This window comes from Salvelinus alpinus, chromosome 16, assembly GCF_045679555.1.
Source record: "Salvelinus alpinus chromosome 16, SLU_Salpinus.1, whole genome shotgun sequence".
NCBI classification, from domain to species: domain Eukaryota; kingdom Metazoa; phylum Chordata; class Actinopteri; order Salmoniformes; family Salmonidae; genus Salvelinus; species Salvelinus alpinus.
Window position 1 is genome coordinate 11,179,886 of NC_092101.1, and position 56,430 is coordinate 11,236,315.

A 56,430-nucleotide genomic window follows, 5' to 3' on the forward strand; every position below is an offset into this window, starting at 1 on the left:
GTCTTCTCTCTTGTAGTATGCTGGATGACTTCTCCCATGAGATGGAAAGTACCCACTCCAGACTGGACAACGTCATGAAGAAGCTGGCCAAGGTCTCCAACATGACCACTGGTAAGTAATGCAGCATAGTCTCTTTATTCACCACCATTCTACCTTGGTTAAAAATACACTTCAAAATTCAGGAACCATCTCCACTACTGCAAGTTATCAAAGTCTGCAACTTTTGGAGATGTGAGTTACAGAGGTTACTTAAGTGGCGGTGTAGTATTGTTGTGGATGTCTTTTGATGTTCCCTAATATCAGGCCACTTATGTATGGGTGGTCATTAAAGATGATATATGCTTGACTTGAGAGAGAAGGCCCAGTCATTAACTTCCTGTTTAAGGAAATGTCTGTGCAAGACAACTTGGAGTCAGCCAGGATCAGCAGCTGAAGAGGAAGGAAAGGACCCCCCACCCACCCACCCACGTATAAAAAAATGGTGGCACCTACTTATAAGGAAACCCTCTCAGGAAGCTTCCAACAGGAAGAACTCAGGAGACAAGGAGTCAAATGAAATCGGGTCATTTTGTTATGTCAGGATATCCAGTCGGTACTTTTCCCTGGCCCCTAGACCAACCAGTGTTTCATAACTCCGGTCCTCAAGTACCCCCAACAGCACACATTTATGTTGTGGCCCCGGACAAAAACACCCGATTCAACTTGTCAAGGGCTTGATGATTAGTTGACAAGTAGAATTAGGCGTGCTTCTCCGGGCCACAACAAAAATATATACTGTTGGGGGTACTCGAGGGCATGGAGTTGGGAAACACTGCCCTAGACAATGTAATACATTTTTTTATTTAACCTTTATTTAACTAGGCAAGTCAGTTAAGAACAAATTCTTATTTACAATGACAGCCTAGGAAGAGTGGGTTAACTGCCTTGTTCAGGGGCGGAACGACAGATTTTTCCCTTGTCAGCTCAGGGATTCGATCTAGCAACCTTTCGGTTACTGGCCCAACGCTCTAACCACTAGGCTACCTGCCTCCCCACTAGCGCTACCTGCGCTTAGGGTTTTATATTTGTACTTTATTGTATTATTTTTTCCTGGTGCTTTTCGCTAGTTTTCTTTGCAACGTTCAAGTTGCAACTTTGAAGTTGAATATTTCAGGTCGAAAGACATGGTATTCTCCATAGAACATGAATTCCTAGTAGTTGGACCTCTCATGCCTGAACATGTCTGATAGCAAGAAAAATGTCAATTGCTTCTCTCATTGTTTGATACAGTTCACCCGCATTCTTTTCCTCTCGCTCTGTTTTTCTCTCTTCCTCTTGCAGACAGGCGACAGTGGTGTGCTATTGGTATTCTACTGGCCATTCTGTTTGTGGTCATCATTCTCTTCTTCATCCTGTGATGACCAGACCGTCCACCACGACACACTCCCACTGACCCCCTCACCCCTGTCTCCGTTTGACCATAGGGATGGACTTTACATGGTGTTGGGGAAACATCCAAGGTTTCCACTGACATAGGGAGATGGCTATCTAACCCCGACCCCCTTTTTACTTACTACGCTGTATATACAGTGATGCTTCTGTGGCTGCTGCAGTTCCCTCCTAAGCAACGTTCTCAATCGTCGTTTCAGATACCTGCATTCAACTTAAACCTCCCTTGGCGTGAAAGATTTAGTTTCTGTGCATGCGCAATTTTAGGTAGGATGTGAATACTAATCCTGAAAATGTTTTACAGAAACCTGTTTGAGGTAAACCAGGGTAGTTCAAACTCCTTGTGGCATTTTAGTGTTAATATTCCGAAAATTATGTATGAAGAAGACTAATCATTTAGAGGGCCTTGTCTGTCGTTTCTCACTGAAAACCCCTACGGCTACCATGGTCATAGTTTTTTTAAATATATTTTGTTTTGTCGTGCACTGACTGTGTAACAGGTTTATACAAGTATATTAAACCGTTTATATATAATCATAGTTGGTCATAGTTAAAACAAAACACTGACGTAACAAGGAAAATTATATATATTGCTAAGCGGGTAGACGTATCACTAACCACACTAAAATGGATGAACTTAATGTTATTGTTATTAATTAGTTTATGTTTTTTCATTTTGTACTTAATGTATTTTTGGTATTTGCTTATACACTATCAACAGGTGTTTAACACCCGCCTGTGAAATCAAGTCACTTCCTGCAATACTGAATGGAAAGGAGCAAAACCATATACTTTTGTATCTCGAACCGGGCTCAAGCTTGATTTTTGTGTCTCAATGTGAGCACTCTAATTTTGTGCGCAAAGTGTTTTCATCAAGATGTCCTTTGCGTGCATGTCTTCATATGTCTGGTGTCTTTCAGTCAGTGTTGTCAAAACGACAACACTTCACCATGAGGGCCCTTCTAAAGACTTCATAACATGCTTATAATCAGTATATGATACGCCCCCAGGCACTTCATAAATACTTGTAGGTACAATTCAATTGGCAAGCTAGTATGTCAACAGACCTTAAGTTGTTTATCTAAGCTACTAAGCATCATGCATTTGTTTTTGAACGTGTTATGCAGTTTTTACAAGGCCCTTATACCAAAGTGTTAAGTGTTCAAATGAAATGCTAATTGAGAAGCCTGACCTGTTTTCTCCTGCCAGGAATTAGTGTTAAGGTTTATCAGTGTTAGAGGAACATGATGTTTTAATAAGGGGAAGGGACTGACTGAGTCACACCTGGGCTGTATTCATTAGGGCACACCGTAGCAAAACATTTTGCAAAAAATAGTGTTTCTTATTGGAGATGTTCAAGGTAGTCCCTGTTTAAGTAAGATTTCTGTTTGTTCTGTTTGTTGCCTAAAGAATATGGCCCTGGTAGTTGCTGTGCTCTGCATAGCCAGTGCCTTAGGCTGATACTGTATGTATGTTATGCTGGGTCTAGAACGGTTCATTTTGGTCTCGCTTCCCAGTTCCTACCCCCTACCTGGAAATTACATTTCAAAACGGTAACCAGAGTTCCAGGATGAGTCGAAAGTCAAGGGTTGACTGAATATGCAGGCATGTTTTTTTTCTTCTGTTTTCAGTGTGTTCCTATACAGTTCAAGGAGAATGATACTGTTGTGTTAGCCTGGTTACCAGTCTGTTTAGCTAACGTTCCACTCCTTGTACTCTGTGTCATATGCCAAAGATGTATGTTTAGCATGACAGGAGAGGAAAAATGGCCAAACAGACTGGTGTTATGTTAATTATCGTAGAAACCTGGTTACAGAGATTGATTCAATAGGTCTCCACTCGTTTGAGGACTTCATGTGAACGTAATACATTAATTCACTGTATTTTAGGTTGAATGACATATCAATCCACAGACCCTGAAGTCTTTATGGGAAATCAAGACAGTAAAACCATACATAAGAGGAATAAGGGTATTGTGATGCACAGTGATTGTACTACTGTATGAAATATAATGCACACTAGTGATCAAGGTTTTCTCTATGGCAGTCTACATAGCAAGCCCAATTCTGATCGTTTTTCACTAATTGGTTTTGACTGATCAGATGATTTTTGGAAAAGGATCTAATGTGAGTGGTCAAAGACCAATTGGTAGAGCAAAAAAATCTTAATTGGACTGCCTGTGTAAACACAACCTGTGACTCTCAAAAGTTCTGAAAACACTCCTTTCAAAGGTCTTATAAAGTTAGCAAAATATATTGTATGTGTATGGTTTGTCTTTTATGAGTTAACACTACACGTTCACTGTACTAGAAATGAAATACTGTATTTACAGTGTCATTTGAGGTAGAAAACATTTTAACAATTTGTTTCTCAGTTTACTTATGTTTTCACTTATCAGAAGTGTTATGTCTGGTAGGAAGAGTTTGACTTGGAGTTTACAATATTTGCATTTATTTCAGGTTATGGACACTTTGAAGCATGACGGTGACCTAGACAATTATGTACCATCACAAAAGCAAAGTGTGTGTAAACTTTGCGAATCCTTTTGCAATGCTGTATTACGATACAAAGTACCTTTAGCATTAAATACTGTACTTATTGCGCAACCAAGTCACTGGTGACAGTGATGGGTGACAGGTGGACGAGATGTTTGTGGAGATTGTGTACAGTCCATGGCATTGTAAGTCATGGTGTGTTTTTGTTTGTGTGAAACAACTGTGTGTTCATGCTCCTGGAGTGTATGAAAATACTTTTTACCCTTGAACTGTTCCCCTTGACCTCCATGTCATCATGGCTGAGCGTCTGTAGCTGAAGAGTCCTGAAAATAAAACTGACAAGCAGGATGCTGCAAAGATTCACTCTGTTTCAGCTCATTCCAATAAAATGATGTGCTCAATTTGCTTGATTTTACTATTTTTTTAAAGGGTATATAGGCCTAGCCCAAGATGGAAATTGGTACTAGTCACAGATCTAGAATCAGAATAACCTTACCTGATCTTAACCATTTAGAGGGATAATACATTATCTGACCGTGTTCCTACTCAGGAATGTGATTCTTCCTGATGAATCAAATCCTGATTTCTAGATATACGATGGTGTCCCGATCACAACCCTTCTACTCCAAGTGGCTCCATATTTTCCTGGGATATCTTGGTTGAATAGGAGGTAAGTTATGGTTGTAAGAGGAAAATGGGAGCTGGGGTTAATGTCAGTGGGGCCAGCTGTCGGCCAGCAGTGGCAGTTTAAGTTTGAGACGTTGTCTATTGATTCAGACAGCCAGCAGAGAGCTTCTCGTTGAACACCACTGAGCAGTGGTTGAACTCAGGTCAAATGACAGATGGCCCTTTCCTCTCATGTTTCCCCTCCTTGTTTTTCCTTTGTCTGGAGAGGAAATGATTAGTCATCTACACCTGGGTACCCTACACAAACAGCCCTCAACCCTGAATACAACACTCAGTATCTTTTGGAAAGACAATGGTTTTCATGAAGCCAGACAAGTATAATATAACGCTGACGCCATATGTTTTCCTCCTGCCATTGTGATGTTTACACCCCCATGTACCACTAAGGGCAAGGAGCTTCATAGGATCCAGGAAGGGATGGAGACTGCTATGAGGGGATGTTTAGAAGTCACTAATATGATGTGCAAATATCCATATAAAAAGAAGAGGGAAATTGCTGAATGTGTGTGTGTGCATTCATATGTGCCTGGCTATGTGAACATGTGTTGTGTTTGTGTGTGTACAGTAGGAGCCAGAGGTGTAGACAAGAGTCACAAATTTGATGACTTCATAGAAAATAAAACTTGAGACTTGCCTTGGAGCCTCAAGACTCGATTTAGACTTGAGACTGATGACTTCAAATTATCTGGCCAGATTTTGTAACATTTTGCCACTGGACAACAAATTGGCTAGTAAAACGCACCCTCGGCCTTTGATTGGACCAGCAAACTGTCAATCAAAACAGGTTAGTTTACTTACAGTAGCGCAGGGGGGGGGGGGTAGATTGATTAAGAAAAAAAAATGTCATCAATTTTAAAATAAGACTAACGTGACAAAAAGGGGAGAAAAGTCAAAGGGGAATACTTCCCGAATGCACTGTATGCAGCTCCAAAAATAGTTTGGTGATCAAGAATATGAACTGTTTATTTTGCATGCTCACCAGCAATGGGGCATCACGCACCAATTTCTAGCATAGGCCTACTGGTCTTTTGGAAGTTGATAATGGAGTTATGAAGCTTGCATTTGGAATTTGTTGTCAAAATAAATTATTACATCATCAACATGTGTTGTAGACAAAATAATGAAAGGGTCTGTCTGGTAGTCTCAATAAATAGACACATTTCAGATGTTGGGACCTTGAGACTATGAGGCTCTATCTGCACTAAGCATAGTTCTGAGATATTGAACATCAGTTTTCACATCCCAGATCTCAGAACTGTTTTGTAGTGAATTGTTTGTTCATAACCCATTAAGTTCCTCAGCTTAAAGGTACCTGTGTTTCCAATCTTGAGACATTTGTAAATTCGTTTTTTAAGGGGGTGCAATTGCAGATAGAGCCGTATGGCTCTGAAATGTCAATCTAGGTTCAGTCATAGGGTTTTATTTGGCTCTTCTCAATTAGACATGTTCAGTTTTTAAGAAGACTGTAGCTATTTGAATACATACATGATAGAATAACACTATTTTACCAAAATAGAGTCAGAACACATTATCAAATACATTAAGAAATTGATTATGGTCATTATGGTCATGTCATCACTGAACAACGATTTGACATCATTTACTTTAAGATTTCTGACAGTGTTTTTTGTTGTTGCTTGCCTGCCATTATTGCTGGCTAGACTAGCCTAGACCATACTTAGAGGGAGATGGCAAAGACGTGTTCTGATTGGTCCGTCTGTATTTGTTCAGGCTTGTGATTGGATTACAGATATAACCTTATAGTGCCAAGTTCAAATGGGTTTATGTAGATATAACTTTATAGTTGTTCAATTTTTTTACTTAAAATTTACTTTTTCAAAAATAGAACTTTACAGACATATGAAGAACCATCTAAAGATACATGTGACTAACTCATTTTTTACTAAAATGTCAGATAGAAGCTTCTAGTCCCAAGGTCTCAATTTGTAGTTGAACAAGTCATTGTATGTATAGGTTATTTTTTTTATTGACTTGACTTGCTCTAAGAATGCACGACCTGGACTTGACTCAAGACTAGACCCGTTCTACTTTGGGTTCGACTTGGACCTTGTAACTTGAGATTTGAACCATGTTACTTGAGACTTGGAACTTGTGACTTGAGACTTGCTTGTGACTCGAATAATAGTTACTTGGTCCCACTTCTGGTAGGAGCACACAGGTAGGGGGTGTCCAAAAGACTGGAGGGGGTTGGTGTACTTGGTGGAGCGCAGGTGCATGGTGCAGGTTCCCTGCTCCTCTGTCTTGTTCCCCAAAAGATGGAGATAGGGGCCAGCTGAGCACACGCTCCCATAGAGAGGAGAAGGAGGAGGGGTTTCACCCAGCCCCTCTAGACAGCTGGTGTCAGTGGCTTTGCAAGGCAGGCTGGGGGCTCTGACATTGTGAATATTGACATACAAGAGAGAGTCGGTCGAGTTGTTTCCTTTGCTGAATTCTAAATGGACAAATCCAATGAGTCACAATAAGTCAGCATTCTATTTACACTGTTGCTGACAGGTGTATAATTTAGAGCACACAGCCATGCAATCTCCATAGACAAACATTGGCAGTAGAGTGGCTTTACTGAAGAGCTCAGCGACTTTCAACGTGGCACCGTCATAGGATACCACCTTTCCAACAAGTTAGTTAATCAAATTTCTGCCCTGCAATCTCTGGAGTAATGAATCACACTTCACTATCTGGCAGTCCAACGGATGCCAGAAGAACGCTACCTGCCCAAATGCATAGTGCCAACTGTACAGTTTGGTGGAGGAGGAATAATGATCTGGGGCTGTTTTTCATGGTTTGGTCTAGGCCCCTTAGTTCCAGTGAAGGGATATCTTAACGCAATAGCATACAACATTCTAGACAATTCTGTGCTTCCAACTTTGTGGCAACAGTTTAGGGATGACCCTTTCCTGTTTTAGCATGACAATGCCCGTGTGCACAAAGCGAGGTCCATACAGAAATGGTTGGTCGAGATCGGCGTGGAAGAACTTGACTGGCCTGCATAGAGCTCTGACCTCAACCCCATCGAACACCTTTGGGATGAATTCGAACGCTGACTGCGAGCCGCGCCTAATCATCCAAAATCAGTGCTTTACCTCACGAATGCTCGTGGCTGAATGGAATCAAGTCCCTGCAGCAATGTTCCAACATCTAGTGGAAAGCCTTCCCAGAATATTGGAGGCTGTTAGAGAAGCAAATTATTTTGGAATGAGATGTTTGACGAGCAGGTGTCCACATACTGTAGGTCATATAGTGTATATATATATATATTCTATCTACTTGATGGTTTGAGGTCTGACAGGGTGTGAGTGGTGGTGGTGATATACTAACTCCATGTTATCAGAGGGATTTTGGGGGCAAGGTATTGACCACTCTAACACCTTTCTTCAAACCACATGAAGCCCTGGCTACTTTACACACCTGTCTCCTCTTCCTCCATTCATCCCTCTTTCATCTCTCTTTCTAAAAGGCAAAGAGGCCACTGACTCAAGCGGTGAAAGATGACTCCATTGAGAAATCTATACGGCCATGAGATTTGTAGACGCTGTGAAGATGCTCCCGAGTGGCGCAGCGGTCTAAGGCACTGCATCTCAGCGCAAGAGGTGTCACTACAGACACCCTGGTTCAAATCCAGGCTGTAGCACAACCGGCCGTGATTGGGAGGCCCATACGGCGGCGCACAATTGGGCCAGCGTCGTCCGGGTTTGGATGGTGTAGGCATTGAGGAGGACACTTCATGTCAGACCATGCTGATATATCAGATTGTGTGTAATTTGAATAGGGCAATATTAAATGAGAAGTGATTGTATGTTCCGATTCAAGGCATGAAAGAACGCGGGTAGTTCACATTCTTTTATTTGAACCAGATATAAATAAATAAGAAAATACATATATTGAATGACAGTGAAAAGTCTCTGTTCTGTGCACACTTTAATACTGATGAAGGATGTGGAATGACTCCTCAAATGTCGATACTTTCCTATCGTCACGGTCACACGCATGTAATGACCTCTAGTACCACGTGTTTACTGTTGAAAGGTCCAAATAATTTACTACACATTTTCCGAATGGGTCTGTCTGAATTCTCATCATCAACTTCTCGGATCTACTTTCTCATCGTTTACAACCCAATGGTTTGACCTTATGGTTTTACAATGTCTTTCTTTAGACAATCAACCAAACACTTTGGCAGTTATTGCTTTGTGTACAATGCAGTCTTGTAATGACATTAACAAAAAAACTATCAGCAGCATTGGAAAGGACTTTTTCCACTGCCTGACAAATCCTAAATTCAAAACCCTGACTGACAACATCAGGGTGACTGAAAACCAACCAGGAATGACCTAATAAACGGACTGATGATAAGATAGCCTGGTCCCAGATCAGGCGTGACAATGACCGTATGAGTTGTCAAGACGGTATTAACAGATCTGGGACCAGGCTACTGATAAAAGTGGATGCTTTTCAGTCACAACCGTGACCTTCTGATTGATAGGGGAACTTAATCCTATTTGGGTACTGCGCATTTATATTGTAAAATGTAAACAAATATTGATTCTACTTTGTTTGGCAAACGGACACAAGCAGAGAGGAAAGTGGATGATCCTTCGGTACAATCAAGACGGCATGGATAGTGTTGTTGATCCACTAGGACCGAGGAAGACAAACAAAATGTACGTTTGAGGCCATGCGTGTTGGGTTTTGAAACGCTGTCATTTTCAAGTTCGTTATTACTGTGACAATTGACAAAATGTAGATAGTTGTGACACCTTATTCTCATCCCATTCTTTGGAGTAAGTCGTACCTTTTTAGCCTGCGTGCCTGACTTTTTCTGCATTCAACAACACAAACATGGTCAAAGACAAGCTAGTTAAAGCACAGCTAGACTGGCACCCGGGCTAGTTCCTTGTAGCTATTGCAGTAAACAGGACACACCATTGGAAGAGACTATAGAGAAATGTGACTTATTCTTGACTAGACTTCCGAACTCAAGACATCGACTCCTTCATTTCTTGTAAGACTTCATCTACTCTGTGCTATCCAGAGTACTTCATCTCCATAGTGCTTCAGTTCATATCCAAGACGTCCGTTTGTTACTAGTCCAAGACTGAAAAACTCTTGTCTTTTTTTTCAGTGAGGATTATGTCCCATAGTTCCATTCACTCCACAAGGCTGGCTAGGCAAAATTAGCATCTTGGACTCGAAGAGACTGCAAACTGCTAGGTTTGTTTAAATGGTATCACTTTTGAGATGCTTCATGGCATCTCTGTTGCTAATCCACACAAATCCAGATCTGGTTTCTGACTAAACCAATAACCACAATAAAAACATGATTTAATTGCATAAAGATGCATGGAATAATACTGTAGGAGATTGTTATGAGGTATTTAACAGAGGATCTCCTACTAGACTGTATTATTGATGTGTGAGCTGTTGAAACCTTTGTGCATTACCTGTAATGATAAAAGAAAATGTTTTGTACTGCTGTGTTTTAAAAAGAGGTAAGGTAAGGAGCACCTGACGCCAAAGAACTCAAGGAAAAAACACAACACAACATGAGGAAACATAACAGGACATGAGGAAACATGAGACAGCTCCTGCTCTTATAGCAACTCCATGTGACCCATATAGGAGAGCCAATCGTGTCAAACATCTTGATGTGTCTTCAGAAGAATAATGCTCTATTTAGAGAGAGGACATTATTGCTACTGTCAAAGCAAGCAGGCATAGAAACAGCCACAGTCATAAAGCCGATCACACACACTGTCCCTCTGTCATACCCCCAACACCCCAGGTTCCAATGGGGTTTGTGGTTGCTGTGGCGTCAATGGTTGCCATGGCGTCTGTGGTTGCCATGACATTGCCGGTTTCCATGGCATTGCCGGTTGCCATGGTGTCTCCACTGTAACCGGCGGTCCTCAGGTTGCCTAACGAGGAGGGGGGAGTCTCCTGTGTCGGAGCACGCGGATAGAGGCTATGTTGTCCTGGGTCATTAGGCATGTCACCAGGTCCAGACTGAGACCAGCCACCTTCTCACCGTTCACCTCCAGCAGCTCGTCTCCCACTCCCAACAGCCCCGCGTACAGCTTCTCTGTGCTGCTGTCGCCCATCTCCTCCACGTACACACCTACAAGACAGACAGGATAAAGTACAGGAGCGTGTTGCTGGTAAGACCACACACACATTTTCACACCTTATTTATAACACACGGACAGGCAATAGTAGTGATACCACAGGAGAGGAGTATCACTACCGACACATACGCCTTACTGGTTACACACATTTACACCGGTAGGATCATAGGGGAGCACACACACACACACACACAAACTAATATAAAACACAACCTTAGGACACAGGAGAGGAAAACATGGCCTAACACACACACACAGGGCACATACATTACTAACACACAAACAGGAAAGGAATACAACACTAGACATTCAACTGCAGGACAGGAGAGAAGTAAGAAGATGCTGAAAAACACACCTCCAGCACACAGAAGGGGGACATTCTAATAAACAGCACATGATTACAGAAGACTACATTAGAAAAGACAACCAAAACAACAGGGCAAATCCTAGCCTGGTACCAAACTGTTTCTGTTCATGGCCTAGCCTGGTCCAGACCAATGGCGAGACAATGACCATAGAAGTTGGTAACAGCACAAACAGATATGAGGCCAGGCCAGGCAGAGCCAAGCTCTCCTGTCCTTATGTACCCGAGTCTGGTCGTCCTTTGCCCCGGGAGATGAGGAAGCCAAATGGTCCGTTGGGGGGTCTGCTAAGCTCCAGCAGGAGGGTCCCATCAGGGAAGGCTTGGGCCACCCTCCCCACAGAGCGCACCCCGCTAGGGCAGCCCACATCCTCCACACTCAGAGCCCTCTGAAATCCCCTACTGGAAAGACAGGACAGCAGCGTTGCGGTGACACATATGGGGCACCATTTGTAGCATGGAATAAATATTCATTCCTGACCACAAAATCCAAACATTGCAGTCTTTGACACAGGCTCAGATGTCGCCATGCAGAGTTTGGAGAACGGACATTGCAATCTACGCTCCCAGGTGGTTTCCTGAATAATAGGTCGACCCTTAGATCTTCATTAAGATTTCTTTGACCTAAGACCACCTCTGCAATACCACTGGATGTACGCATGTAATCTAGTTGTATAGATTAATCACGCTCAGTATGGCCATTAGGGTTTCAATCAAGGTATACTGACACATTTCCACATTATGTCATCCTACGGCAAACATGCAATTTTATTTCAGTAATAAGCAATGAAGGTCAATGGAGAGACAAAGGAAAGTGTGCTGCCTTGTGCCATTTCCCGTTTTATAATGTACATAATGAAGTCATTGCATGCAGAGGGGGGGGGGGGGGGGGGGGGGTGGTCTGCTCCCTACATTAAGGTCTTTATGGCAGAAGCCCCTCCCCAGCCCACTTCCCAGAGAGCCACGTAGCTCGGTCCATATATAGCACGGCTGTCATGTCCCTAGCCTATCAGGTTTCTGACTGCCTCTCGAGGAAGGCTATCTAAGCGCAAGGCTGAGGCTAGAATGTCCTCGTTTCTGGTCTCTCCTGGATCAGCTGCCGGTGCACTCATGTAGACATACACACACGCACGCACAGGCAGTGTCAACAACATCACCCGAACAGTCCGTGTTCAATTTCCCCACTGCTCCCAGCCACCTTTCCAAGTCCATCATGATGTGATGTTGCGATAATCTACTGGGTTCCATGTCTTTTTTTTGGGCAGCACCACCACTTTCACTCTATTTTTATCTCTCCACTCCGTACACCCCCTCAGACCCAGTAAATGGAAACTATTCGGTTACACAACACACACGGCAGCCGTCCATGCATACCAGAGATATGATATCAACGGAGACTTGAGCACATGCCAGCATTGTAATCTCCTATCAGGAAGGATCGACGTTGACTTCATTCATAATATTAGATCAGTGTGCAAGCTTTAAACCGTGACAGATAGTTGGATGTTAGATGACCTTACATTACTGTAACAGTTGCCAATGTGTATGTTGCTGATGCTATAGCTCTAATGTTGTGTGGGTGCATGTCTGTTTCTGTTGTACCTGAGAGCAGGGCTGCTGGGTTGGTCTCCAGGTGTGTATGCACTGGAGCGATCTTTCTTCTTTGACGACTGTAAATTCTGGACTGATGACGATTTCCTCAGCTGCATAAAGGGGGACCCCTGGTGGTGAGAAATGAACATGACAGTAACCCTGTCAGCTTCCACAATATTGGTGCGTTTAGATTTCTTCATAAAGCATAATGTTACCAAATATACTCTTTATAGCATAGTTGTGTGTGAAATCATGTATATTTATACTTCTATTACACACTTTTCTATTCATCATGTTGCAATCAACTAAACTCTCAATATTCTTATAGATTAAGCAGAGTTTGACAGACAAAGTGGCACTCTCTCAGACTACAAGCACGGTTCAAATCCATAGAATTCCCTATAATTCAAAAGATACGTTTGACATGACAAAGGAAGGTATTCTCTCACCATGCGTAGGGATTGGAGCGAAGGTGCTTTCCTCAGCTGGCTGGGGTCTGGGCACTTGGGGGTGCCGAGGCTGGGACCGGGGGTGGGGCCAGGAGAGGCCGCGGGGAGGCCACGGGGCTGGAAGCTAAGCTGCTCCATGCTACTGGAGCGCCCTTTACCCAGCTTCCCCACTCCGTTTAGGCCGATGGCGGAGAAGAAACGACGCAGAGAGAGCTTGGACCTGCCCTCCCGCTGCTCTGTCTCTGCGCGTACCCTCCTGTGAAAAGAAAGAAAGAGACATGAGCAACGCCACAAAAAAAACAAAAAGGCAGAGGCTGTAGATCTGAATGTTACCACCCTGTTCCGGCCCCGTCCCTTCCCCTGGAACCCTCTTCCACAGAGCTAAAGATCCATATCACATTCTGCGCATGTTTCTTTCCCTCTACGGACACATTTTACGGACACATTTGTGGTCACCCTCACTGTCAATCGTGAAAGTAAATTTAGTTCTTACAGTCAGTTCAAGTTTTACTGGTGAAACATCCATGCAGCATCTGCATGTTAACCGTTTAATCTCAATCAGTTTCATGGGAATATGCATTTACAGTGGGTATAGAAAGTCACCACCCCTTTTTAAAATGTTCACCTTTAGTTGCTTTACAGCCTGAAATGAAAACACATAAAATCAGACTTTTTCCACAGCTTTATTTATTTACACAGAGTAACCCACAATATCAAAGTGAGAAGAAAAAAAATGTCTGAAAATTAATTACAATTAAAACAGTAAAATACCCTATTTGGATAAGTGAACACCCTGAGTTATTACTCGGTGGAACCACCTTTTGCTTGAATTACAGCCACGAGTCTCTTTGAATACGTCTCTACTAACTTTTCACACCTAGACTGTGCAATATTTGCCCATTCTTCCTTGCAGAATTGTTCAAGCTCAGTCAAATTGCTTGGTGACCGCTCATGGACTGCACTCTTCAAGTCATTCCACAGATTCTCGATGGGATTTAGGTCGGGGCTCTGACTAGGCCACTCAAAGACATTAACCTTCTTGTCTTTCAGCCACTGTACAGTTGCTTTGGCGGTTTGCTTTGGGCCGTTGTCATGTTGAAACGTGAACCATCTTCCCGTTTTCAACTTCCTGACAGAGGGCTGCAGGTTCTCCTCAAGAATCAGTCGGTATTTTGCACTGTCCATTTTCCATTCTATCCTGACAAGTGCTCCAGTCCCTGCTGAAAAGAAACACCCCCACAACAGGATGCTGCCACCGCCGTGCTTTACTGTAGGCATGGTGTTCTTTGGGTGGGAAGATGTAAAGTGTTTTTATTCCTTGCCACCCTCCCATAGAGGCCAGATTTGTGGACCGCTTGTGATATTGTGATCACACACATTGACCAGTCTTTGCCATAAAGGCTTGAAGCTCCTTCAAAGTCGTCATTGGCTTCTTGGTAGCCTCTCTGATCAGCCTCCTCCTTTCCCAATCATCCAGTTTGGAGGGACGGCCTGATTTATGCAGGGTCTGGGTGGTGCCATACGACTTAACCACTTCTTAATAATGGTCTTAACTGTGCGCCGAGGGATAGACAAAGCCTTTGAAATCTTTTTATATTCATCCCCTGACTTGGTGCCTTTCCACAACTTTCCATTGTGGATTATTTGCTTTGAATTTCACTACTAAATAGTGGAGTTCTTAATGAACAACTGCTTTTATTCTGAACTAATCAAAGTCACTACAATTGATCACAGATGGAAGCAAATTAGCTTGATTTGTGATCTGGAAGGTGGTTGGTTATACCTAAAATACGGTATTTTACTGTTTTACTTGTAATTCATTTCAGAGCTTTAAAAAAAAAATCTCACTTGGATATTGTGGGTTACTCTGTGTAAATAAAGCCAGAATGGTCTAATTCCATGTGTTTTCATTTCAGGCTGTAAGGAAACAAAAGGTGAACATTTTGAAAGGGGGTGGTGACTTTCTATACCCACTGTAGATCTTCTTAGTTATGTAGTGTTGTTTTGAATTATGTACAGTGAGTGAATCTTAGAGCAGAGGGTGTTAACAAACTGTAGCATACCAGTGTTTTGTTGAAAAAGTTGACCATTCGCCCAATCATCCTAAAATCCCATAAGAAATGAGTTGGTGTTTGCCTTACATTAACCTTATACTATGCTATTATATTCGGTTCTGTTATGTAGAATACTATCATTATGTGATCTTGCAGACATTGAATGAGCACCATTCTCCATTCATCACCTAAATACTGTATGTAGCCTGTTCTCTGGGCAGCCGAACGAGTAGAGCAGAGACTGTGCGTAAAGTAGAGAATCTCAGACATGCGCAGAACCTTCAGCCCTTTAGCTATTGGCAAGAGGGTTCCAGAAAATTCACACCCGCAGTCAGTCCGTAAACAAAAGAAAGGTGCAGCCTGGACATCATGAAAGCACTCTGGTTAGGTCAAAGCTTGGTTCATTTCCATTATACTTTTCCATTATAAATACTTAATTTAATTTGATTGGAAAAACCTTTTAGAAATTATGTCCGAATCAAATCATTCAGGAAAATGGAAAGAACTAACTCTTGTAAGTCGCTCTGGATAAGAGCATCTGCTAAATGACTTAAATGTAAATGTAAATGTTAACAACTCTGACACAGGAGCCATATATGAGCAATGTGTATCCATTCACTTACTACTATTTGGTCAGAAGAGGTCAGTGTTGAGTTAAAAAGGTTTCAACTGAGGAAGTGCTCTATCTATGTCTGCACCACCACTCTAAAACCACCTTGTTTGACCTAGTTTCTATAAAAACAGTCTGTGGAAGACTAATAATGGCTATGGGCTAAGACTGGCAGGCTGGCAGGCAGGCAGGCAGAGTTCCAAATTAGATGATAGCTTGGTAAAATGGAACATAATCTGGGAATCTAAAACTAGCTTTCTTTAACATTTATCTCGGAAAGGTATTAGGGAGAGGGACAGATGTTCATTTTGGGTCAAACCTCCACCTAGGGCAGGTGTGGGCAACTCTTAAGAGTGTGCTTTGTTCCAGCCTAACACTTCTACAGTAATTCAACTAATCAAGGTACTGTGATGAGCAGGCCTGAAGTGCTTTCATGCCAAATTCAGCCATATACAAACAGTGATATTAGTGACTCAGCTATGAGTTCTAGCCCAGCTCCGAACTCTCGATTTAACCTTGATCTGAAAGAACTAAAGATGGGAGAAATAATGCTCAAAGAATTCCACCAAGCCTACCAGAGGGCAAGGTAATCCTTTACGATCTACATGAAGAACCTAATCATACAGGCTTCGGGTCAGTTTGGAACTAAGCATAAGAGTGTGGTGGAGAGAGGTACCAATACTCACTGAGTTGGACTAGGGGTGTCCTCCCTTTGATGCTCTGCTCTCATTGGTCCCCTGACCTGTACATCACCCCCAGAGCGGTACGGGGGCGGGGTAATGAGGCTGGTTCCTTCAAGACAGAGCTCTCCCATCCCTGGATGATGCTGCTCCACTTCTAGAGGAGAGAGTGAAGAGACTTCAATATTAGGAAGGTGTTCCTAATGCTTGGTATAGTCAGTGTACATTTCTAGTTCTTACACTCTGTCATTTGCTTACAGTCAGCGAAACGAAAGCTGACAGTCAGGGAGCATCGGAAATTCCAAAAGCGATGGATAGAGCACTATATAATTAACGTCCAGAAAATATAATGAATTTTAAGTGCAGCCCTCCAGACCTCAAGGAAGACAGAATGTGGCCTGAGGGTCAAAATGAGTTTGACACTCCGGAGTTAGAGCCTTATTAGCACTGAGACATTTGCATGTGATATGATACATTTTTTGTAGAATGTTGTTTGTGAAACATGAATTTCTAGCTACATATATTTTTTGGGGGGGAATGTTGAGTATTTCTCATAATGCATAGAGACAGAGCGAGAATTAGAGACAGGAGGGGAGAAAGCGTCAGAGAGATACAGAGAAAGACAGAGAGACAAAAGAGAGAGACATAAACAGAGAAATAGACAGAGACAGGGAGAGTGAGAGAGACAGAGGCCACAGTGGGAACAATCAGATGCTTCACATATCCAATCATCCAGCCGGTGGAAACGGGGCGAACAGGCCTCGGTGGGATTACAGGGCTGGGGGATGTGTGTATGTGCTGACTGCAAAATCCCTGCTGGGACCTGGGCACACACACACGCACACACACACACACACACGCACACACACGTATGGATGCAAGCTGACACATCACTGACACAAGCAGCATGGACTTAATTACCCATGAGGCTGTGCATTTACCAATGGCCACTAGGGAACTAGAGTACGACTGAAAACATATTTTAAAAAATTAAAAAATAAAGTAATTTTCCTCTGAGATGCCCGTACCTTATACTGTTTAGACTATTTTAGTCAATGGTGACTGTGATCAGAGTCTGTGTCAGTATTCAGGTACAGTTCAGGTCTAATCTTTATTTTTAAAGGAATACTTTGAGATTTTGGCAGTGAGGCCCTTTATATACCTCCCCAGAGTCAGATGAACTCGTGGATACAATTTTTTTATCCCATTTTTATCCCTTTAACAACTATTCTTAAAGGTTGTCTGATGGTAGTGAATAAATCGACTGCATTGGAATTCACCTCCTTTGCTCTCAACAAGGCATTTACCATCACCGCCCATTGATATGTAGATCATGGCGTCACCTTTGACTTCTGCCATTCAGATGAGCTGTGAATATTAGCAACACATGATGTCATTCTCACCGATCCGCTGTCCCACACACTGAGGTGCAGTATATAGTATAGGTACAGTATATTAGGGCTCCCGAGTGGCACAGTGGTCTAAGGCACTGCATCTCAGTGCTAGAGCCGTCACTACAGACCCTAGTTCGATTCCAGGCTGCATCACAACCTGCTGTGATTTGGAGTCCCATAGGGCGGCGGACAATTGGCCCAGCGTCGTCCGGGGTAGGCCGTCATCGTAAATAAGAATTTGTTCTTTAACTGACTTGCCTAGTTAAATTACGGTAAAAAAAAAGATATGAACTATGCCTGTATGACTCAGTTGGCGCTTTCCCCGCCAGAGTTGTTGGTTCGATTCCCGGGACCACCCATACGTAAAATATATTCACACATGACTGTAAATCGCTTGAGACAAAAGCATATGCTAAATGCAATAGATATTATAATTTATAATTTAACTCGAGACAGCGTCCAAGATGGACGCCCATTGTTTTCAACATAATCTTCTCGAGTTGGCGTACGCTGTTTCGTGGTTGCTGCCATTTTTCTATTTCCAGTTTTACTACGCCTGCACACTCAGTGCACACTGGACAGACAGCAGTATCGCGCGAACATGCTCCGGGAACTCTGCCAGAGCGTGCCATGCATGTGGACAGGTAAATATACCAACCGGCACTTCCCCTGGCCAGCTGGACTCGTAACGTCAGAGGATGAAGATAAAATGTTAATATCTTGGGACGTGAGTGATAGGAAATCAAATAAAACATGTAATAATTCAAAGGTGACTAAAGGTGACTAGTGTCTAATGAGGATTTTTTATTTATTTAACTTCTCTATGGGGCCGTCTTGTCTTTCCGGGCCGCACTTTGGTTCTTCTGAGCACAGTGGAAAGTGTGTTTCTAGAGTGGAAACCTGGGGCCCTGATCCCACAGTACAGAAGTTAGGGTGTGTGTTTGTGTGTGTGCGTGTGTGTGTGGGAGTGTAGGGCTCTCTACTTTATAGTGTGTGTGTGTGTGTCTGTGCTTGTACATTGCAATGGACGTGTTTAACTATACTTGTGGGGACTTCTAGTAAACCAAAAATGTTGACCAACTGGGGACATTTTGTTAGTCTCCACAAGGATAAATGTTATTTCTAGGGGATTTAGGGTTAAGGGTAGAATTAGTGTTAGGTGTGTCTGTGTGTGTGTGTATTTGAAGCTGACCTGGTGCCGCAGGGTCCCCCATCTTCTCTGCTGCTGTCCTAGCTGGCGATGGAGAGGTCTTCAGCAGGGAGGCAGGCCTGATACAGGGCATCATTGTGTCGGTGCTGGAAGTCAGCCCCAAAGAGGAACCATACTCCACGAAGTTCCCTCCGACAGAGTGCTTGTTCTGGGGGCTAGGCGCGGCCCCTCTCCCTTGGTCCTCCAAGGAGTTCTGGGGCAAAAGGCGGTACTGTGGTGAAGGCATGAGTTTGACCACTCGCTGGCTATTGGGCCGGCTCTTGGGTCCTGATTTCAGAGCTGATTTGATGGGCGTTGGGGAAGGGGGAAAGGGGGCGCCCTTGAGGCACGGGGGACTGTTTATGAGTTCATCTGGGGGTGCAGGGGAGTGAGTGGGAAAACCCACCACCTTTGACTCTGGTTGCTCAATGGGGTACGGGTTGGGTGGCACCGCCACAATACCATTGGTTGAGCTCATCGGCGCCAAGCTGTGATTGGGCCTGGGTGCTGGTGGCGTTGGTGGCATTGTGTTGGGTGCTCCTTGCCCATTGGTGCCCAAAAGCTCACCTCTCCTACTCCTCCTCTTCACCTTCATTGTTGACACTCGAACACTCCCACCACCTCCACCACCACCACTGCTGCTATCCGTCTCTCCCACCGAGCCGTGGCCCGTCCCTTCGCTATCTGCCACATCGCCAGGGGTTACCTTCCCAATGTATGTCTCCTTGATCAGCTCGGTACGAACCGTCCGGCTGGGCTCGCTGGGAGCCACCCAGCAAGGCATCAGCACCTTCTCCTCCCCCTCTCTGTTCACCGGGTAGTTCTGCCCTATTGGGGGTGAAGGGTTCTGATGGAGGTTCAGGTTCAGGGATGAAAGGTTCGGATGGAGGTTTGGGTTCAGGACCCCTCCTTCAAGGAACGTTCCGCATGAGTTGCACTGCCTGTTAAGCGCCTCCTCTTGTGCCACCACGGATTTGAAATGGCTGTCAAAGGTTAAGTGACCTTCCTGTGCCCTGTGGGCCTTCTTGTGCCCTCGCTCGATCACTGTTCCAGTTCCTGGATCAGTTTCCCTCCGCCCGTTGACATAGGAAGAGAGATTGGGCTTGGATATAAGAAGACCCTGGGCCCTCTCACCCGCCCTCCTTCTCTGACGGAGCCTCTCCAAGTAACGCACCTCCGCGTCTTTCTCCGATTCGTCCTCGAAGCGGACCCGCGTCGGTGATTGGCCGGGACGTCGGCGGGGGCCACAGGCCGAGTCGCTGCTGGAGGAGTCACTGAGGTTTCCCGAGAACGAGGTAACTGCAGGAACCGTCGCTGACGACACCGACTGGCCGTCCTTCCCCGCCAGCGGAGCCCGGTGCAAGGCAGCTCCAGACGTCAACAGCTGCTCCCTGTGGATGGATGCACACACACACACACACATCCAAAAGGACACACAAACACACTGGCACCACTGTGGTAAGGTAACCCACACACAAACCCTAACCCGAAAAAAAGACTGAAACCCCATAAAGAAGCATTCAGCATTTTTCCTCCTAACACAGAGGATTGGTTGGATGCCTGTGGGATTCTTATCTATGTTCTGGCCCCTGTCTGTCCCAGCCGCTACATTCCCAACTCTCGCTAAGGGAAAGGTCATCCCCAGTATGGCCGTCCTCTCTGTCTGTATCCAATCACATAGCCTCTGTTACCACAATAATGGACAGCTATCTTGAGTCATATCCAAGAGAGAGTGTATTTATTTACGCTATTGTTCATATACAACTTCATCTATAAATGTAAATGAGAAATGCATTTGGAAAAATGTCCATGGAAACAAAGTGATTGACAGTTGTGAGCCCACACTGTTGGATGGTGGGGAACACGATACTGCATGACTGGCTAAGATTTCTCTGGGGAGCTGAGGGGAGTATTGTACTGTGCTTTCCTTGTATGTACTCCTCACACACTGGGTTTCTACCCCTGGGATTGTGTGGTTGGTGTGTGTGTGGGGGGGGGTCTGAGGGTAACAGCTGGAAGATGTGTAGCGAAGCATTAGAGGGAATCAGTCTTATCAAGCATCAAATCACAACCAGGAAGCTCCCTCCAAACCAGAGATATTTTCAAATTAAAATCAGACCCAACAAAGAAAACACCAAATTAATTGTTCTTATCCAAAGAATAAACAAGACAACTTATGTCGCCGCAATCACATCAATTCAAATCGCTTCCAATTGGAAGGATTTTGAGATAATAGTTGGTTGTCATTGGGGGGGGGGGGGCATTATTACATAGTGGTTGGTCGGTATCCAAAAAGTCCCATCCAATCATTATAATCTGGAGCGAATGTTGATGCTGTCTGTTGATTGACAGCTGTATGAGGGAACATCCTGCCTTGCTCAGAGTGAATGTGCTGAGGTAATCAGTAATCACTGCTCCCGGACCATGATATTAGGATTGAGATTGGGGAAGTGTATAATTCCAGCTGGATTGCGTAATGCGTATTGTGGAAATAGACTTGTGTGTAAGAGAGAGAGAGGAGAGAGGAGAGAGAGAGAACCTGACATAGCAACCAAGATAACCCAATGCCCTAACCCAATGCCCTAAACCAATTCCCCAATAGGTGGCCCGTGGGCCATATTCTGCTCGTGGTTAAATTTATGTGCCCCCCCTCATTTTCCTTTTAGAATTGCTTTTATATCATTTGCGTTGTTGGACATAAGACTGTAAAATCCCCAACAAATCAGCTGAAAGTGATTTTAATTTAGGAAATCTGTTACCAATCTGTTCCCACGCATAAACAGATGTACTCAAGGCTTGAAATGATTCTGTTTTTGTCAAATACTATATATATATACAGTGGGGAGAACAAGTATTTGATACACTGCCGATTTTGCAGGTTTTCCTACTTACAAAGCATGTAGAGGTCTGTCATTTTTATCATAGGTACACTTCAACTGTGAGAGACGGAATCTAAAACAAAAATCCAGAAAATCACATTGTATGATTTTTAAGTAATTAATTTGCATTTTATTGCATGACATAAGTATTTGATCACCTACCAACCAGTAAGAATTCCGGCTCTCACAGACCTGTTCGTTTTTCTTTAAGAAGCCCTCCTGTTCTCCACTCATTACCTGTATTAACTGCACCTGTTTGAACTCGTTACCTGTATAAAAGACACCTGTCCACACACTCAATCAAACAGACTCCAACCTCTCCACAATGGCCAAGACCAGAGAGCTGTGTAAGGACATCAGGGATAAATTGTAGACCTGTACAAGGCTGGGATGGGCTACAGGACAATAGCCAAGCAGCTTGGTGAGAAGGCAACAACTGTTGGCGCAATTATTAGAAAATGGAAGAAGTTCAAGATGACGGTCAATCACCCTCGGTCTGGGGCTCCATGCAAGATCTCACCTCCTGGGGCATCAATGATCATGAGGAAGGTGAGGGATCAGCCCAGAACTACACGGCAGGACCTGGTCAATGACCTGAAGAGAGCTGGGACCACAGTCTCAAAGAAAACCATTAGTAACACACTACGCCGTCATGGATTAAAATCCTGCAGCGCACGCAAGGTCCCCCTGCTCAAGCCAGCGCATGTCCAGGCCCGTCTGAAGTTTGCCAATGACCATCTGGATGATCCAGAGGAGGAATGGGAGAAGGTCATGTGGTCTGATGAGACAAAAATAGAGCTTTTTGCTCTAAACTCCACTCGCCGTGTTTGGAGGAATAGAAGGATGAGTACAACCCCAAGAACACCATCCCAACCGTGAAGCATGGAGGTGGAAACATCATTCTTTGGGGATGCTTTTCTGCAAAGGGGACAGGACGACTGCACCGTATTGAGGGGAGGATGGATGGGGCCATGTATCGCGAGATCTTGACCAACAACCTCCTTCCCTCAGTAAGAGCATTGAAGATGGGTCGTGGCTGGGTCTTCCAGCATGACAACGACCCGAAACACACAGCCAGGGCAACTAAGGAGTGGCTCCGTAAGAAGCATCTCAAGGTCCTGGAGTGGCCTAGCCAGTCTCCAGACCTGAACCCAATAGAAAATCTTTGGAGGGAGCCGAAAGTCCGTATTGCCCAGCGACAGCCCCGAAACCTGAAGGATCTGGAGAAGGTCTGTATGGAGGAGTGGGCCAAAATCCCTGCTGCAGTGTGTGCAAACCTGGTCAAGAACTACAGGAAACGTATGATCTCTGTAATTGCAAACTAAGGTTTCTGTACCAAATATTCAGTTCTGCTTTTCTGATGTATCAAATACTTATGTCATGCAATAAAATGCAAATTAATTACTTAAAAATCATACAATGTGATTTTCTGGATTTTTGTTTTAGATTCCTTCTCTCACAGTTGAAGTGTACCTATGATAAAAATTACAGACCTCTACATGCTTTGTAAGTAGGAAAACCTGCAAAATTGTCAGTGTATCAAATACTTGTTCTCCCCACTGTATATATATATATATATATATATATATATATATATATATATATATGTTTGGGCTTCTTGCAGTCAATTTGCAGTGTACAAATTATTTATATATACAGTACCAGGCAAAAGTTTGGACACACCTACTCATTCAAGGGATTTCTTTATTTTTACTATTTTCTACATTGTAGAATAATAGTGAGGACATCAAAACTATGAAATAACACATATGGAATCATGTATTATTCTAAAATGTAGAAAATAGTCAAAATAAAGAAAAAGGTATCCAAACTTTTGACTGGTACTGTATGTTCCAGCTCCCCGACCATCTGCTTAACAACAACAACAAAAATCAGCTCACAGCTGAATCCGCCCGTGCCTGCCCTAAACCAATATTATTATTATTATTATAATACACTTAATTAAAAAGCCTTGAAATTAGAGCAATAGAAAAGTGTGTATTTACATATTGACGTTTACCACAACCATTGCTACTACTATTATAACTGTATCGCCACCATAATTACTACTATAGTTTCCCGAAAACTACTATTTGAGATATAGGCCAATGCTTTACGTTAAGTTGGCTAATGACATACACATGCTCTATAGGTACTTTTGCTAGAACTATTTACCCGGCTGTACATGGAAACTGCAACTACATATTGTATAGTTATTGTGTAGTTACTAGTTAGATAAATGTAAATATTACATACATAGTACTACATAATGTAGCATCTGTGTAACTAAAGTGTGACCCATATGTGACATATCGGCATTTAAAAATGAATAGAGAGCACTGTAAATAGAACATGCGTGAGCAATGCTACATTTAAAGCAGTAAATCCAATATATGTCATATCACTAACACCTGTCGCAGCTTGCTACGCTGAACACTGTCAGTAAACAGATGAGAGTGAGGCGCAGCACACTTTAACCGGCCAAACACAAGACAGCCGTCCGGTTGCTCCGGCACAAAAGCCTACAGAGATTCACAGGCCCTGCTGGGCCCCACCAAACAGAAGGGAAGAAAAGGAGAGAGAAAATAACTAAAAACGCTTTCTTCTTTGGTCTCGTTTGGTTGGCTATGATGCTACAGGTGTCTGCTTCAGCTAAGCTCTGCTGGTAAACAGACACACACACACACAGACGACCCTCAAACCCACACACATAAACACACCCACTTGCAGAGCAGCAGACTTACGGGTTGTCCCTCTGGACGGGTAGGATGGTGTGGTCAGCCTTGAGTGGGAAGGACCGGGCCTTCATGCGGGCTCTCTCCAGGAGCCGCTTGGCCTGCTCATGGCGCGGACTCAGCGGCAGGTCCTCGCTGGACACAAAGGCCCTATCGGGCCGCACACACACACACACAGGCAGGGGGGTTAGGGGGAGGAGGAGGAGAGATGGTAGAGAGGCACACGTCAGCGCCTGTGCGGGAGAGACACTCATAGAGAAGGGGATTAGGCCGAGCAGGCAGTCACTACTAATTAGGCTGACAAGGGGTGTGTGTGAATCAATGAGCTTTTGTGTGTGTGTGTGTGTGTGTGAGAGAGTGTATCTTTTCATAAGCTTTTATCTTGTTTGCCTTTGCTTGTGTTTATGTGTGTGTATTTGTGAATGTGGGAACGAGGGACTGTGAAGCAGTCCCTTTGCCTGTAGACCTATCTGTTAGCGTGGTTACAGACATGTGAACATTTTCCCAACACCAAAAACACAATTACCCACAGTGCTCAGAGCTTTAACTACACAGCTGCCCATTCAATTTCAACACGACACCTGCTTAACAGGCACTCAATGGGGAAACAAATGAGTGCGTTTCAAATACTAGGTGCTTCACCAGAAAGCCTTTCTCTTGTGTTGAGTCTGTGACTGGGTACAGAGAAGAGAGATATGATCATAATCCTCTTTGGTGATGAGGGTGGAGCTTTTAGTAACAGCTGTTATAAACACTGTGTCCCTGTCACTAATTGCAGCTTGGGGCTCTAACACGGAGAGATACAAGAGCAAAGCAGTAGGGTCATTGGTGTTTGCTCGTGTCGTGAAAGCATCTGATGTATCTTCTAGATGTATTAGAGCGACAGTATTTAGGTTGGGGGTTTGGGTACCCAAATGACATTTGTTTGTGATACATTCATATTTAAGCTATAGTGTATAGCCACTGGGTGCGCGGGTTTTGTTCCAGCTTTACTCTAACACAATGATCAGGTGTTTTAAAGCAGGGCTGGAGCAAAAGGCTGCATACCCAGTAGCTCTCCAGGAGGTTCTACTGTACCTTTGGCTGTGCTCGCTGTCTTGGAGGGAGATTCCTGAATCCCAGTCACTGTCATTCAGTGCAATGAAACCTATAGGGACATAAATAAACACTGTAACCAGGCAGACTTAAGTATAATTTCCCTCCAGTATTGAAATGGCGTTGATTTCCTTATTTCTCTGGAAACTACAATAAAAAATAATGAGCAAAAAATAGGAAAGAACCGTATTAAGTTTAACTATTTGTTTACTTTTCCCTTTGTATTATACAAAGCATGATTCATTTAGCACTGTGGATATTTGAGCCCATGAGAGTGAGGGACAGAGCAACCCACAGGCGGAAGACAACTTCTGTTTGTGAGACAGTCGCAATTAGACAGGCATTACATTCAATAAACATCTGGTCAACAGTCAGAAATAGCCTGTTACCTCCCCGCCCTCCTTCTCCTCTCAAGGGTTTCTCTCTACTTTCCATTGTATTTTTTTTTTACTTTATGTTGACGCTTTTTCAACTCGTCACACACTTTGACCATGAGCTATGTGTTGAATATGAACTGAGTGGTGGGGAAATGTACTCTACTCTAATAGAGCAGATCCTTCTCGGGTAAACCCCTTTACATCATTGAGGATTAAGGGGTCTACACGCTGTGATTTTACTACGGTTATCACCCTAACCCCGAGCTGCACCACCGCTCACACATTTCGTTAAAATAATCCATGGTTTTATGTCTAGTGGGTGGCGTAGGCAAGTCAGTTTAAGAACAAATTCTTACTTACAATGAAGCCTACCAAAAGGCAAAAAGGCCTCCTGCGGGGAGAGCTTCCTACTGCCTGAGCTATGTTGTTGATGTAAATTGATAAGAGCGTAGGGGCCTAGGATTGAGCCTTGGGGATACTCACTTGGTGACAGGCAGTGGCTGAGACAGCAGATGTTCGGACTTTATACACTTTATAAACTCTTTGAGAGAGGTAGTTAGCAAACCAGGCCAAAGACCCCTCAGAGACACCAATACTCCTTAGCCGGCCCACGAGAATGGAATGGTCTACCGTATCTAAAGCTTTGGGCAAGTCAATAAAAATAGCAGAACAACATTACTTAGAATCAAGGGCAATGGTGACATCATTTAGGACCTTTAAGGTTGCAGTGACACATCCATAACCTGAGTGGAAACCAGATTGCATACCAGAGAGAATACTATAGACATCAAGAAAGCCAGTCAGTGGATTATTGACAATTTTTTCTCACACTTTTAGTTCTTTACTGTACCTCTTCCATTGCACTGGGTCACCTCCTCGGCACTCTGCTCCCTCTCCAGAGAGCAGAGGGCTGAGGCTCCAGAGAGCAGAGGCCTGAGGCTCCCTGGCTCTGGTCCCTGGCTCTTGTTCAGCATCTGCTTGAGGACGCCCCGATTCATCTCCACTCTCTCTGCTAGAGATATGGCACTCCCACTGCTGCACAGACTCTCCAGGCTGTCAGCCCTCCACAGGCCCCCCATTGGCCCCTGGGGCCCCAGTTCGCCCATACACCGCCTCAGACCCTCCAGGCTGTCACGGCGTAGCAGCTCCCTGCCCACCCCGCCGTGGGCCCTGGCTTTCCTCTGCTGGCCCCCAGGGAACCCGGCCAAAGGCCTGTCTGGGGCCTGAGGAGCGTCTCCGTTCAGCAGTAGTGTTTCGGGCCTGGTGGCCTTCCAGAACCCCTTGAGAGGGACACAGGGTTTAGCCACATTAGCGGCGCTAACATTATCCGCAAGGGGACTAGAGTTGGCGCTACCATCAGACAGGTTCTCCAGGCTGGAGCCCTCACCCAGCCCATGTGGGAGCGCAAGCAGGCTGAAGTCCAACCCACCCGTCCCCACCCCCTCCATCAGGCTGTCTGGCACCACTGGGTGGAGCGTGGAACCCTGGGATTCTGCATCGTCGTCGCTACTACTTGAGCCCCAGCTCACCAGGACAGGACCGAATAGGGAAGAAGACACAGGAAAGGCCTTCTTATCCATGCCTGCCTTGAAAGCCTCCCTCCCTGTAGCCTTGTTGCGTTCAGACAGGGCCTTGACCTTGGACTGCAGGGCCGACACAGCTGAGCCCGGGGGCCCGGGTTGCTGCTGGAACAGGAGCTGGCTAAGGGGGAAAGGGGGGGGCGAGGTGGGGGTAGGAGTTGAGGTGGCAGGCTCCGGGCTGGGGCTGGAGGAGGGTTGGTCTTCCATGCCAGGTTGCAGGGTCTAGGGCTTGGCCCTCTGTGGCACGCAGGGCATGGGGAGAAAGGAGTCTGCTATGGCTACATCACACAGTCAGGGGAGCGCCAGAGCTGTGAAGGAGACAAGAGAAGAGATAGAAGGGATTTTGGTGTTATTTTCCTTTTTTGCGCACTTAAAAGAGGGACTAAGAATATTGCGGTTGCTTAAGCGAGCAAATAAATATTTTAGAAACAATAATTGTCATTTTAAGGACGCATGAAATGGCAGTTTCTCTAAATGCCTTTCAAAATCATATGTACTTTCACATGACAAATAAATGTTAAATCAAGTTAGAATCCAAAAAGGCATACAACCTAAGAGAAACCTACTTGTCCCTCATTACAAAGGACTTCTCTTTTTCCTGTATTTGTACAAGGTTTGTTAGAGGTTAAGAAAGACTTTCTGTTAAGTAACAAGGTGGGCAGACGTACAACATTGCCTGGCAGCTAATTACTTTGGCAACCCTCTCTGATATTCACGTTGAGGACACCACTTTGTCGCAAAGGGGTAAAACAATGGCGGCACAAAGGCTAGCTAGCATCTTTAAAGAGGTCCTCCAGCAACCAATAAAGGATGTCACAAACAGACCAGAGCAATGGATAACTACCACGTAGACTACATGAACAGTGTGAATTGTGACTGCCATCCCAGAAACTGTGGAAAGGTTTTGGGAAAAGAGAAATCAAATAGAGTAATGTGTCGTATTGAGATAAATTATGTAGCACTCAAAGCTATAGAAAACACATTTTACAGTACCCCTTTCCAAAAGAGATTGACAAATGTTCTCTTAACTCGAGGAGTGTTCTCTATTGGCATTCACAGCTTGTTTTTCTCACTTACTATGCAGCCTCAAATCCACAGGAGACCTCTAACTCTAACTCAAAGCCAAACAGAATTAGATACACATCAACAAACATCTCAATCCTATTATTACTGGGTAGAGGTCAACGGTGTTGCAACCACTACATTTTTAAATAATTTTCTGCAGTAATATTTGATAAAACACTAGGCAGGATTTCTCAACAGTATGAGGGCCTCAATGGCTGGGGCCACTTGTACAGAACATTTCATCCTTATGTTCTGATATCCTCCTGGGTTCTGATAAATACAGTGTCCGTTGCTGTGTTAGCTTTTAATAACAACTCGGGTTAGTTTATCCAATGAGAAAAGGGACTGAGAGGCATGTCAAATTTTCTGGGCCCATAAATGACTTGCTACTCACCATACCCATATTCAGCTACCTTTCTCTGTAACCATACACCGAGTGTACAAAACATTAAGAACACCTTCCAAATATTGAGTTATTGAGTGGTGGATCATTCTTGATACACAGGGGAAACTGTTGAGTGTGAAAAACACAGCAGCGTTGCAATTCTTGACACAAACCGGTGTGCCTGGCAGCTGCTACCATACCCCGTTCAAAGGCACTTAAATCTTTTGTCTTGCCCATTTACCCTCTGAATCGCACACATACACAATCCACATCTCAATTGTCTCAGGGCTTAAAAATCCTTCTTTGACCTGTTTCCTCCCCTTCGTCTACACTGATTTAACAAGTGACATCAATAAAGGATCATAGCGTTCACGTGGGTTCACCTGGTCAGTCTATGTCAGGGGTGTCAAACACATTCCGTGGATGGGTCTAGTGTCTGCTGGTTTTTGTTTTTTCCTTTCAATTCAGCCTCAGACAAGGAGGTCAGGGGAGTTCCTTGCTAATTAGTGTCCTTAATTAATCAATCAAGAACAAGGTAGGAACGAAAACCCGCAGACACTCGGCCCTTCTTGGTATGAGTTGGACACGTGGTCTATGTCATGGAAAGAGCAGGTGTTCATAATGTTTTGTGCACTCAGTGTACAGTATATAGGTATTCAGTCCACAGGAGTGTTTATTAATGTTAGCAAGGTGACTTCATGAAATTCAATCCAGGTTCACCAAACAATCCCTATCAGTACTGTGCTTCTCAAGGCGCAGGTAGCCTGCAAACACTGACAGCTCACGAGACAGTGTGCTCACATTAGAGAAAAACACAGTCCTGTTACCTGACAATATATACAGTGAGCTCCAAAAGTATTGGGACAGTGACAATTTTTTTTGTTGTTTTTGCCCTGTACTCCAGCACTTTGGTTGTGAAATGATACAATTACTCCCCCTGTCTCAGCCTCCAGTATTTATGCTGTAATAGTTTATGTGTCGGGGGGCTAGGGTCAGTCTGTTATATCTGGAGTATTTATCCTGTCTTATCTGGTGTCCTGTGTGAATTTACATATGCCATCTCTAATTCTCTCTCTCTTTTCTCTCTTTCTTTCGGAGGACCTGAGCCCTAGGACCATGCCTCAGGACTACCTGGCCTGATGACTCCTTGCTATCCCCAGTCCACCAGGTCATGCTGCTGCTCCAGTTTCAACTGTTCTGCCTGCGGCTATGGAACCCTGACCTGTTCACCGGACGTGCTACCTGTCCCAGACCTGCTGTTTTCAACTCTCTAGAGACAGCAGGAGCGGTAGAGATACTCTGAATGATCGGCTATGAAAAGCCAACTGACATTTACTCCTGAGGTGCTGACCTGTTGCACCCTCTACAACCACTGTGATTATTATTATTTGACCCTGCTGGTCATCTATAAACATTTGAACATCTTGGCCATGTTCTGTTATAATCGCCACCCGGCACAGCCAGAAGAGGACTGGCCACCCCTCATAGCCTGGTTCCTCTCTAGGTTCCTTCCTAGAGAGTTTTTCCTAGCCACCGTGCTTCTACACCTGCATTGCTTGCTGTTTGGGTTTTCAGGCTGGGTTTCTGTACAGCACTTTGTGACATCAGCTGATGTAAGAAGGGCTTTATAAATACATTTGATTGATTTGATTGAATTACTACGAGGTTAACGTGCAGACTGTCAGCTTTAATTTGAGGGTATTTTCATCCAACAATTTAGAGATTACAGCACTTTTTGTACATAGTTCCCCCCATTTTAGGGGACCATAAGTACTGGGACAAATTCACTTATACAGTATGTGGATTAAAGTTGTCAAAAGTTTATATTCCTAGCACACAATGATTACATCAAGCTTTTGACTACAAACTTGCATTTTCTGTTAGTTTGTGCGTCTCACTCATCATTATTCCTGTTTTTTTCAGGACTATCCACAATCATGGTAGCATCCACATTAATGTAGAAGCGTTTAGAAACATATTCTATTCTTATTTACAATAAAAGTGACTCCAAAACGACACAATAGATTATTTACCATTAATTACTATTGGGCACAAAATAATCTGAAACAACCAAAGCAAACAGCAAATGCATCCAACAAGTTTGCAGTCACAGGCTTTAAAACTACTTTAATACACATAAGTGAATTTGTCCCAATACTTTTCTATCATTTCAAATCCAAAGTACTGGAGAACGGAGCCAAAACAACTTTTGGAGTCCACTGTATTACCCCTATGACTGAGAAACCAGGTGAAGGAGGTTTACACAGATGTAAAAGGTTTCCCCGTGAGGGGCTATGTAGAGAAACTAATTTGATTTAAATTAGTGTGTGCTTAATAAGGAAGGCTCCCTGCCAAGTTAACAACACCCATCAGCCTCAACTGTTAGGTACCCACAAACATCCCCATACTTAACCACACTCACTATTATTTACCCATTTAATTTAATATAGTGTAGAGAGAGAGAGCGAGAGTCATCAAGGGAAAGGGAAGAATTAGGGAAGCTTGACAGAAGGACCCTACACAAAGCCACAAGGCTATACTGTAGGATAGCTACTGTACTGCACAGTACAACAACACCAGGAAAAAATGTGTTATAGGTAATTCCACGGAAACAGATCGATGCTGACTCTGATTTTTCAGAAAAGTATGCCAAACAAAAACCATTGATTGCAAAGTTATACAAACCATACAACTCTGTACAGTACAGCACAGTAGAGTATAGTTTAGTACAGTACAATGGAGTAGAGTTCAGTACAGTACAATACAATACCTTATACTGTACTCTAGTGTGCTCTACTGTACTTAAATCTAATGTACCATGCTCTACTGTACGGTGCTGTCCAAACTTGTGAAACAGATATCTATGATTGGTTCAGATTTGGACTGACCAAACATACATGGACATCCGGTGTCGGTTGGTGCTCAGTGGGTGAGAGGGCTGGTTACAGGAAATGGAAAGAGAGGGGGCTCATGGGTAGGTGTCAGTAAGAACCGGGAGAGGTGAAATTAACTGGAGAGCGAGAGAAGAGAGACAGGGAGAGAGAGGGAGGGGTTGTCCAGACTGTTTAAACACTCTTGCTTTAACCACCAGACGACAGAAAGAGAAAAAAAAACTGTTATGAGTTGAACGTAACATTATGCCAGTGGAAGGGAGGACAGTAGCGGGAGACCCAACTGTGGTTTGTGAATACTATAAATTCCCATTGTAGCAAATTGAGTTGCAGTCATTCTGTTACCGATTTAACAGAATGACATGTTTTAATCACTTAATAAATCATAAACCAAATTGTTATTAATAACAATATAACAACTTGGTTGGTCTACCTTTACTTGTTACTTCTGTGAACTTTGATTACCCTCCCTCCTCATGATGGAGAGAAATTCAAAAATATGTTAAAGGTGCTACACATTGAATTTTTGTATTGTAATTTGAGAAAATGTCCATAATATATCTCCAGTAATATTGGAATGATAGTGTTTCACAATATTACTTACCCGCCAGTGTTGTGTTTGGCTGTGATATTAACCTCTTGATTTCTCCCGCCAGAGCGGCATCTGTGTTCAAAATGGGAAAGCTGTTTTGACTTTGTGGCTATGTTATCTACTGGAAATTGGGTCAAGCAGCCAATGTAGAAATTGCTCTGTCATTTCATGGCTGCTAAAATTCTACACTGTTCGCTCAATTTCAGTTTATGTGAGAAAACAAGCACTGAAAAGTGTAGGATATCATTGTACCATCTAAATCGATGTGAAATATATTTTCAATAACAAAAAATATAGTTTTTTCAAGCGGTTTGAAGCTGGTGAACCTAAACCGAAAGTAAAAGGATCAAGCGCGAGTAGTCATGTTTCGAGGAAATAGGATGCAGGGGAACGGGAAATTTGTTTTGAATGCAGCCTAGTGCTGTTGCAATTCATCTAGCTTCCACATAGGGGAGAAATTCTAGGTGTAGCGCCTTTAAAGATATGTCGGTTTTTGGTAACAGAATGACAAGACACTAGGCAATATTTATTAAACCTGCAATTGACTGTAAAAGGTGATACACGTATATATCTTAAAGGTGCTACACATAGGATTTTTTGAATTTCTGTATATATCTGCAGTAATATTTCTTAAAGCGGCAATCAGCAGTAGAACCAATAACAAAGCGTTGTACCAGCCTCTGTTTCTGAACAAAGCTGAGGGATGGGACTGGAGAAATGTAACCACTCTCAAATTCAAAGACAGAGCCATTAATGCAAGGACTGACCATCCATGATATCAAAATTATAGTTTTAACCATGTTTAGAGGGTATAGTGTTTGTTCACATGTATTGGAGTAAAACAAGCTTATATTTGGGGTTCTGATGGGGTACGAATGTTGAACTAAGCTCATGAGGCATTTATAAGTTATATTCTACAAGAATCAATGGGTACACAAAAAGACGTAGCAACTGCTGATTGCCCCTTTAAAACTATACAGAAGGCCAATAATTTCTGCAAAACTAAATATAAGTGTTGATATTAGTTGGCAGGGGTCTTTGCTTCAACATTATTGTGTTTTTCTGTATTTATAATACCTTTTAAGACTTTTTATGCTAGATGATTAAGACCCCCTTTCCATCTGTTTGACCAGAAATCAAGGCCTCTGTTTATTCCAATTTTTTGGGATGGAAAATGGTTGGGAAATACACTGCTCAAAAAAATAAAGGGAACACTTAAACAACACAATGTACCTCCAAGTCAATCACACTTCTGTGAAATCAAACTGTCCACTTAGGAAGCAACACTGATTGACAATAAATTGCACATGCTGTTGTGCAAATGGAATAGACAAAAGGTGGAAATTATAGGCAATTAGCAAGACACCCCCAATAAAGGAGTGGTTCTGCAGGTTGTGACCACAGACCACTTCTCAGTTCCTATGCTTCCTGGCTGATGTTTTGGTCACTTTTGAATGCTGGCGGTGCTTTCACTCTAGTGGTAGCATGAGACGGAGTCTACAACCCACACAAGTGGCTCAGGTAGTGCAGCTCATCCAGGATGGCACATCAATGCGAGCTGTGGCAAGAAGGTTTGCTGTGTCTGTCAGCGTAGTGTCCAGAGCATGGAGGCGCTACCAGGAGACAGGCCAGTACATCAGGAGACGTGGAGGAGGCCGTAGGAGGGCAACAACCCAGCAGCAGGACCGCTACCTCCGCCTTTGTGCAAGGAGGAGCACTGCCAGAGCCCTGCAAAATGACCTCCAGCAGGCCAGCAACTCTCTACTGCCTCTCAAGAAAGACCAGAGCCCATATTCACAAATTGCCTCAGAGTACGAGTGCTGATCTAGTTTCAGTTTTCCCCTTTTGATCATAATTAATAATATTACACGGATGGGGGGGGGGGGGGGGGGGGACTTGATCCTAGATCAGCACTCAGAGAGACTTCGTGAAATGGATACTACGCCGTAGGGTTTTAATCATCACAGATTCAGTCAGGAATGCAGCTGCTGTCTCCAAATTCCAGGGAGTGACTAGGGGACGCAGAGAGCATGCTAGAGGTTATAGGCTACACTTCCACACCAACATTGCACTTCACAACCACTGAGCTTGTGTTGAAATGCCTGCAGTCACTGAACCGCAATGCAACAAGGTCAACATGTGAGACTAAGGGGAGAAGGAAACCAATTGCTTCTGCGAGACTGGGTTTGTTCTATAAGGGGCTGTTTTAGAATACGGAAATGTATCGGAATTTCCTCTGCTGACCTCACCTCTACTGAAATGCTACTAGGTTTCGAATTCACATGCAAATATGGTGGCCACAAAGGATGTAATAGATTTTGGCCTCTCCTGCCTGTATTTGAATTCGGACAATAGATGACACTCCAGATGCAATGATTCTTTAAAATACATTGAATGCCTAAGTTCCAATTGTCATTGAAATAATTATAGCTGGTTTCTTCCTTTGTTTAGGTAAGAGAGAGAATAGTCCCTGAGAGTGTGAAGAGGAAAAAGTTCTTACCTCTCTCCCTCCATTGGTGTTAAGAGACTGAGGTAGCTCTGCCTGCTCTGGCCTCCTCTCCCAAATGCCATCCTAAAATCTGTGAAAGCTCAGCCCAAAATCTTCTCACTGTTATTTCAGCGACGCCTTCTATTTTGAAACAACCTTCCCCTTCCCTCCCTCCCTCCCTCCCTTTCTGTCCTTCTCCAGCTGTGTTGGGGCAGTTCACGTGTGGGTCTCGTCTCCACTGAGCACTCACTCTCCCTTTAAGTACACAAATCTGGGAGTTTCACCAACCTTCTCCTCCCCTCAACAGTCCCTACTGCCTAGTATCCAGTTCCTCTCCCCTCCTTCCTCTGGTAAAACATCTACAGCAGGCAGTGGGCAGCAACTGACTGTAAAAGGTGATCCACATGTGTGGAAACCTCAGGGTTGCTTCGGGAGACAGTCTTGAGCAGATGGTAGAGGATTGGACACAGAAATTCTTAAATGCAACACAAGGGTAGCTCTATTGGTGGAGGGTCTGAAACTCCGCCCGCTGTGGGTGGAGTCTAGTAACTTTACCCTTGAATTTGAGAGAGAGAGAGAGAGAGAGCGAGAGAGAGAGAGCAAGAGAGAGAGAGAGAGAGAGAGAGAAAAAGAAAAAGAAAGGTAGCAAAGGAATCTTAAATGCAGAGAGCAGAGGAAATGCACTAGTCTCCAGGCTCATATTCCAGCTGGCTCAGGAATTTTCTTTGTTGATTCTTGATTTGGACTCGGTTGATTCGTCACTCTCTGCCCTCCACCTCATATGTTACTGATTGTCAGATAAAAATAATAAAGGAATACTTTGACATTTAAAGATATCTTTTAATGTGCAAAAAGGTTCACTAGATAATAATTGCGTTCTCATGTTTATTTTTCTTTCAGGGGGAATTTTTGAATCCCCAAGGTCTCCCAGGCCTGTTTTAAAACAGGGCCATAATAATCGGAAACATTGGGGAAGATATTTAACTTCATACACTGCTAGATCCAAGTTAGTCTAACTGGAAGTCCTCCTGACTTCAGAGTCTGGAGAGACTGTTTTGATGTTGTCTTTACGATGCGTTGGTTGATACCATTCCATTCACTCCATTCCAGCCATTACACTCCATTTCAGCCATTATTATGAGCTGTCCTCCCCTCAGCAGCCTCCACTGCTCAAACACTCACAGGCACATCCACACACATCCACACACATCCATTACAACTGTTGGATTTTCAAATCAAAACAACAAGAAATGTCAACCCCCCCAGGGGGAAAAAAACATTTGAGAGAACCAATCAATGAGTCTGCTCAATTTCTAATCGAATATCGCATTAACAAACAACCTCCTATCCAGATCAGTGAGTCACAGCTCTGCCCTCGCTGAGTGGTCAAGTGGGTCGCGTCAGCCAAGCTAGATCCAAGTACCCAGACCTGAGAAAGTCAAGCTCGGAAACTGAGGAATGTATCACAAACTCACAACCTTATGAAAAATGTCTCTCCTTCCCCCCCAAAAAATTACCCTATTTTCAGACCTGAAATGTGATTTGCTCAATCCACCCCTTCCTCCTTTTGAACAAGACCTCCATTGTGCTGTAACTCCCATTTGTAACATACACATCTAGGACCACCATGAATTGGCCCAGGACTATGTCTATGCCTCATAAGTACTGTAAGTATGGCCCAAAGACGAATCTCCACCTTGGGATAAAGCCAACATATGTGTCTGGTGTTTGTTTACACACTGTCAGTCTGAGTACCGGACTGATAGTGTAATGGCAACTATCTAAGTATTTTTTTAAAGCAACAGTTTATGCCTGTATTTCCTCAGTTGACAGGGTTCTCTGAGTAACGCAAGACTATGAGCTCATTTCTGCCAGTGGGCTGGAGCAATAGTCTAGTTTAGCCAGAGAAAAAGTAGTCGACAGTGTCTGAAGCTTTAATGTTGAAACACTGCTTTTCAGATTGTGGGGGTTTCAAGGAAAAGCAGAATTGCAGTGCCTTGCAGAGATTATATTAAAAGCCTTGCTAGCCAGACATAACTGTATGCATCTGACAGCCTTAAAATGACTATGGGAGTAGACAGTCGAGGATGCCTCTGATATCTGAGCTTTTCATCAAGACTGAAGAAGTCATTGACCCTGAGCACAGATCTAGGATCCCCTCACATTGTTCCAAACCTGACCTCTCAAATCCTTACTTTTTCATTACACATTGATGACAACAGGTGTTCTGGATCCCAACAATCATCAACTATACTCTTTATACTCACTGAGCAATTTAGGCCAAATGCTAGAGTAAAATATCAAAGTGAAACATAAAATACATCCCAGTTAATAATGTGAAAAAGTGAGAAGTTACCTCTTTATGCATTTCTTCAGTGCGCTGATTTCCCTGATGAGATGCAGGTTCAAATCCTCAGGCTCCATGACTGTCTAAATTCCCCAATATCTCACTAAACAGAATGGGGTACCTCAATCATCTTCATATGTGACATTCCTCACAGTACTCCTTTCTGTCCCCCGCTCTCTGTCACACAGTCTCTCTCTGCATATCAACAATTGGTTTGGATTGTTAATCTCCTCTGAACTGAAATGGATTGGGGCAAAATGAATCCATGACGGCCAGCCATTGGCTAGACGCTGTTGCAATCACTTCAACCTGGAACCCATTGGTCTCAGCCAGCATGAGTGAATGAGGCATGGACGGACTAGAGATTATTTCTATCAGGGTCAAAATGAGTTCTACTGAGTCAAATGTGTGGTGATGTCATGTCCAACCCCTTGCTGATCTCAGCTGATGTTTGGGTGTACAGGGGAGGAGGATTTTACTTACGACCAGTTCTGTAACAGCCTAAGTTCTGTCAGACCAAGCTCTAGTGCAAAGTCAATATTACATTACTCTTTTCTGAATATCATCATGACAAGCCTTCAAGCGGAATGGAGCATCACTGTGCATCTGTGAATGGTGGTCATGTTGGAAAAGCCCTTCTGTGACTTGTAATATCTACAAATTAAAAGTATCATGAAAGATTAGGTTTGAAAATGATACTGATGTTTGTGGTTGTTTTGATGTGGCATAGTAATTTTGTTTGCCTGCTGTGCTTCTGTCAATAAAGATGGGATGTCTGTGGCATAGGAAAATGCCTGTATTTATTACTGTATAATCTGGTAAAATTGCGCCCCCTTGTGTTTTTGTTTTTGTTTAATTCAAATGGTTATCAGTATCAAAACGTAGCTCATCGTTGCAAAACTTGATGTACAGTGTAGCATAGCATTATCGCTATTTCATATTCTTTGCAACCTCAACAAGGCTCGTGTACTGCATCGCCATTACGATAAAAGGACTGGATGGGCTGAGCGGGTGATATTGTCAGCTCCTCTGATAGGAGCCATGGCAGCCATGAAACGGAGCATTCTATTGGCTGGATTTTATGCCCCGCCATTGGAACCTGGAAACAGCGCCATAATCAATTACATTTGACTTATCGCAAGGAACGTTTAGCTAGCAATGCGGAAAGTGATTAATTCGATGCGACGCTACGTTGCTGCCAGGTGAAGTAAAACTATTAACGAAACAAGACCGAGAAAGTGTGGATATACCGCGGATATGACTGCTTTGATGTTGTTGCCGAGGAAGTCTTAGTTGAGGACAGCGGTTTGAAGACAGTTCTCCGAACATTTCAGCCAGCCATCACGACTCGGTGGCACGCGAACCCATAAGATAGCTAGTTAGTTAACTGGCTACGTTTGGTGGACAATATTACTGTATGTGCTATGGTCACAAATTGGACTGACATAGGTAACGGGGTGTTTGAGCGAACGCTAACGTTAGCTAGGTAGTTACAGTAACGTTAGCTATGCCATTTTCTAAACTTGCCAGGTGGCTAAAGTCCTTTAACTAGCTAGCTGCAGTAGCTAGCTAATGTTACGTTGCCAGCTAGTAACGCTAGTCTTTGTGTCAGTTAATTGCTTGAAAAGGTGCATGGTGTCATGCACACACATTTAGATTTTATCCGGTGTTTGGCCTTGACATAACGATGTCAAAGTGTTTGCCTCAAAGTCATAGCCAGTTCTTGTTGACAGAACAACGCCTTTCCTGTCCACAGAAGAGTGTTCAGGTGAATTTGAAAGGCTTGCCTTCTCACGTCTTGGACAATGTTTACAAACCAGATAATCTGAAGATGGCAACAAGGTATGTACATGTTTCCTTTGCATATATCAAACCTGGTACATTTCTCATTTATTTCCTAATAATTCCAATACAATAACAATTCGCACTTGGAAGTTTGTCTGACAGTATTTGACATTGTTAACCATGCCACAGGTCACCAGAGAATGCGCTTGCTGCCCTCACCTTCCCCAAATCCAAAGTGGCCCTATGGGACCCCAGACCTAATGGGGATGTGGTTAGCCTCCACCTCTCCTATTACAGGTAGTCTACTGGGTTCTTTTTGACAGTGACTACTTAAAATGCAGCACAGTAGTACACAGTGGCTTTCTCATCTCCAGCCCATCGTCTGTACTGATTTGAGAAATCTTGGCCGGTGTAAGCAATATGTCGGGCTTGCTTTCATCTGCTTAATTCTCTCCAATCAGTTCAGTTGAAAGGAAACAAGGGAGACTATTGAAACACAACCTGTGATTGTTATTTGGTCATGTTCTGCCTTCACTGCTTGAAAACCTGTTTTCTATTGAACAGAAATCCCCGGCTACTTCTTGTGGAGAAAACTCTTCGCTTGGCCCACCGCCATGCTCGACAGAGTAACAAGCCTGAGTTCAGCTGTTACTTGCTGGGGACTATTGCTGTGGATTCTGGTGAGAAGTATTCATTTTTTCATGACAAATATTGAAAAATAATTGTAGTTAAAGAGCAAACAGGTTTTTAGATGGAAAATAATTATTTTATACTCATGATAATGATTGATTGGATATGCTTGCTAAGTAAGTACTCTTAAGTTTGACTATTTTATATTTAAACTGCCCCTTGTACCTCCGTTCTCTCCACTCTTTCTCCAAGATGAAGAAGGTGTGACTTTAACACTTGACCGGTTCGACCCGGGCCGGGGGCAGCCTGGCTCCTCTGGAAAGGTGCCCACTGCCCTGATGCCCGGGGACGTCCTGGTGCCCTGTGTGCTGGAAACCCAGGGGGTCTCTGCTACAGACACCATGGTTCACTCGGCAGAAGGCTTCCACATCTCTTTTAAGGTAACATGAATATGCTCATGTCTGCACTGAAAGTAAATGTCCTAATCACTCATAGAACACTGTATTGTATGAATAATATGATGAAGTTGGAGGTTTTATGAGGATGATATGAAATGAAGGTTATGCTTACCAGAATACGAGCAATAACCATACACTTGTTTTTTTTAACACTTATTTAACTAGGCAAGTCAGTTCAAAACAAATTCTTATTTACAATGACAGCCTAGGAACAGTGGGTTATCTGCCTTGTTCAGGGGCAGAACGACAGATTTTTACCTTGTCAGCTCGGGGATTCGATCTAGCAACCTTTCGGTTACTGGCCCAACGCTCTAACCACTGCCGAAAATACTTTCCGTATTTTCTTACCTAATGCTGTTTATTCTAACTGGAATTTACATTGGTCCCAACTGTACGTTAAGTTCAACCCACCCTCTTAACTGCCTAACGAGATGGCCCACCTTTTCTGTTGCCAGGATAACAGAAGGAGCATACTCCCTCTACTCCTAAGTTGGCAGTTATTGCAACCTGTCAGCAACAGGTGTTGCTAATTACTGAACCCAGGGCTCCAGACTGTGACCATTTAGTCACGTTTAGCTTGATTTGCCTGTGAGTTAAACTTTTAATTGGTCAAATTGGTGCAAGCTGCACTTTCTACCTGGTCACCTCAATCAAAACAACCATTTTTGGGGGGCAGATAAAGCCATGCTTTGGTTAAACCTTAAAGTGCATTATTCTACAGATGATCCATTCTAATGAAAAGATACTCCAGTGCAGGGGTATTCAACTTACCCTACGAGGAATAGATGGACAATTTCTGGGATCTTTTATTTTAGCTCATGAAACATGGGACCACCACTTTACATGTTGCGTTTTTATATTTTTGTTCAGTGTATTTAAGTTGGTTTCCTCTCCTTGCTATTCTTAGACAATTAAGGCAGGAGCTGTTTTCTCATCTCCTAACTCCACTGCTGCCTCTGCCACATCGTTCTCAACACCAATATGCTGGGTAACTTTGCTATTATGCACATAGAAACATGGTCTAGGAAACAGCGGCAATTCAACAATGCGCTGATGTTTCACAAATGTGGACAGCGACCACTATCCAACGCGGGAGAAAGTGCATCTGTTATAAAATAATCTAATTTTGATTAGTGTTATGTAGTATAACCATGTACAATTTCAGTAGCACATGTTTTAGTGATGGACTGTGCCATCCCCATGCGCGAATCAGACCGGTGTCTTGTACGCCATTATAATTTTTTTTTTTAGCTATATGCTCGGCTAAAGAATTCTTTGTCGAACAACAGCCTATCAACCAAACAATCGAGCAGTTGACTAAATGGGGTCAGCCCTAGTAATTAGAACAAGTAGTTTTGCGTCATACCCGTGATATATGGCTCATATCAGCCAATCAGTATTCAGGGCTCGAACGACCCACTTTAAAATTAGCGATCTAGCTAATGTGTTTTGACGTCCCACTTCCGCAGCTGGTGAATTGGCACCAATTTAATTAGGCCTGTATATAATATTAGTGCACATAAAGATGAAGGCAAATTCACCTCTAATGAACAAAAAATAATATTCTGTAGCCCTATTTTTGACAGTAAATTACAACAATATTAGCGTAATTGACATGAATTTGGTTGACAATCACTGGATTAGGTTGCATATCAATATCTTGAATCGTGCGTTCCTGTTTGGACATGGTATTCAATAAATAAGTTATGACTTCTAACATCTCAGTAATCTATTACACTTTTAATAAAGCATTGTGTATGACTTTATAAGATCACTACTCATTTTCCTATTCCATGGTGCTGCCAAATATATATATTTTTTTACGCGACCAAATCATGGGCTGGTGCCACCAATAGAACTGAAAAAGTTAGTGGCACCAGTGCCACCAGGGGAAACCATTAATCCAGTGCCCTGGAACTGCGACCATGGAATGTGCCCAACTTAAACAGCCCTAAACCATGTCGCCATCCTCCCTCCCACCCTACCTGTTCAGATGCTCCACCACTGCTGCAGCAGCCGAGAGTCCCTGGACCTGTCTAAGCTGCTGGCCCTACGAGCCCACCTCAGCTGCTTCCAGCAAGGTGACAGCCTGGGCTTCTGCCTGCGCTGGGCCGCCGCAGCCCCCGGCAACACGCTGGACGCTGTGCCTGTCCGGCCCGTGCCCATCATCCCCACCGCCTTGGCCAGGAACCTGAGCAGCCCGGCCAGCCTCACCCAGCCGCTACACAGCAGCGCCAGCCGCAAACAAGGGTAAGGATTAAGGCCATAACATGGAATAACATTATAAACAAGTCATGCCAATCATTTATTTTATCGCTGTGTTATTAATTAATTAATGCCTCTGGTCTACATTTTTTTCAGCTTTCTGACCATGGATCAAACCCGGAAACTGCTGCTACTACTGGAGTCTGACCCGAAGGCCTACACTCTTCCACTGGTCGGAGTGTGAGTGCCCTCCATTGACATTATATTTTTCGGCCAACATATGTTATTATTTTGGATGTGCGGGCGGGGGGGACGACTCCATTCGTTGGAGATAATCTGATCCACAAAAGGATTTATCCTTCCTTATAGTAGTCAAGCTGTTGGGGGTGTGTGTGTGTGTGTGTGCCACCTCATTAGCAGTAGTGTACAGTTTGGTTGACGTGCTTGTGGTGTTGTCTGTGGCAGATGGTTGAGTGGGGTCACCCACATCTACAACCCCCAGGTGTGGGCGTGGTGTCTGAGGTACCTGTTCAGCTCCTCCCTCCATGACAAGTGAGTGTGATGCCCATCTGTTCACATATTGCAAATAGCACTTTGACTGTCATTTCTCACTTACCTGAAGGTAGCCTGGCTCCATACTCTGTGCTGTAGCCAACTGTTTTATGGTTGTTATCCCATACATACAGCAACGAACACAGAAGTTTGTTGAAGCACAACTGATGTGGGCCTGCAGGCTAGGCACTTTGTTATAACGTTCATGAATAAACCTTAACTTATTTCAAATGTTTAAATTATTACAAATGTTTGAGTTGTTATGGTTTCTATGCTTAATTTGTCTTGCCCATTCACCCTCTGAATGGCATACATACACAATCCATGTCTCAATTGTCTCAAGGCTTAAAAATCCTTCTTAAGATGTTATTTTTCCAAATCATGAAATATATATATATTTTTTTCATCGGTGCTTATTCATGAAGGTATTCAGACCCCTTGACATTTTCCACATTTTGTTACATTACAGCCTTATTCTAAAATGGATTATATCATTTTCTTCACTCATCAATCTACACACAATACCCCATAATGACAAAGCGAAAACAGGTTTTTAGAGTTTTTTGCAAATTTATTACAAATAACTAATGGATACCTTATCGAAGGAATTGTCCGTAGAGCTCCGAGACAGGATTATGTCGAGGCACAAGACTTCCTAGAGCTGGCTGCCCAGCAAAATTGAGCAATCGGGAGAGAAGGGCCTTGGTCAGGGAGTTGAACAAGAACCTTATGGTCACTCTGAAAGAGCTCCAGAGTTCCTCTGTTGAGATGGGAGAACCTTCCAGAAGGACACCCATCTCTGCAGCACTCTACTAATCAGGCCTTTATGGTAGTGTCCAGACGGAAGCCACTCCTCAGTGAAAGGCACATGACAGCCCGTTTGGAGTTTGCCAAAAGGCACCTAAATTACTCTGACTGAGAGAAACCAGATTCTCTGGTCTGATGAAACCAAGATTGATCTCTTTGGCCTGATTGCCAAGCGTCACAGCTGGAGGAAACCTGACACCATCCCTATGGTGAAGCATGGTGTTGGCGGCGGCATCATGCTGTGAAGATGTTTTTCAGCGGCAGGGACTACTGGGTGACTAGTCAGGATTGAGGGGAAAGATGAACGGAGCAAAGTACAGAAAGATCCTTGATGAAAACCTGCTCCAGAGCGCTCAGGTCCTGACTGGGGTGAAGGTAAACTTTCCAACAGGACAACGACCCTAAGTACACAGCCAAGACCACACAGGAGTGGCTTTGGGACAAGTCTCTGAATGTCCGTGAATGGGCCAGCCAGAGCTCGGACTTGAACCCAATCAAACATCTCTGGAGAGACCTGAAAACAGCTGTGCAGCAATGCTCCCCATCCAACCGAACAGCTTGAGAGGATCTGCAAAGAAGAATGGGAGAAACTCCCCAAATACAAGGGTGCCAAGCTTATAGTGTCATACTCAAGGCTGTAATCTCTGCCAAAGGGGCTTCAATAAAGTACTATGTAAAGGGTCTGAATACTTATGTAAATGTGATATATCTGTGCTTCAATACATTTGCAAAAATCTCTAAACTTGCTTTTGCTTTGTCGTTATGGGGTATTGTGTGTGAATATTGTCCCCCCCTCGTCAATGTAATCCATTTTAGAATAAGGCTTTAACGTAACAAAATGTGGAAAAAGTCGAGGTTTGAATACTTCCCGAATGCACTGTACATGTGTAGAATAGGGATTTGTCAGACAGAAATCTCATGAATAGAGCTATCTGCAATGTTACATTTTCACACGTTGCACTTCAATGGAATACATCAATCAGTTTTCTTATTGGTTCAGTTGGGCTACCTTCTCTCTTCAAAATGTTTTAATGAACACACCACTGATTTATTGTTGAGTTCCAGGGTGATGTCTGAGGGCGGTGCGTTTCTTGTGGTGCTGTACTCACTGACCCACAGGGAGCCAGAGTTCTACCAGGTTCAGCCTTGCAGTGGGCAGCAGCAGGACATGACCTTTCAACTGCTCACCAGCACCGAGTCACTCACTCTCTACAAGGTAGGCACACTTATGCCTGACTCACTCTATCGTTCCAACCTGAACCATGCTCGGACATTTCCCTTTCACATTGAGCTTACCAACATGGTTCCAACAACTATTGTCGATGCATAAGGAGGTTGGTGCAGTTCAGCTTGTTTTGGCTCAGCTTAGTAGTATGAACAGCCCTCTTGTGGCCTTTACCCACTATTACAACAATAGTAATTTATGGGCTTCCTGATTGGCGCAGCGGTCTAAGGCACTGCATCACAATGCTAGAAGCGTTACTACAGACCCGGGTTCATTCCCGGGCTGTGCCACAACCGGCCGTGGCTGGAACTCCCATAGGAGGCGCACAATTGGCCCACCATCGTACGTGTTAGGGGAGGGTTTGGCCAGGGGGGCTTTATTTGGCTCATCGCGCCCTAGCGTCTCCTTGTGGCGGACCGGGTGCCTGCAGACTGTCGCCAGTTGAACGATGTTTCCTCTGACACGTTGGTGCAGCTGGCTTGCGAGTTAAGCTGGCAGGTGTTAAGGATGGCGGTTACATAATTTATACATGGTGGCTAATCCACGTCAAAATGAGACTTGATTTTCTTTTGTTCCTTGTCTGTGCAGAATGTAGAGGTGTCCGAGGGCCGTACTCTGAAGTTTGAGCTCAGTGCCGAGACCCAGAACCGTGAGGCTGAGTTCTTCAGGGAACTGGTGTCCCGTGTCTCCTTAACAAGGTATACAAGCTCTCAAGCATCTGCTGTAACAATATTACCTCGACTGGAGCAGTGGATTGGGACTCAATGCTGTCTGTCTGTGTGGTGGCTTTTTGTCTGTGTTGGGTGACAATCATTAGTCATTTGTTATTAAATACTAACTAAACTCATGAGAACGATCCTCTAACAGGATTTTATGACTTCACAGGAATTGCTGTGTGGTAGATTAGACGTCAATAGACAATGGGCTCACCAGTGTTTGACGGTGTCTGTCCTCTTCTCTCCCTCAGCCCTGCGTCAGTGGCAGCCTCTCCGCAGGACAGGCTGTCAATCAGCGACCATGACTCTGGAGTGGAGGATGAGGACCTCTCCCCCAGGCCCTCCCCAAACCCACACCCTCTCACCCAGCAGGTCAGTTCTCTCGGTGTCTCTGTCTCCTTTCGGTCTCCTTTCGGTCTCCTTCCTTTTTTTTCTTCTTTCTTTCCCTCTCTTTGGAATGCTGTATCTATGCTGTAACCAGAGGAGGTTGCTCTATTTGTCATTTGAAGCACATACCGTAATTTCTGGACTATTAAGCGCACCTGAATATAAGCCGCGCCCACTGAATTAAAAAATATATATATGTATTTTGTACATAAGCCGCACATGTCTAAGCCGCAGGTGCCTACCGGTACATTGAAACAAATGAACTTTACACAGCCTTTAAACGAAACACGGCTTGTAACAAAAATTTAAAAAAAAATAGCAGTAAACAGTAGCCTACCAAGAAAGTCATTGGTCACTATCTTCCTCCTCCTGTGCACTGAAACCACTGAAGTCATCTCCTTCGGTGTCGGAGTTGAATAGCCTCAGAATTGCTTCATCCGATGTTGGATCGTTTTCATTGTCGCTCTCGTCACTTTCATCCGGAGGCAAATTCCCCGCTGAGCTCATGCTGCCCTCTTCAACACGCAGCAGTCCAGCCTTTCGAAACCCGTTGATGATAGTGGATTTTTTGACAATGCTCCACGCTGTCAGGACCCACTGGCAGACTTGACCATAAGTTGCTCTTCGCATGCGGCCCGTTTTAGTGAAGGATTTCTCCCCACTTGTCATCCAAGCCTCCCACTGAACACGGAGCGCCACCTTAAATGCACGATTTACACTGATGTCGAGTGGCTGCAAATACTTTGTTGTGCCCCCAGGAATCAGTCTTCAAGCTCATTTTCTAGTTCGGGCCATCTGCTTTTCTTCCCTCTGAAAGCTTTTGTTGTCTTTTTGCACTGAGTCAGTTCCTCACGCTGCTGTTTCCAACGTCTTATCATCGACTCATTAAGGCCAAGCTCCCGTGCAGCAGCTCTATTTCCTTTTCCAACAGCCAGATCGATCGCCTTCAACTTGAAAGCTGCATCATATGCATTTCTCCGTGTCTTTGCCATGATGAGGGTGACAAAATGACTACCGTAATCAGAATGATGAAGTTTGAACGCGCTCGATTTACGTCACATTATGTGACGGTGCTCAGTTTTTTGGCGGCATGAATCTTGTGAAAGCGGGAAAAATCCATAAATTAGCCGCGTCACTGTATAAGCCGCGAGGTTCAAAGCGTGGGGAAAAGTAGCGGCTTGTAGTCCGGAAATTACGGTAGTCTATTTATACTTTAGGGTTTGTTGTAAATTTTATTCCTTTTTGTTTCAGACCAAGCAGGTCCACCCCTCTGTGCCGGAGCTCTCTCTAGTGATGGACGGCAGTTTCCTGGATGGAAAAACCATTGGTCGCCCTCATCTTCCCCTCCCAGCTCTGCAGCACAGAGGAAGTGCCCCTCCCTCCCACCAGCTCCACCCCTGGGCTGCCAGACCCCCAGGCCAGGGTCCCACCATCCTCGGGGGCCCCCCTGCCATTAGAAGGCCCCTGACCCCTGCCATGGCTTCCCAGGGCAAAGGCAGCAGAAGAGCTTCCCTCACCCCTGGGCAGCAGCCACCACCGCTCTGGCCCCCCTCCTCCAGCAGGAAATCAGCCCCTCCGCAGTTCGGGAAGACGGCATCTGCCTCTACTTCATCCTCCTCCTCTCCAAAGACTGGCTCCTCTCCTAACGGATCAGTCCATCAGGCCAGGCAGTTCCACCAAACCCCAGGTCGCCCCTCTTACAGAGGGGCCTCCCCCGTTAGAAACTCTCCACAACCCATCCCCAGGCACAGCCCTGGTCCCCCCCCAACCCCAGCCCTCATGCCCACTCACCAACAGCCCCCAGTCCATCCCAAGCACTTCCACAGCACCCCCAACCCCAACTTGAACCAGCCTTGCGGGTGCTGCTCCTGCCAACAACATGACCATACTCCCTTGTACCACCCCAACCACTGGCAGGGGGCCTCAGGGACCCCGGGTGGGCACTTCTGCTCTAACTCTGATAGTAACCCCCCCACCTCTCACCAAACAAACCTTCACTACAGCCCAGCGTGCCTCACCGGGGCCCCCCCCACCACACACCACTTCCCCTCTCAGGGGCCCTGCTCTCCCAGGGGCCGCTTGGAGCCGCTAGCCCCCGCCTGTCAGAACCAGTGTTGCCAGGCCCAGGCAACCCCCTCTCTCTCTCCCCTGGACGGGCCTGTGAACCTCCTAGCCTCTGACGCCTATAGAATCCTGGTGGACCAAGACCGGCAGCTCAAGTTACTGCAGGCCCAGGTCAGGTTCTCCACGGTGTCATTGTGGATATCAGACAATGTATCAAATGACACAATCTTAAAGCTTTAGAACAGGGGTTCTCAACCTTTCTTACCCTGTTGATTTCAGATCCAGAAGCTACTTGAGGCCCAAGGGAAAAGAGGGAGCTCATCTCCATCCACTGAGCAGGCAGTCATCCAGACACAGACCTCCCCTGGACAACAGACCAAGAGAAGTGTTAGCATCGCTGTAGGCACAGGTACTGGAGTCATTCATCACTGCTTATACATGGTGGATAGTCATAGTTTGTCTATCACTGCATTTTGATCCAATACTACGCCTGTCACTCGTTTTTGCGAGACAGTGTGACGCTCTAGTCTCCAGAAACACTGAAAATCGTATTTCTCACTTATGGTTCATTTGAGATCTACTGAGAACATGGCCTTTTCTTTTCTCTCCAAGTCTCCTGAATTGAAAAAGTGAATTCGGACTAACCAGTATCAATACACCTATGATTACTCTTTTGTTGTGTAACTGTCTTGGAGTTTTTTTGTTGTTGTTTACTATACCATATAGGGTGTGTTCGTAAATTCACTCTTGTGTGCCAGAGTGCGTTCTGGGCGTTCGTAAATTCAGAGCGTTGTCAGATTGTCCGTTCAAAAATTGTGTTTTGTTCGGAGCACCCACTGGACGCTCTGGCCGAGGAGTAGGGTTGATCCGAGTGTTCCTCACAACGGCAGTCAAGCACCCAAGCTAACTGGCTAAAGTTGGCTAGCTACTTCCAGCCACAAATGAGAGAAACTCCCTCTGACCATTTGTCTTGCCCTAGCAGAGCTGGTTATCTAGAGAGTTAGTGACTAACTGTGCTGCTGGCAACAATTGAATTACGGCAATTTTTTTACGTTTATATTACTGACCCCGGTAATTTTCAGCAGGTGTTGCGCGTTCGTAAATTCATTTTTCTGCCCTCTGGCACACTCAGACGAGAGTGCTCTGAAATTGGACTAGATAGCCAGAGTGAATTTACGAACGCACCCTTAGTCAACTAACTTCATCTCTTCCCTCCTCTGCAGGTGCCAGTCTGTTCTGGGGCGTCCCAGTCGATGCCCCCGCTCGCGATGACGAGGAGCGCCCACAGCCAGAGTGGCACAGAGGGCCTGGCGCTCCTGATGGCAGCAGGGCCTCCTGTAGTCGGAGCTCTGGCAATGCCAACCTTACCCACCGCAGGCACATAGGTGGCTCGGAAGAAGAGAGCAGGGTCAGGGAGGGACGGGTGCCAGGCTCACCAGCCAACCAGTCAACGCACCAGAGGTAAGCGAACGGTTGGCTGCATTTCAAACTGAGCGCTTAAAAAAAATAAAGATTTTTTTTTACATTGGCCCAGCCCTCGATTTGAATTGACTGGAAGAATGCAAGAAAGTAATGGTCGTAGTTCACCACCAAGAACTCTGAAAGGGGAGTTGACACCATTTTACTCCCTTCATTTCACAAGAATGAGGCTTTAATGATTGAAAGGAATAGAGAAAGTTTCAATCTGAAACCCAGCCATGAGAACATGGGTGATGTGAAAATATCCACGATAGGGTGAGCACTCACAACTGGCATCAGACGTGTGATCTCACCAACTGTGACGGCTCACCACCTGAACACTGGTGCCACCTCGTGGCCATTTCAGTGAATTTATTTTTACCGTAGTATGAACCGCGTGTGTTTTTTGTGCATTTCCTGCAGGACTCAGTCAGCATTTGGAGACTGTTCTTTCCAGAGTCCAGTGTTGGGGGAGAGTGCCAGCATGTACTACCAGTCCCAGTCTCCACAGAGAGACGGCACCAAGAGTGAGGAGCCCAGGGCGATGGAGGATGATCAGCGGTTTTATCAGGATCTACTGGTAAGAGTCATCTTTTATAGGCACTTTCTCCATGTATGTCAACAGAAAAACACTTATGAGCACGGCTCCAAGTGATTAGTCTATGTGTTTGTATTTGCACCGTCTTTCATTCTGGTATGCTTTATTTTGGGGGAATGTTTCAACAGAATCTAGTATTGCAGTAAAACGCTTAATCCAACATGTTATGTGGCCAGCCTCCGTCCTGTGAGATCCCTTTTTGACTATCTGTCGCTTGGAACTAAACGTATGAAAAGCGCTTTTACCAATCAAGATCTGACATTCTTCATCCTTCCACAGGGCCAAGTGAACAGCCGCCTCCAGGGATCAGTGAACGAGGAGGTCGATGAGGAAGAAGACCAAAGGACCTCGTACCCACGGCAAGAGAGCCACAGCTTGTCCCCTAGACAAGTGTCCCACTGTCAGTCCCAGCAGTCGTCCCCTAGCCCTGTTCCCGTCAACTCCCGGAGGCCGGAGCCCAAAGGAGAGGAGCAGCCAAAAGGAAGGGACCAGGTGCTCCACGCCACGCTGCGCCAGCTGCAGCAGCTAGGGGTCAACGTGGACCTGGACTCTGCTGACCCCGGGGGCAAGACCAGGCGCAGCTCTGTAGAGAGTGCCAGGTGTGTTTGCCTTGACGTTTCAGGTTTACTTGACTATCTTTGCACATAGGTCATAGATGTAGCAGTCTTATGGTATAATAATAGTAGCACCTAGCAGTAGGACTGGAAGGAAGTTTCAGTCACCGAAAATGGACCTGTTATTATCAGTGGTGTAAAAATACTTTAAAGTACGACTTAAGTAGTTTTTTGGTGTATATGTACTTCACTATTTATTTTATTTAACTAGGCCAGTTCAGAACATTCTTATTTACAATGACGACCTACCAAAAGGCCTCCTGCGGGAACAGGGGCTGGGATTAAAAATTTAAAAGAATATAGGACACGACAAGAGACTCCACAACACTACCTAAAGAGAGACCTAAGATGGCAAGGCAGCAGAATATGACAACACAGCATGGTAGCAACACATGGCAGCAGCACAACATGGTACAAACATTATTGGGCACAGACAACAGCACAAAGGGAAAGACGGTGGAGACAACAATACATCACACAAAGCAGCCACAACTGTAAGTAAGAGTGTCCATGATTGAGTCTTTGAATGAAGATTGAGATAAAACTGTCCAGTTTGCATTCCTAAAGAAAATAATTTATTTTTACGCCATACATTTTCCCTGACACCCAAAAGTACTCCTTACATTTTGAATGCTTGGCAGGACAGGAAAATGGTCCAATTATCAAGAGAAAATCCCTGGTTATCCCTGCCTCTAATCTGGCGGCTCACTAAACACATGCTTCGTTTGTAAATTATGTCTGAGTGTTGGTGTGCTCCTGGCTTTCTGTAAATAAAATTTTAAAAAACAAGAGAATGGTGCCATCTGGTTTGCCTAATAAAAGGAATTTGAAATCTTTTACTTTTGATAATGATATTTTAGCAATTCCATTTTACTTTTGATACTTAAGTATATTTACAACTAAATACTTCAACTTTTACTCAAGTAGTATTTTACTGGGTGACTTTCACTTTTACTTGTCATTTTCCATTAAGGTATCTTTTACTTTTACTCAAGTATGACAATTGGGTACTTTTTCCATCCTTGATTATGGTTACAGCCATTCTAACATTACAATAGGGGCTACTACAGTGGCTGATTCTCATGTAAGTTCGACATCATTACCTTATGCAGAAGGTGTTCCTGTAACTTTGATTTTAAATGCAGCTCCCGTTTCCTTCTCCCCAGTACCCTGGCCGGCATCAACCCAGAGGCGGTCATCAGCAGACTGACCCTCCCAGAGTCGACGGGGACCAGCATGTGGGGCGGCAGCGTGGATCTCAGCCTGGAGGCCAACGCCATTGCCCTCCGATACCTGAGCGACCAGCAACTCTCCAGGCTCTCTGTAGGGGGAGGGCAGCAGCCCCCCAAGGCCCTTCCCAGGCTCAGCCCCTGCACACTGCTCTCAGAGAAGCCCCCAACGGAGAAGAGCGCCATGGGACTGAGCAGTATTCTGTCTCCGAACAACATGTCCTTTGCTACCCGCAAGTACATGAAGAGGTACGGGCTGATAGAGGAGGGGAGCGGGAGTGAGGAGGAGCTATCGGAGATAGGATACACTGTACAGTTCCATGTTCAACAGGAACAAGAAGGGCAAAGAGTGAGGGTTCTGAAAAACATCACCAACGAGTTGCCCCACTCCGACCCTGTCAACCCCCAGGCGCTGCATGCAGACTCTCAAAGCCAGCTACTCAGAGACTTGCGTCCTAAAATGCAGCTTTTGGCCCGCGGCGCCAAACACAGTTTGGAGAAGGAGAATGGCGCCAATTGGCGGCCATCTTTAGGAGAAATGCAGAGGGAGTGTCCTCAACCAGAGGGGTCGATGGGAAATTTCTTGGACCTAAGTAGACTTCGCCAACTGCCGAAACTCTTCTAAAGGACCACGGCAACTAATGCAAAGGGAACTCAAAATGACAAATGAAATGTATTGTCGAAATCCATTGGGATTTGTCAGTTTGCTTGTTTCCTTAGTAAGAGGTTTTTAAACGCTTCCATACATTTTTGTTTACACGTTTAGTTTTTTTTAATGCCTCTTCATGGTGCTCATTGTAATGTATACATTTGTTTGTGACCACTGATGTACAGAGACTGTTAGCAAATCACGACAGTGCTCTTTGTCTTATGAGCAAAATTCTTGTCTTTCTTCTACTACCACTTGGGTGTAGTGTCATGATTTAGCTCTTCAATGGTGGCAGCCAGGTCATTTTATCTATTTTAATTTAAAGTGCTTTTGATTTTCAACATGCAATGGATGCCAATTGTTTGAACCATTGTAAAAGCTATTCAATTTACGTTTTGGCTGTTTATTGATAACCACTATACTCAATCTCCTGGTAATTGATGTGTACATATTTATAGTCAATGTTGTTTTTTGTCTGATTACATGGTGAAACATTCATGCCAAATTTTACTTTTACTTTTTTTTATGTTGTAAATATCTTAAGTTTCCTTCATGCTATATTGTTTTTCTTGTGTGTTTGTACATGAAATGCCTCAAGCATTATTTCAAGTGTCTCAACTTGAACTTTCTATTTAAAATTGACTCAATAAATATGTACCTGATTCATATTAGTTTGTACTTTTTCTACAGATGGTTTTCTTTTGTGAATTTCCATTTTAGTGTTCTATTTAGTTAGCCCTCTATAGTCCCAACCCAGCCTTCTATCCCTGAAGTAATTTCACACCCCTCTGACATAGACTTCCCACTTAACCTCACCGCTCGTCAAAATATCTGCCATGTCACACAACAGGCATATCTAGAATAAACAGACAAATACTAGTGACTTCAATTGTGAAATGTTGCTAATCTGTGCTAGAGCTGGGCTCCTGGATAAAGACAATGTTGTGGGGGGAATGGACTATCCTGGGCTGGCTCAATGGAAAATGTGGTTAATCACATGCTAACAGCATGTCGGCACAGAGTAAGAGTTTAGCTCAGATATAGTCATCCTATACCTGCACCTGTCACAGATTTTTCTTTCTCCATCAGATCTATGTTTTTTCTCTTCCATTTAGTAATGCATGTTGGAGGGATTTAAGAAAAGGAATGCAAGAATAGTATTTTAATGTATTCACACACTTATGAATCGTGAGGTGAAGATAATTGTTCACCCAACAGGATAGTCTTTCATGTGTGGTTTCACCAGTTGTCATCGTTCTGCAGCCAGGTGCCCTCGTCTAGCACAATGCCGTGCGTCCCGGTAATTTCCCACTTGGCCTTATAGCGCTGGTCCCCTGCGCCCTCACCGAGGTCCCACACCTCCATAAACAGCATCTCCTCAGGCACCTCCATGAAATCAGAGGTCAGGCCCAGTTTCTGGAGGTCAAAGATCATCGGTGTAATGGTGGAGTCCAGATACTGGCTCAGGGCGGGGCTGAGGTGATTGGCTGGTGAAGTCGGATGAGGCTGGCGTTGCACACTGCTGCCCCACAGGCCTGTCAGGTTCTTCATAACCTCCAGACAACGAGGTTCTTCCGCTCTATAGGATACACACAGCATGACAACACCTTGTTCCTGGTCTGGTTCCAAACTGTATGTGCTGTAGCTAACTCTTGTACAGTATGGGACCTTGTTTCTAGTCATCAAGGGAAATCAGAACTATTGAATTCTGTTGGGTCATTAAATTAAAAGATCATACAAGTGCCTTAATGCAGTATTAGCTGTAATGATATTTACCTAATGTCTGAAGTGTTGCAGGCATCTCCCATGGACTGACCAGGCTGGAGCAGAGCGAGATCTCCAAAGATCTCGGTCATGGTTGTTTTTTTCTCCAGGGGTGGTGAGGGCAGGAGGTTTGGAGGGAAGTATGGCCAATGATCAGCTGTGCAATCTAGCAATGGACTAGACTGGAGAATAAGTGGACTCTCCTTTTGCGGAGAATGGTTGGTTGGGTTAAAAGGCTGGGCAGTACAGTCCTCAACAGAAAGGTGACCAGGTGACTCTTTGTTCAAGGTATTATTTGAGATCTTGCTGCTTGTTGATGTTGGAGTGTCATTTTTCAATGTCTCAGGTGCTTCATTCTTTGTTGTGCCAGATCGTTTGCATGATCCATTGACTGAAGTGTTTTTCCCAAGGTCAGTCAATTCAATAAATTCAGTCTCTTTGTTTTTCTGTTTTCTTCCATTTCTTGTCCTGGTTTTGGTCTCGTTGGTGCTACAGCAGCACACAAAGCAAAAAAAACACCAACCTCGAAACCATTTTTTAATTGCCTTCTTCATTTTCAAAAAGGATAATGAGAATTTTACATTAAAAATTTAGAATTGGAACTAACAAACAGGTTTGCATGGTAACGGTAAACATTCCAAATCATTTAACCTTTGTGACATTGATATGATAAGAATTAGAATTATATGTTGACATTAAGTTCTAATCAAAGAATTCTCCTCTTGCAGTTTTGTTTGAATATTGTACCACTGAATTCAGACCCCAAAGGTGATACCCCACATCTGATGTTGAGGCATAATTGATATCATGACATAATCAACATCACTAGGGCACCCCTCGCTTACTGGTGTTAAATAATTGTAAATTAATAATTTGATTCAATGCAATTCCCCCTCCTGAAAATCTTAGAGGTTATCTGTTCAGCTTTTTGGTCTCTGGATATGCCTCTAATATTCTCAACTCCGGAACACTTTAAAAAAACGTAATTTGTCAACATATTGTGGAAATACAGAAAATACATTGGATTTGAAAAAAAATCATCAACCGTTACTGTTTTCATCTCATTTCAACCAGCTTTGTAAACTTTGAAGTTAGGGTAAAACTTAAACTTAATTACATTGATTTAACCTGACTAACATGCAGTGGTGTAAAAGTACTTAAGAAAAATTACTTTAAAGTACTACTTAAATATATTTTTTGGGTATCTGTACTTTACTTTACTATTTATATTTTTGACAACTTTTACTTTGCTACATTCCTAAAAAAAAGAATGTACTTTTTACTCCATACATTTAACCTGACACCCAAAAGTACTCATTACATTTTGAATGCTTAGCAGGACAGGAAAAGGGTGCAATTCACACACTTATCGAGACAACACATGGTCATCCCTCCTGCCTCTGATCAGGCGGACTCACTGAACACAAATGCATCTTTTGTAAATGATGTCTGAATGTTGGATTGCGCCCCTGGCTTTTGATACATTTTAAAAACAATAAAATGGTGCCGCCTGCTTTGCTTAATAGAAGGAATTTTAAATGATTCATACTTTTACTTTTGATACTTAAGTATATTTTAGAAATTACATTTACTTTTGATACTTAAGTACATTTTGAACCAAATACTTTTAGACTTTTATTCAAGTAGTATTTTACTGGGTGACTTTACTTGAGTAACTTTCTATTAAGGTATCTATACTTTTACTAAAGTATGACAATTGGGTACTTTTTCCATCACTGCTAACAGGTTGTTACATCAATCTAATTTCAACATAA

The 56,430-nt window shown here is 44.0% G+C and overlaps 3 protein-coding genes across 6 annotated transcripts in view; 2 read left to right on the forward strand and 1 right to left on the reverse strand.

Annotated features, from left to right (window-relative positions):
- LOC139540785 (syntaxin-6-like) overlaps nt 1–4,324 on the forward strand; it is a 9,955-nt gene extending 5,631 nt beyond the window's left edge. The window contains exons 7-8 of the mRNA XM_071344750.1: nt 17–111; nt 1,321–4,324. Of these exons, the coding sequence (XP_071200851.1) occupies nt 17–111; nt 1,321–1,397 (172 nt within the window). The 3' untranslated portion in view covers nt 1,398–4,324. The remainder of the gene's footprint in view (nt 1–16; nt 112–1,320) is intronic.
- Nucleotides 4,325–8,453: 4,129 nt separating this feature from the next.
- Nucleotides 8,454–35,590, reverse strand: LOC139540786 (uncharacterized protein KIAA1614-like). Of its 2 annotated transcripts, XM_071344752.1 has the most exons (11): nt 35,180–35,590; nt 32,692–32,751; nt 27,017–28,054; nt 25,772–25,841; nt 24,704–24,844; nt 19,084–20,471; nt 16,504–16,654; nt 13,154–13,409; nt 12,714–12,832; nt 11,338–11,513; nt 8,454–10,743 (listed from the first exon to the last, which is right to left on the reverse strand). In XM_071344752.1, exons 3-11 carry the CDS (start codon nt 27,951–27,953, stop codon nt 10,544–10,546), a joined length of 3,438 nt encoding a protein of 1,145 aa, XP_071200853.1. In that variant the 5' UTR covers nt 27,954–28,054; nt 32,692–32,751; nt 35,180–35,590; the 3' UTR covers nt 8,454–10,543. The 2 variants fall into 2 exon arrangements, with proteins under 2 accessions (XP_071200853.1, XP_071200852.1); XM_071344751.1 differs by lacking the exon at nt 32,692–32,751.
- A 3,037-nt stretch (nt 35,591–38,627) lies between these two features.
- LOC139540787 (SCL-interrupting locus protein homolog) lies at nt 38,628–53,555 on the forward strand. 3 transcript variants are annotated; one of them, XM_071344754.1, is made up of 17 exons: nt 38,628–38,716; nt 39,271–39,356; nt 39,489–39,596; nt 39,864–39,979; nt 40,182–40,369; nt 42,381–42,637; nt 42,749–42,832; nt 43,058–43,144; nt 45,017–45,167; nt 45,765–45,874; nt 46,144–46,264; nt 47,531–48,514; nt 48,623–48,752; nt 49,567–49,804; nt 50,225–50,381; nt 50,679–50,998; nt 52,180–53,555. In XM_071344754.1, exons 2-17 carry the CDS (start codon nt 39,346–39,348, stop codon nt 52,865–52,867), a joined length of 3,750 nt encoding a protein of 1,249 aa, XP_071200855.1. In that variant the 5' UTR covers nt 38,628–38,716; nt 39,271–39,345; the 3' UTR covers nt 52,868–53,555. The 3 variants fall into 3 exon arrangements, with proteins under 3 accessions (XP_071200855.1, XP_071200856.1, XP_071200854.1); XM_071344755.1 differs by lacking the exon at nt 38,628–38,716 and adding an exon at nt 38,837–38,963; XM_071344753.1 differs by lacking the exon at nt 38,628–38,716 and having other exon boundaries at nt 39,072–39,356.
- Nucleotides 53,556–56,430: the final 2,875 nt, after the last annotated feature.

Coding starts and splice junctions, on each gene's coding strand:
- LOC139540786 (XM_071344751.1), bottom strand. CDS start 27,953: ATGGAAGACCAACCCTCCTCCAGCCCCAGCCCGGAGCCTGCCACCTCA. Junction 20,472..24,703: donor CCCGTCCAGAGGGACAACCC/GTAAGTCTGCTG, acceptor ATCCATCCACAG/GGAGCAGCTGTTGACGTCTG. Junction 12,833..13,153: donor CGCTCCAATCCCTACGCATG/GTGAGAGAATAC, acceptor TCTCACCACCAG/GGGTCCCCCTTTATGCAGCT.
- LOC139540787 (XM_071344753.1), top strand. CDS start 39,202: ATGTCAAAGTGTTTGCCTCAAAGTCATAGCCAGTTCTTGTTGACAGAA. Junction 45,168..45,764: donor AGTCACTCACTCTCTACAAG/GTAGGCACACTT, acceptor TTGTCTGTGCAG/AATGTAGAGGTGTCCGAGGG. Junction 46,265..47,530: donor CACACCCTCTCACCCAGCAG/GTCAGTTCTCTC, acceptor TTTTTGTTTCAG/ACCAAGCAGGTCCACCCCTC.